The 72,089-nt window shown below is 44.1% G+C and overlaps 3 protein-coding genes, 1 long non-coding RNA gene and 1 pseudogene across 4 annotated transcripts in view; 3 read left to right on the top strand and 2 right to left on the bottom strand.

Annotated features, from left to right (window-relative positions):
• Positions 1–36,969: 36,969 nt before the first annotated feature.
• On the top strand, positions 36,970–37,803 carry LOC141020588 (uncharacterized; the record flags this gene model as incomplete). The annotated part of the gene is made up of 1 exon (XM_073503517.1): positions 36,970–37,803. A coding segment is annotated over exon 1 (720 nt), but the record flags the coding sequence as incomplete, so codon positions are not given.
• On the top strand, positions 37,804–38,510 carry LOC120968243 (uncharacterized). Its single transcript, XR_012188770.1, has 2 exons — positions 37,804–37,854; positions 37,956–38,510. It is a non-coding gene; the product is annotated as an uncharacterized lncRNA (long non-coding RNA).
• Positions 38,511–39,451: 941 nt separating this feature from the next.
• Positions 39,452–40,451, top strand: LOC109772121 (60 kDa jasmonate-induced protein-like). The gene is made up of 2 exons (XM_073505017.1): positions 39,452–39,508; positions 39,663–40,451. Exons 1-2 carry the CDS (start codon positions 39,452–39,454, stop codon positions 40,449–40,451), a joined length of 846 nt encoding a protein of 281 aa, XP_073361118.1.
• Positions 40,452–50,406: 9,955 nt separating this feature from the next.
• Positions 50,407–54,184, bottom strand: LOC109772123 (L-type lectin-domain containing receptor kinase IX.1-like; annotated as a pseudogene).
• Positions 54,185–70,282: 16,098 nt separating this feature from the next.
• The window catches only part of LOC109772076 (disease resistance protein RPM1), a 6,017-nt gene continuing 4,210 nt past the window's right edge, over positions 70,283–72,089 (bottom strand). The window contains exons 4-5 of the mRNA XM_020330771.4: positions 71,200–72,089; positions 70,283–71,102 (exon numbers count right to left, since the gene is read on the bottom strand). The exon at positions 71,200–72,089 is cut by the window's right edge and continues 2,033 nt beyond it. Of these exons, the coding sequence (XP_020186360.1) occupies positions 71,241–72,089 (849 nt within the window). The 3' untranslated portion in view covers positions 70,283–71,102; positions 71,200–71,240. The remainder of the gene's footprint in view (positions 71,103–71,199) is intronic.

The raw sequence follows: 72,089 nt of genomic DNA, 5'->3' as shown, positions 1-72,089 counted from the left end.
ATAAGCAAGTTAGCATAGAGCCAACAGAAATAAGATAACCACTGCAGAGTTCAATCGGACTTCTCACATTAGAAAACAATTTGCCCCTTCCTTTCGGTTCGCATTTCTTTACAGTTTTTCTTAACTGTTTGGCATTCTTTGACCATTTATACGGTATTTTCAGATAATTTTGTTGTCCCTAATACTAAAGTTCAGTTCTAGACACGGTTAAGCCCATGTACTACCGTTCAACGCAAAAAAATCATGTCATAACCTGAAGCAATTGAAGCGAGATCCTTCCCTCAGGCAATCAAACTGGAAGTGTTGCTCCTGCATCAGGAGTACCAGGGGCAAACAGAGGCCCGTATCCCATAGGTTGCTGATTAGAGGAAACTTGGAGCATCCATTAAGCAAAAATTCACATATGAAACCCATCCTGATCTATCCCGATGCTTAGATCCTCTGACCAACGGAGGACACACCATTTGCACTGCACAATTGAATGATCCATTCAATGCATGGTGAATTTGTTCCAGAATTGGAGAACTCCATCAGCATATTAACGGTGAGTGGGAAAACCTGACCAGTAGTATGTCACATTGGTAGCTAAGTTACAGTAAGTTTTACTTTCTGCCCTTGACCACTTATTAGTTCATTTCTTGTATTTTTTCAAGCATGTCAAACATATCAGTGCATGCAAAATAGTCAAAGGGACTGGGGCACCTTGTACAGCTGATAATCAATGCAGAATCAATTAGTAATAGTATATCCAGCAAGTAAGAGAACTCTCTTTCTTCTTCGTCTTCAAAATCACAAGGATGTCCTGAATCATTTTCAGGAGCCACCATCTCAGAGCACAAGTAATTATCAATTGCAGCATCCACTACTACCTTGATGACAACAGTTTCTGAAATTGGAAAGTTAACGAGCTCGGGCCTTATTAGCTGGGGAGTTACATTGAAAACTAAAACAAAATTATCTAAAAGGATTACTGAAACTTTATAACGGAAAGATTGTTGACCATGAGGATCTGTTGTATCTTGGTTGATGTTTTCAACTGAAAAATCTTCAGCTGGACATTCAAGAATAGAGACTTGCAACTTATATGCACGTGTTTTTCATCCTATAACCATCAGTAAGCTCTGGTTGTAACTCAAAAATAGTTGCATCATAATTTGCAAACAAAAAAAGATACCTGCGGTGAAGTAGGCGGAGACGACAGTTGATGGTCTTCCGGCAATGTCGGCGGAGGTAACGTCGGAAGGTCTTGCATCGAAGTCCACAGAGACAATAGTGGATGGTCTTCCCGCGAAGTTGGCGGAGGCGACGGCGAAGTCGGCGGAGGCGACATTGGACTGTTTGTCTTCAGAACTTGCGATGTGATCTGGTCGAGGCTTCCTTTTTATGACACCGAAGAATATGTGAAATCCGGGTCAGGCACCCATGGCTATTGTGTTGGAGGCGTTCTCCGTTCTCCTGCACGGACACACGAATAGATACTAAAATTGTATGGTCGCGGCTTACAGCTTCTGCAAGCCTGTCTCAAACTCTCAGTTCCCATGCATGCAGTTTAGTGTTGGTAATACTAATAAAAAAACAAAGTAGGTGCACCTTATGCATATAGTGACTAATCTCCATGTCGTGATCTTCCCTCAAAAAAATGGAATCACAGTTGTTTCTAACAATTCTTGTCGAGCACAAGCACAAACCCTCGCACCACTTCCGTGGAAAACAAATGATTCTCAGCTCAACTAAAGCTTACAATTACTACACATGGGTCTGTTTTTGACCGTGCTCTGCTTCAGAATATAAATCTTCATCCTCCCTTTCTGTCTAATCATCACCCCTTGCTCTACTCACCATTTCTTCGAGAGAACATAAATATTGGTTTTCGTTCACCAACACTTAAGGACGCAAGGAATGTTTTTGCAAGTATTGCACATCATGTTAATCTTTAGACAAGACAAATATACTCAAATGGTGTTTGATGACCTGATACTTTTCACACCAAATCTTCAACAGTATTGTTTCTTCTACTGATCTTCAATAAAAAAATGGACAAGAGGAAAAAGAGAGAGAATGCATGAATTTGTTGCCTTACTTACATAACTGATGATCTTCAAGGCAGACTGCAAGTTCACATACATAACTGATGACCTATAATTTTTGTAAGAAAACTGACTTCCTTCAATTTCTGTTGAGGCCGGGTGGCACTTTCCCTTTTCATGATCTAAGGCATAACCATCAGAAGCATGTCTTAATAGCCCAGTTCTATTTTCTAGCAGAATAACATTTGTTAATCACAACTTAACATGCACGACAACATCAATCATCGTCCGTACGGTCTGGACCTGTCATGTATGCAGAAACCAAAATAAATAGATAAGGCTTCCCCAGAGACAATTGATTAGCTCATACTTGAGAGAACTGGAAGCATGTTATGAAAGTTTGCTCTCTTGATTAGGTGGCCTAATCAAGATGTATATCTATACCTGACTGTTTAGGATTTGTCAAAGAGCACACTTGATGTGGTTAGATATGTTATGCCAAATAAGCTAGTAAACCGCCCTAAAAGAGATGTATAATTTGTTATATTATTCAGCAGAATATAATACAAATGGATGCAGTTTTCGACTTTTACTAAGGTTTATCGTCAGCTAACACCTTGAGACAAACTTGAATCCTTATAGCTACAATCAAATTTTGCACAGCTGAAATTAAAATAATGGTAAAACAATTATTACCACCATAAGTATTCTACCTAAACTGTTTCAATGGAGAGAACCTATTCACTCAAGGATTCCAGGGAGCAAGATGTAATGAAAGTTCCAATGTAGAAAAACTTGCCCTTTTCATGTTCTTTGGTAAACACATATTTTTCTCGAGCAATAAAATCATTTCTACAGAATCAAAGGTCTGAATCTTTTCCATTATTAGATGAACATATTTTTTTTGTCAGAGTGTCATTTATATAGAATGTAACCAAACAACTCCAAGGAGCCACAAAAAAATTGGAAGTAAATAATTCCATACAACAACAGAAAATGCCTTGAGATTTATTACCACCTGAGGTAGAGTGTGGCTGGCGAAGAACAGAGACTGGCAGGCAGTGTTGAGTGACCAGGCAGGTTGGGTCATCGTCTCCTCTGCCCAGATGCACATGAAGCAGAGTGAAGCGATGGAGAACCGATAGGATAGGTCCAGCTGAATCTGGCCGGAGCAGGCAATGAAGACCGCCAGGGCAGCCACTGACGGCGGCAACCTCCACATGCCCCTCCTCCTCGAGTTCTTAGAAGTCTGAAGCACTCACGCCCTGTATAACTGCAACTTCCTTGGTCGGCTCCAAACCTGCATCGAGCAGATCATCTCAGTCAAATGCAATACTGTACTCCATTAACTCAAGCAAGGAGAGTCTAAAAGAATATGTTCCATCAATGTTCTTCTAATTTGATCTTATTAAGAAATAATGTCAGAAGTACATCGGTCCATCTGACATTATTCTACTACTTCTGAAATAGATCCATGTCTGCCTTTTTGTGTCAGCTGGAGACCTAATGCTTCTGTATCTTGTTGTATACAATTCAAATGATGCAAAAAATATGAACTTGAGACTGAGACACCATGTAGTAGATTGTATATTTTCAGAAGTTCCTAAATAACTTTGTATCTTCATGTGTGGAGGGTTTCTACCCTTTCCTTCTATAATATATGATACGCACACCCGTGCGTATTCGAGAGAAAAAATTATTCACTTCTTTTTGTTGCCAATGAACACTGAATTGTCCACTTGCTACTAACAAAATAGAGATTACCAGAAGCAATTGCCCTGAAAATCATTATGCTATTTTGAAGCATACTAGGGAAAGAAACTGAAGCACTAACTAATCTCTCGTCTATTTCTTGGATAGAAGATTCAAGTATCAACTAACAAGATCCAATAGTTGGGATCAGATAAACTTACACCATGATTAAAGGATGTTCAGAATCCATACCATTTGATAAGTGAGCCAAAGAGATAATGTTGCATGACGGGCACCTTCTCAAGCACTTCAGCCTTGTACTTCTCGACCTCGGAGTCGGCGAGGTCTGAGGGGGACGCGGAGGTGGCTGTAATCAGGGCGATAACCTCGTTGACGGAGTCGGCGAGCTTCTGGTGCCAGAGGCGGAAGGCGGGGTTGTCGTAGCGGGAGCTATGCAGGAATGGCAGGGTAGACGGGACCAAGGCGGACAGCGTGGAGATGAGGTCGAGGAGCGCATAGACAGCGGGGGAGTGGAGCGGGTCGGAGAGATTGCGGCCCTGCGCAGAGGCAAAGAGCGAGGAGACGAAGCAGAGGAAGTGGCGGCCGTGGGTGGAGTCCTTGAAGCGCGATGTCGTCGGGCGATGGCTGAGAGCGATTTGGACGGCTATGGGGGCGGCGGCGCGGACGGCGGTGGTGGCGGAGGCAAAGGGCGGGGCGCACGGCGGGAGGGGGGGCGGTGTTGGGGTGTTTGCGGGTTGGGGACGATGGGTGTGTTTTATTTATTTATCTTTTGCACAGCGGTGAATCATTTTTCGCACTTACGGATGGCAACTGTGGGTAATTATTTGGAAATTTTATGGCATAATTAATGACGGTGAGCGGTCGGGCAGAAGCGATAGCCGCTTTATTATTAGGCAAAGATTACTTTGGGTGATGCTACTAAATTTCTTGATAATATTATGGCAAATTATTCACCATGGCATACCGAAAGAGCTCCGACTAGTAAAAAGGTTAATTAGGTTGAAGAAATTAATTCTTTGAGTGAAAAAGTTGATGCTCTTATTAAAATGGTTGCTATTAAAAATGCTCCTATTGATATTTATGATGTGCCTTTGCTACTTTGATTGAGAAAAATAGTGATGTCGTAGATGTGAATTTTATCTCGCAAAATAGTTTCAATAACAATGCTTATAGAGGCAATTTCAACCCTATGCCTTTTTCTGGAAATTCCTCTAATAATTATGGTAATTCCTATGGTAATTCTTCTTATAATAATAATAATAATAATAATGCCTCCGATCTAGAGAATAATATTAAAGAATTTATTAATACTCAAAAGGTTTTCAATACTTCAATAGAACAAACGTTGAATAAGATTGATGATATGTTTAGAAGTATTGATAGAATTTCTCATGATGTGGAAAATCTCAAGTTGAAAATTTTTGTACCCAAGGTTGAGGAATCAATTAAGGCTTTATATGTTTCTATGGATGAAAGTAAGAAAAGAACCGCTATGCTTAGAGCTAAAAGAGAATTTTTCGAAAGAGCATTTTCTAGTGATTGCTTTCGTAAAAAGGCTGAAGATCTAAAATTATTGGTGTTACTTATTTTCATCAATTCCTTGTTTAGTAAAATTAAAATTGATGATAAAGGGACTGAATAAAAGTCAACTTCAGCTAGAAGGCGTCCTCATAACTCGGAGGGTGAAAATCTTGTTGAGAAAATTGATAAAAGTGGGTTTGGAGAGGTCAAAACTTTAACTAATGATGTAACCACTCTTTTGGATTACAAAGACTTTATTTATGATAATTGATCTTTGATTGATTGTATTTCTTTTTTGCAATCCATGATAAATTCACCTCATGCCTATGAACAAAATAAAGCTTTTACTAAACATATTGTTGATGCCTTGATGAAAGCTTTAGAATAAAAGTTGGAATTGGAAGTTTCAATTCCTAGAAAATTACATGATGAATGGGAACCTACCATTAACATCAAGATCAAAAATTATGAGTGCAATACTTGATGTGATTTGTGTGCTAGTGTTTCCACAATTCCGAAATCTCTTTGTGATGTTCTTGGTCTTACCAACATTGAAGATTGTTCTCTTAATTTGCACTTGGCAGATTCCACTATTAAAAAGCCTTTGGGAAGGATTAATGATGTTCTTATTATTGCAAATAGGAACTATGTGCCAATAGATTTTATTGATCTTGATATTGATTGCAATCCTTCTTGTCCTATTATACTTGGTAGACCGTTTTTACGCACTATTGGTGCCGTGATTGATATGAAAGAAGGGAATATTATATTTTAATTTCCCTTGAGAAAGGGTATGGAACACTTCCCTAGAACTAAGATCAAATTGCCTTATGAATCTATAATGAGGGCAACTTATGGATCATCCACCAAGGATGACAATACTTGTGATCTATGTGTTTTCGTGGTTTAAATTAGTGTTTGTGCCAAGCAAAGCCTTTGGGATGATTTGGTTGATAGTTGATTTGATTGCGCTAAAAAACAGAAACTTTTGCGTCCAGTGCCAGAATTCTTGACGGCGACTGAAGCGTGATAAATTCTTGATTTTTTTACATACACAAAAATTTCCCACGTTGTCCTAATGTTTCAGAACTTTTAGAGATGCAGAGGTATCACTTTAATTCACATCTTTCCAGACTGTTCTGTTTCAGACAGATTCTGTTTTCATTGTATTATGTGCTTGTTTTGATGATTCTATGGTTGTTATTGAAGGTTTTTTGCCATAGAAAAGTTGAAATACAGTAGATATAATACAATAACAAAATTTGAATGAGTTTACTACAGTACTTTAAGTGAGGATGAGTCTTGTTATACTAACGGATCTCACGAAGTTTTGTTGAGTTTTGTGTGATTGAAGTTTTCAAGTTTTGGGTGAGATCACGATGGATGAAAGAATGAGAAGCAGCAAAAGGCTAAGCTTGGGGATGCCCATGGCACCCCAAGATAATATTCAAGAAGTATCAAGCAACTAAGCTTGGGGATGCCCCGAGTGGCATCCCCTCTTTCTTTTAATGACCATCGGTATTTTACTTTGAGCTATATTTTTTTGTCACATATCATGAGTTTTGCTTGGAGTGTCTTGTACGATATGAGTCTTTGCTTGTTTTTCTTTGTCACAATCATCCTTGCTGAACACATCTATTTGAGAAAGCCAATTGATGCCATGTTTTCTCTTTATGCTTCACATAAATTTTTTGAGAGCTATGAAATTACTCTAGTGCTTCACTTATATCTTTTTGAGCATCGCGTGCTTTAATATTTTTGAAGAAATTCTCTCATGCTTCACTTAGATTATTTTGAGAGATGAAAACTTCATGCTCATGTTCTTAACTTAGATTTGTTATTCTCAACATGAGTGTTTATTCACTTGTCATTGCACGAGAGTGGAGCGGTAATAGGGATGCCAAGTCCCGAAATGAAAAGGAAATTTACTTTATGTTGCCAAATAATAAATTCCTTGGGAAGTGTTGGTATGGAGGGCACCCGTGGATACGGTTAGCCATGGATTGTGAAAGAATGGTGGAAAAAGGAATAAACTTTATTTTCTGTTTGGGAACCGCCTATGATGTATCTAGCATGGAAAGTATTAGGAACTCTAAGTTGTTTTCGTTGACGGGAAAAGTATTCCTCCCCAAAAATTTTATCTCTCACTACTGGAATCGGGAACTTTGCCGTCAGCCGTTTCTTTGCCGTCAGCTAGCTTATGGCAAAGAGGGTCTTTGCCATCCGCCAGAAGAAACCTGACGGCAAGGAAGCAGCTGACGGCAAAGAAAGTGTTTGCCGTCAGCTCCATCTTTGCTGCCAGCTAGCTGAAGGCATAGAACCTTTTCCGCCCGCCAGCGGATGGCAAACAGGCAGGGTGGGCCAATAGTAAGGGGAGGCTAACGGCCACTTTCTTTGCCGTCCGCTAGCTGAGGGCAAAGAAACTTTGCCGTCCGCTAGCGGACGGCAAAGGAAGTGACCGTTCTAACATCCTTTAGCTAGGCTCTTTGCCGTCAGCTAGCGGAGGGCAAAGAGCCTAGCCCTATATGTATCAAAATGCCCTCGCGCCCTGCCCCTCTCTCTCCCTCTCCCCTCATCCCAACTCCGAGCCGCCGCCCCGCCCCGGCCGCCCCGGGCCGCGTCAACGCTCCGCCCCGCCACGGCCGCCCCGCACCGCCCCGCCACGACCCGCCCTGATACGTCTCCAATGTATCTATAATTTTTGATTGTTCCATGCTATATTATATTCTGTTTTGGTCATTATTGGGCTTTATTATACACTTGTATATTATTTTTGGGACTAACCTATTAACCGGAGGCCCAGCCCAGAATTGCTATTTTTTGCCTATTTCAGAGTTTCGCAGAAAAAGAATATCAAACGGAGTCCAAACGGAATGAAACCTTCGGGGACGTGATTTTCGGAACGAACGTGATCCAGAGGACTTGGACCCTACGTCAAGACATCAACCAGGAGGGCACGAGGTAGGGGGCGCGCCTACCCCCTGGGCGCGCCCTCCACCCTCGTGGGCCCCCTGTTGCTCCACCGACGTACTTCTTCCTCCTATATATACCTACGTACCCCCAAACTACCAGATAGGGAGCCAAAAACCTAATTCCACCACCGCAACCTTATGTACCCGTGGGATCCCATCTTGGGGCCTTTTCCGGAGCTCCGCCGGAGGGGGCATCGATCACGGAGGGCTTCTACATCAACACCATAGCCCTCCGTGATGATGTGCGAGTAGTTTCCCTCAGACCTTCGGGTCCATAGTTATTAGCTAGATGGCTTCTTCTCTCTTTTTGGATCTCAATACAATGTTCTCCCCCTCTCTTGTGGAGATCTATTCGATGCAATCTTCTTTTGCGGTGTGTTTGTTGAGACCGATGAATTGTGGGTTTACGATCAAGTTTATCTATGAACAATATTTGAATCTTCTGAATTCTTTTATGTATGATTGGTTATCTTTGCAAGTCTCTTCGAATTATAAGTTTGGTTTGGCCTACTAGATTGATCTTTCTTGCAATGGGAGAAGTGCTTAGCTTTGGGTTCAATCTTGCGGTGTCCTTTCCCAGTGACAGTAGGGGCAGCAAGGCACGTATTGTATTGTTGCCATCGAGGATAATAAGATGGGGTTTATATAATATGGCATGAGTTTATCCCTCTACATCATGTCATCTTTCTTAAAGCATTACTCTGTTCTTTTGAACTTAATACTCTAGATGCATGCTGGATAGCGGTCGATGTGTGGAGTAATAGTAGTAGATGCAGGCAGGAGTCGGTCTACTTGTCTCAGACGTGATGCCTATATACATGATCATACCTAGATATTCTCATAACTATGCTCAATTATGTCAATTGCTCAACAGTAATTTGTTCACCCACCGTAAAAACTTATGCCCTTGAGAGAAGCCACTAGTGAAACCTATGGCCCCCGGGTCTATTTTCCATCATATTAATCTTCCAACAACAAGCTATTTCCTTTGCCTTTTATTTTCTTTTACTTTACTTTGCATCTTTATCATAAAAATACCAAAAATATTATTTATCATATCTATCAGATCTCACTCTCGTAAGTGACCGCGAAGGGCTTGACAACCCCTTATCGCGTTGGTTGTGAGGATTTATTTGTTTGTGTAGGTGTGAGGGACTCGTGCGTGGCCTCCTACTGGATTGATATGGTTCTCAAAACTGAGGGAAATACTTACACTACTTTGCTGCATCACCCTTTCCTCTTCAAGGGAAAACCAACGCAGTGCTCAAGAGGTAGCAAGAAGGATTTCTTGTGCCATTGCCGGGGAGTCTACGCAAAAGTCAACATACCAAGTACCCATCACAAACCCTTATCTCCCGCATTACATTATTCGCCATTTGTCTCTCATTTTCCTCTCCCCCACTTCACTCTTGCCGTTTTATTCGCCCTCTCTCTTTTCCATTCGCCTCTTTTTCGCTTGCTTCTTGTTTGCTCGTGTGTTGGATTGCTTGCTTATCGCGATGGCTCAAGATAATACTAAATTGTGTGACTTCACCAATACCAACAACAATAATTTCCTTAGCACTCCGATTGCTCCTCTTACCGATACTGAATCTTGTGAAATCAATGCTGCTTTGTTGAATCTTGTCATGAAAGATCAATTCGCCGGCCTTCCTAGTGAAGATGCCGCTACACATCTAAATAGCTTCGTTGATTTGTGTGATATGCAAAAGAAGAAAGATGTGGATAATGATATTGTTAAATTTAAGCTATTTCCCATTTCGCTTAGAGATCGTGCTAAAGCTTGGTTTTCGTCTTTGCCTTAAAATAGTATTGATTCTTGGAATAAGTGCAAAGATCCTTTTATCTCTAAGTATTTTCCTCCCGCTAAGATCATCTCTCTTAGAAACGATATTATGAATTTTAAGCAACTTGATCATGAACATGTTGCACAAGCTTGGGAGAGGATGAAATTAATGATACGTAATTGCCCTACTCATGGTTTGAATTTGTGGATGATTATACAAAAAAATTATGCCGGGTTGAATTTTTCTTCTAGAAATCTTTTAGATTCGGTCGCGGGAGGCACTTTTATGGAAATCACTTTAGGATAAGCTACTAAACTCCTAGATAATATTATGGTTAATTATTCTCAATGGCACACCGAAAGATCCACTAATAAAAAAGTGCATGCGATAGAAGAAATTAATGTTTTGAGTGGAAAGATGGATGAACTTATGAAATTATTTGCTAATAAAAGTGTTTCTTCTGATCCTAATGATATGCCTTTGTCTACTTTGATTGAGAATAATAATGAATCTATGTATGTGAATTTTGTTGGTAGGAATAATTTTAGTAACAACGCGTATAGAGGAAACTTTAATCCTAGGCCGTATCCTAGTAATTCCTCTAATAATTATGGTAATTCCTACAACAATCCTTATGGAAATTTTAATAAGATGCCTTCTGAATTTGAGACTAGTGTTAAGGAATTTATGAATTCACAAAATAATTTCAATGCTTTGCTTGAAGAAAAATTGCTTAAAGTTGATGAATTGGCTAGGAACGTTGATAGAATTTCTCTTGATGTTGATTCTTTGAAACTTAGATCTCTTCCACCTAAGCATGATATCAATGAGTCTCTCAAGGCCATGATAATTTCCATTGATGAGTGCAAAGAAAGAACCGCTAGGATGCGTGCTAAGAAAGATTTCTTTGTGAAAGCGTGTTCTTCTAGTTTCTATGAAAATAAAGATGAAGATCTAAAAGTTATTGATGTGTCCCCTAATAATCCTTGTTTTGCAATATGAATCTTGATAATTATGGGACTGAATATGATCCACCTTTACCTAGAAGGCGTTCCAAAAATTTGGAGTTTTTAGATCTTGAGGCTAAATTTAATAAAAGTGGGATTGAGGAGATCAAAACATTGGATATTGATGAACCCACTATTTTGGATTTCAAGGAATTCAATTATGATAATTGCTCTTTGATAGATTGTATTTCCTTGTTGCAATCCGTGCTAAATTCTCCACAAGCTTATACTCAAAATAAAGCTTTTACCAAACATATCGTTGATGCTTTGATGCAATCTTATGAAGAAAAACTTGAGTTGGAAGTTTCTATCCCTAGAAAACTTTATGATGAGTGGGAGCCTACTATTAAGATTAAAATTAAAGATCATGAATGCTATGCTTTGTGTGATTTGGGTGCTAGTGTTTCCACGATTCCAAAAACTTTATGTGATTTGTTAGGTTTCCGTGAATTTGATGATTGTTCTTTAAATTTGCACCTTGCGGATTCCACTATTAAGAAACCTATGGGAAGAATTAATGATGTTCTTATTGTTGCAAATAGAAACTATGTACCCGTAGATTTCATTGTTCTTGACATAGATTGCAATCCTTCATGTCCTATTATTCTTGGTAGACCATTCCTTAGAACGATTGGTGCAATTATTGATATGAAGGAAGGGAATATTAGATTCCAATTTCCGTTAAAGAAAGGCATGGAACACTTCCCTAGAAAGAAAATAAAATTACCTTATGAATCTATTATGAGAGCCACTTATGGACTGCCTTCCAAAGATGGCAATACCTAGATCTATCCTTGCTATTATGCCTAGCTAGGGGCGTTAAACGATAGCGCTTGTTGGGAGGCAACCCAATTTTATTTTTAGTTTTTTGCTTTTTGCTTCTGTTTAGGAATAAATATTTGTTCTAGACTCTGGTTAGACTTTTTTTATGTTTTAAGTGTTTGTGCCAAGTTAAACCTATAGGATCTTCTTGGATGATAGTTATTTGATCTTGCAGAAAATTGCAGAAACTTTTTGTTCACGAAAATAATTGTTAAAGATTACCAGCACGTGATAAAATATTTATTCCAATTGCTGCTGATCAATAAAAAAATTGTCTTGGTCGTCCTATTTTGGCTGAAGTTTTTGAGTTCCAGAAGTTTGCCTTAGTTACAGATTACTACAGACTGTTCTGTTTTTGACAGATTCTGTTTTTCGTGTGTTGTTTGCTTATTTTGATGAATCTATGGCTAGTAAAATAGTTTATAAACCATAGAGACGTTGGAATACAGTTGGTTTGACACCAATATAAATAAAGAATGAGTTCATTACAGCACCTTGAAGTGGTCTTTTGTTTTCTTTCGCTAACGGAGCTCACGAGATTTTCTGTTGAGTTTTGTGTTGTGAAGTTTTCAAGTTTTGGGTGAAAGATTTGATGGATTATGGAACAAGGAGTGGCAAGTGCCTAAGCTTGGGGATGCCCATGGCACCCCCAAGATAATCTAAGGACACCTAAAAGCCAAAGCTTGGGGATGCCCCGGAAGGCGTCCCCTCTTTCGTCTACTTCCATCGGTAATTTTACTTGGAGTTATATTTTTATTCACCACATGATATGTGTTTTGCTTGGAGCGTCTTGTATGATTTGAGTATTTGCTTTTTAGTTCACCACAATCATCCTTGCTGAACACACCTTTTGAGAGAGACACACATGATTCGGAAATTATTAGAATACTCTTTGTGCTTCACTTATATCTTTTGAGTTATATAGTTTTGCTCTAGTACTTCACTTATATCTTTTAGAGCACGGTGGTGGTTTTGTTTTATAGAAAGTATTATTCTCTCATGCTTCACTTAGATTATTTGAGAGTCTTAAATAGCATGGTAATTTGCTTAATCCCAATATGCTAGGTATTCAAGACTAGTAAAAACTTTCTTATGAGTGTGTTGAATACTAAGAGAAGTTTCATGCTTGATGATCGTTTTGAGAAATGGAGGTAGTGATATCAAAGTTGTGCTAGTTGAGTAGTTGTGAATTTGAGAAATACTTGTGTTGAAGTTTGCAAGTCCCGTAGCATGCACGTATGGTAAACGTTATGTAACAAATTTGAAACATGAGGTGTTCTTAGAGTGTCCTCCTTATGAGTGGCGGTCGGGGACGAGCGATGGTCTTTTCCTACCAATCTATCCCCCTAGGAGCATGCGCGTAGTGCTTGGTTTTTGATGACTTGTATATTTTTGCAATAAGTATGTGAGTTCTTTATGACTAATGTTGAGTCCATGGATTATACGCACTCTCACCCTTCCATCATTGCTAGCCTCTTCGGTACCGTGCATTGCCCTTTCTCACATTGAGAGTTGGTGCAAACTTCGCCAGTGCATCCAAACCCCGTGATATGATACGCTCTTTCACACATAAACCTCCTTATATCTTCCTCAAAACAGCCACCATACCTACCTGTTATGGCATTTCCATAGCCATTCCGAGATATATTGCCATGCAACTTTCCACCATTCCGTTTATCATGACACGTTCATCATTGTCATATTGCTTTGCATGATCATGTAGTTGACATAGTATTTGTGGCAAGGCCACCATTTATAATTCTTTCATACATGTCACTCTTGGTTCATTGCATATCCCGGTACACCGCCGGAGGCATTCATATAGAGTCATACTTTGTTCTAGTATTGAGTTGTAATCATTGAGTTGTAAATAAATAGAAGTGTGATGATAATCATTTTCTACAGCATTGTCCCAAGTGAGGAAAAATAATAAATAAATAAATAAAGGGGGAAAGGCCATAAAAAATGAAGGCCAAAAAAATGAGAGAAAAAGAGAGACGGGACAATGTTACTATCCTTTTTACGACACTTGTGCTTCAAAGTAGCACCATAATCTTCATGATAGAGAGTCTCTTGTTTTGTCACTTTCATATAATAGTGGGAATTTTTCATTATAGAACTTGACTTGTATATTCCAACAATGGGCTTCCTCAAATGCCCTAGGTCTTCGTGAGCAAGCAAGTTGGATGCACACCCACTTAGTTTCTTTTGTTGAGCTTTCATATATTTTTAGCTCTAGTGCATCCGTTGCATGGCAATCCCTACTCCTTGCATTAACATCAATCGATGGGCATCTCCATAGCTCATTGATTAGCCTTGTTGATGTGAGACTTTCTGCTTTTTTGTCTTCTCCACATAACCCCCATCATTATATTCTATTCCACCCATAGTGCTATATCCATGGCTCATGCTCATGTATTGCGTGAAGGTTGAAAAAGTTTGAGATTACTAAAGTATGAAACAATTGCTTGGCTTGTCATCGGGGTTGTGCATGATGAGAGCATTCTTGTGTGACGAAAATAGAGCATGACTAAACTATATGATTTTGTAGGGATGAACTTTCTTTGGCCATGTTATTTCGAGAGGACATAATTGCTTAGTTAGTATGCTTGAAGTATTATTATTTTTGTGTCAATATTGAACTTTTATCTTGAATCTTTCCGATCTGAATATTCATACCACAATTAAGAAGAATTACATTGAAATTATGCCAAGTAGCATTCCACATCAAAAATTCTGTTTTTACCATTTACCTACTCGAGCACGAGCAGGAATTAAGCTTGAGGATGCTTGATACGTCTCCAATGTATCTATAATTTTTGATTGTTTAATGCTATATTATATTCTGTTTTGGACATTATTGGGCATTATTATACACTTTTATATTATTTTTGGGACTAACCTATTAACCGGAGTCCCAGCCCAGAATTGTTGTTTTTTGCCTATTTCAGAGTTTCGCAGAAAAAGAATATCAAACGGAGTCCAAATGGAATGAAACCTTCGGGAACGTGATTTTCGGAACAAACGTGATCCAGAGGACTTGGACCCTACGTCAAGACATCAACTAGGAGGGCACGATGTCGGGGGCGCGCCCTCCACCCTCGTGGGCCCCCTGTTGCTCCACCGACGTACTTCTTCCTCCTATATATACCTACGTACCCCCAAACTACCAGACAGGGAGCCAAAAACCTAATTCCATCGCTGCAACCTTCTGTACCAGTGAGATCCCATCTTGGGGCCTTTTCCGGAGCTCCGCCGGAGGGGGCTTCGATCACGGAGGGCTTCTATATCAACACCATAGCCTCTCCGATGATGTGTGAGTAGTTTACCTCAGACCTTTGGGTCCATAGTTATTAGCTAGATGGCTTCTTCTCTCTTTTTGGATCTCAATACAATGTTCTCCCCCTCTCTTGTGGAGATCTATTCGATGTAATCTTGTTTTTCGGTGTGTTTGTTGAGACCGATGAATTGTGGGTTTATGATCAAGTTTATCTATGAACAATATTTGAATCTTCTGAATTGTTTTATGTATGATTGGTTATCTTTGCAAGTCTCTTCGAATTATCAGTTTGGTTTGGCCAACTAGATTGATCTTTTTTGCAATGGGAGAAGTGCTTAGCTTTGGGTTCAATCTTGCGGTGTCCTTTCCCAGTGACAGTAGGGGCAGCAAGGCACGTATTGTATTGTTGCCATCGAGGATAACAAGATGGGGTTTATATCATATTGCATGAGTTTATCCATCTATATCATGTCATCTTGCTTAAATTATTACTCTGTTCTTTCGAACTTAATACTCTAGATGCATGCTGGATAGCGGTCAATGTGTGGAGTAATAGTAGTAGATGCAGGCAGGAGTCGGCTAATGTCAGCCCCGCCTCGCGGCCCCGACCGCTCCAAGGTGAGGCATTTTCATTTTTTCTTTTGTTTTTTTAGATTTAGTTTAATTAGGTTTAGTATAATTTAGTTTAGGTTTTGTTTAGTTTAGTTAGTTTACTTTAGGTTTAGCTTAGTTTAGTTTAGGTCAAGTTTCTGGTTTAGTTTAGGTTTAGTTTAGTTTAGTTAGTTTAGTTTAGGTTAAGTTTAGTTTACTTTAGGTTAAGTTTCTGGTTTATTTTGAACATGTGAAATTTGTTGTTATTTTTTTAGTTCAAGCATTTATTCCTGTTTCGACTTCGACGATGCCTATCCCGCATCCTCGTCGTCGACTCGGCGGAGGAGGCCTGCTTGATCAGAGGGCCATGTCCGAGACTGGGCTCCGCCGGGCTGGTACTGGGAGGTTCTACCTTCCGGGGGGCGCGGGCTGGGAGGTTCTATCTACCGTGGGCCTGTCAAAGTGATCTTAATCTCAAAGGTTGAGATGTTTTTTATGAAGTGCCGCCACGTGTTAGACCACCTCCCCCCAATGAAGATGATTATGCACCTCACATTAACCCAGACACATATGAAGGAGAATTCTTTCAAGAAACGCGTCTTTCCAAAAAAACGTTTCAAGAACCGCTCTAATTCACTCCAGAACATTGAAGTAGACAGCGACAGTGAACCCGACTTCACCCCTCAGTCGGAACAGGAAGAGCCTGAACTAGAAGAGGTTACTGCTGCGGATGACCTGTCAATGCTTGACAGATTACGTAGAGGTGGCCTTCCACATGATGATGATGCATTTATTAATGATGATGATGAGCACGTCATTACTGATAGCGATGATGGTGATGCATTTATTGATCCCGAAGCATTTATTGAACCAGATTATGACTAGGTATTCAATTTTTTATGTTGTACTTGATTTATATAGTTACTTGTATGATTGTATGATTTATAGTTACTTGTATATTTTTCTTGCTTTGTATAAACCCTAACCCTAAAACCTAAACCCTAGCTGACATGGAGATATTTTAATCTAGGAGGTATGTGAACCGGAATTTCAAACCAACCCTCTTGTCGAGAAGTTAAATTTAGTTGAAAAATAAAATGAGTTTTTGAAATAAAAAATTAAAAGAATTAAAGAAGAGAAGATGACATTGGAGTTGTATGTTGCCGATGTCGTCGATGATCACAATATGAAGATGAATGCAATGCACTTGAAGATGGATGCAATGCGCCTGAAGCTTAAGAAGATTAGAAAATATGCCATTGATAATGAGGCTTGGTATCATTATGCCGTTGGACCAATCTTTACCTTAGTTGCGATCTTCATCGCATTTGTTGTGATGAGGCTAAGTTTTCTCTAGTGTTTTGCTTAACAAATGCATACTTAGCTTACTTTCCTCCTAAATGGTATAACTACCTAAGTTAGACAAAAAATGAGCTATACTTAGCTTTCTTTCCTCAAAAATGTCATGATAATCTTTGTTACCTCCAAAATAATATAGACTTACCTTACTTTCCTCGAAAATGACATAATAACCTTAGTAAGCTCCAAAGTGACCTATTTACCTAGCTTAGCTCTAAAATGACCTACACATAGCATTTTTACCTAGCTTAGCAATAAAATGGCATTTTACCTACCTTAGTTAGAAGAAGAAGATAAAATAGAGGAGAGGAGAAAAAGAAAGAGAAGAAAAAAATCTTCTTCTTCTTCCTTTTCTTCCTCTTCTTCTTCTTCTTCTTTTTCTAGATAGTTTTCTTCTTCTAACTTGCTTCTTTCCCAATTTGCAGATTTGCTTTAGATGAGGAAGCTTGCGTTGATGGAGTCTACTATTCTCTTTTATTCTTCCTTTTTGTTTTGATTTTTTACGATGAACAATGTCAAACTTGCTACCTATATATGTATGTATGGATGAAACCATTGTATGCTTGTTGTTGGATATGTTGGCTATGTATATTTCTTGGATGAAACCATTTGCTATTTATATGTGTTGGATGATCATACCCATATGGCAGGGATATGATTTGGTATGTATATGTGTTGGTATGCTTGTCGAAAGTATTTTCATATGTGTGTGTGTGTGTATATATATATATGTGTGTGTGTGTGTGTGTGTGTGTGAAATTCTGTCAAAACGAATGATTTCAAGAAAAAACAGAAAAACAGGGGTATCTAGACTCTTTGCCGTCAGCTAGCGGACGGCAAACATGCCACGTGCCAGCTACCTGTGCAATCTGGGGCAGTAGGCTGCCTAGTTGGTAGCTTTGCCGTTAGCCAGCTGACAACAAAGAACGTTTAATATTTGCCGTCAGCCAGCTGACGGCAAAGCTACCAAATAGGCCCGCCCTCCAGGTGCTGCCATGTGGCATGCTTGGCCGTCCGCTGGCTGACGGCAAAGATACAAAGGTCTTTGTTGTCCGCCAGCCGACGGCGATGCACGCCGTTAACCCCTTAACGGACCTAAGCTGACACGTGTGCCGTTCAGGCTCTTTGCCGTCAGCTGGCGGACGGCAAAGACCTTTGTATCTTTGTCGTCCGCCAACTGACGGCAAAGAAGCCTTTGCCGTAGCCTATTCAGCCGGACGTGTTGCTGTCAGCTGGCTGACGACAAAGGTCTTTGCCGTCCACCATGTGTGCCTTTGCCGTCCGCCATGGCAGACGGCAAAGTTCCTGATTCCTGTAGTGTCTTAATTTAAGCTTTGAGCTCTAACACCTCTACAAACCCCTACTTCCCTCTGGGAAGGGCCTTTGTATATACTTTATGCATTTTTAATTTTTATACGAGTCTCCATCTTCTCTTATAAAGCACCAACTAAGGGGCACTATGATCGTACATGAGCATTGCGTGTTGCTAATGCGAATGTGTTTCACGAATGGATCAATGATTGAGCATGATGGGCTAGGGATAACTTACTTTATTATTGATATTTTGAAAGACATGGTTGCTTGTTGGTATGCTTGAGTATTAAAGTCTTCATGTCAAAACTAGACTATTGCTCAGAATCATATAAAAGTCCAAATGCCCATGCTATAAAGAAAAGAATATGTGATGAACATGATAGGTAGCATTCCACATCAAAAATTATGTTTTTATCATTTACCTACTCGAGGAAGAGCATGAATTAAGCTTGGGGATGCTGATACGTCTCCAAGGTATCTACAATTTTTGATTGTTCCACGCTGTTATATTATCATTCTTGGATGTTTTGCAATCATTTTATAGCAACTTTATATCATTTTTTGACATAGTGCCCAGTGCCAGTTGCTATTTTTTGCTTGTTTTATACTTCGCGGAAAATCAGTACCAAACGGAGTCCAAATGCAGCAAAACTTTTTGGAGATTTTTTCTAGGCCAGAAGACACCCAATGGGACAAAAAATCACATGGGGTGTGCTCCGAGGGGATCACAACCCACCATGGCACACCAAGGCCCCCAGGCGCGCCCTGGTGGGTTTTGCCCACCTTGGTGGCCTCCCGCACCGCCTGTTCGCTCTATAAATACCCCAATATTCCAAAAACCCTAGGGGAGTTGACGAAATTTTGTTCCAGTCGCCGCAAATTCCAGAACCTCGAGATCCAATCTAGAGCCCTTTTCTAGCACTCCGCCGTAGGGGAACACGATCACGGAGGGGTTCATCATCCTCATTGGTGCCTTTCCGATGATGCGTGAGTAGTTCACCTCAGACCTACGGGTCCGTAGGCAGTAGCTAGATGGCTTCTTCTCTCTTTGTTTCTCAATACAACGGTCTCTTGGAGATCTATTTGATGTAATAACTTTGTGCGGTGTGTTTGTTGGGATCCGATGAATTGTGAGTTTATGATCATATTTGCCTTGCTTTAATATCCATTCTTGATTATTATAGCCTCGTGTTTCTTCTCTGATATTTGGGTTTTGTTTGGCCAACTTGATCTATTTATCTTGCAATAGGAAGAGGTGCTTTGTAATGGGTTCAATCTTGCAGTGTCCATTCCCAGTGACAAATGGGACAGCAAGGCACGCATGTATCGTTGCTATTAAGGATAAAAAGATGGGGTCTATTTCTACATGAATAGATCTTGTCTACATCATATCATCGTTCTTATTGCATTACTCCATTTCTCCATGAACTTAATACACTAGATGCATGTTGGATGGCCGTTGATGTCTGGAGTAATAGTAGTAGATGCAGGCATGTGTCGGTCTACTAATCTTGGACGTGATGCCTATATACATGATCATTGTCTTGGACATCGTCATAACTATTCGCTTTTCTATCAATTGCCCAACAGTAATTTGTATACCTACCATTTGCTATTTTTCTGGAGAGAAGCCACTAGTGAAATCTACAGCCCCCGGGTCTATTTTCCTATCATATACTTTCAGATCTATATTGCCATTTGTTTTTTCCTTTATTTGCAGCTTTTATTTTCAGATCCATATTATCAAAAACCCAAAAATACCTCGCTGAATTTTACTTGTCGTTCTTCCATTTGCAATTATCAATCTATCTATTTACCAATCAACTACCCAAGAGGGATTGACAACCCATCTTACACGTCGGGTTGCAAGTATTTGTTATTAGTGTGCAGGTACCGTTTACATAGTGTTCCGTGGTCCTTCTACTCGTTCGATAACCTTGGTCTCATCACTGAGGGAAATACCTACCGTAGTTGTGCTGCATCATCCCTTCCTCTTTGGGGAAATACCGATGTAGTTCAAGCGACATCAGGAAGCCAATATGATGGCACAGTTTTAGCCAGTAAGTCGTAGACCTCTTCCCCTTCTATTTGGCTAGAGGCGCCTCCTTCATTTCTTGTCTCTATAATAGCAAATGATGCAAGTGTTTTACCATATGAATAAAATCTTCCATGATGTCTTTGTTGGATTATAGATGGGCTTTGGCCTACATAAGACAATAATACTTGGTTAATCTCTAAGGCCCATTTAGGTGCATGGAAGTGCTAGGAAATTTAGTACTATACCGCTTCAGTAATAAAGGTGAGACCCCTTTATAAGGGTTACTCTACCACATGCCATTGGGAACATGGGAAGAGCAAGTGTACACGCGCGCTCTTCCTCCTCCGCCGTTGCCCATCTCACCATGCCGAGCCGAGTCTTATTTTTGTCAGTCAGGAATGGTAAATGGAAGTGCCACTGTCTGAGACGTTGCATCGTGGGCTTTGCTGACGCTGGCCTATGGAGTCTCTACTGTTTCTCTCTCTGTGTGTCTGCTGCTTTCTGCGATCCCATGGTTGGTCGGAATAGTAGGTGCCGCCGAAACACTGTCGTTCGAGATCAATGCCCGGGAGAACGGTAATAAGCTTTTCAGGGAGTGTCTCGACGTGATTGCTCCCGATCCGTCCCCATATCCGTCTTTCTCTGCTTCTACGACTTCCTCTGCATCGACACCATGGTCGACGCCGCCGCCATGAAGAAGGCCACGGAAGATGCCGAGGCTGCTGCTGCCGCTGCCGCGTTGGCCTGGCCGACCGAAGGGTATGATTTGTTCATCCCTAATTTACTCGTTCATGTGCTAGCCGTATATCCTATGTTCAAAGATGTTTCGATTCAATGTATTGCACGTGCTAACATGCTTATGTATCGGTATGAGTTGCATACTGCAATTGTCATGGTTACTATTTATGGTTACTATCCCATACTACCTTTACTTTTTTTATCTACAAACACGAGATCATGTCACCATATAGTATCTCTTCCTCCCCATCCCCCTTGCCAAAAGAAGCGGCCTCTATGTTTGTCCAACTTTACAATGAAAGTCTTAGGAGCAAAAACATAGACATGTAGTAATACACAATACTAGACAATGGTGGACGGGTATCTTACCCTCTTCTCCTCTTAATATAAGATATGCATACTCATGTGTATTCTAGAAAAAAAAGAACACATGTACGTAAGTACGTGCATAAGTTGTTGTGTATTTTTCTATATTTTTCGTCACGTTGGACCAGATGGGATAAAGCACTAGTAGAAAACTGGGTTTGGTCACAAGGCAATATTCACATTAGTCCCGATTCAGTCACGAACCGGGACTAATGTGAGCATTGGTCCCGGTTCGTGCGGCCAGGGGCCTGCCGGGCCTCGTGGGGGCATTGGTCCTGGTTCGTTCGGACCCTTTGCTCCCGGTTGGTGGGACAAACCGGGACCAATGGGCCTCGCTCCTGGCCCACCGCCCTTTAGTCCCGGTTCATACCACAAACCGGGACTAAAGGGCTGGTCCTAGTTGCGGCCAGTGTTTAGTCCCACCTCGCCAACCGAAGGGCGCTCACACCAGTTTATAAGCCCGTCCCTCTCTGCCTTGTTGAGCTCCTCTTAAAGTGAAAATAGATGCCCTTATACAGGGAATTTGACCTAAATTCACAGTAAATTTCATAGAAATTTATTATGAATTTAGGTTGAATTTCCTCTATAAGCGCATCTATGTTCATTTTTTTATAGTAAATAAAATAAATAAAACTTAATAAAATAAATAAAATAAATAAACCTTAATAAAATAAATAAACCTTAATAAAATAAATTAACATAAACTATAGTAACTAAAATAAATAAACCTTTATAAATTAAATAAAAATAGCAGCAGTAAAATAAATAAAAATAGCAGCAGTAAAATAAATAAAAATAATAATTAAAGTAAAATACATAAGTAATTAGAAATAAAATAAATAAGTTTTTTGTTGTAAGTAGAAACAAAACAAAACAAATAAAGCAAAAGAGAAAACAAAAAACAGAGAAAAAAATTATGCCACCTACTGGGCCACCACGGCCTGAATACGACTTGAAGCCCATCCGTGGGCCAGGATTCAGGCCCGCAGAAGGCCCAGTAGGCCCCACAGGCAAAGAGAACGGTTAGGCCCGAAAGCCTGCAGTTGAGAGGAGCTCGAGAGGGTGGGCGCAGCAGCGCTTATAAACCACTATCGAGCCCTCTCAACTAGCGAGGTGCGACTAAACTTTTGACGCGGGGCAGCACAAGGCCTTTGGTCCCGGTTGGTGCCACCAACCGGGACTAAAGGGGGCATTGGTCCCGGTTGGTGGCACCAACCGGGACTAAAGGGGGCATTGGTCCCGGTTGGTGGCACCAACCGGGACCAAAGGCCTTTAGTCCTGGTTGGTGCCACGAACCGGGACCAAAGAGTTCCCTATATATACCCCATCGCCACAGCAGAGCACTCCACATTGCTCTGTTTTTTCTAGCCGGCAAGGGGAGGGCATTTGGGTGCTCTAGCTCACCTCCTATGCACATGAGGTGTTCGATGAAATGTCTGAGCCACACTAGTTAATCTTTCTCCTCTCGAAACTCGACCTCCGAGCTCCATTTTCCCCGAGATTTGTCTAAGTTTAGCGGTCCGTCACGTCCCATCCCCGTCTTCACCGCCGTCGATCGCCCGCGCCGATCTCGTCGCCAGCACCACCATGGTGAGCCTCTTGTTCTTATCTTCTTTCTGAAAGGAAAAAATTCTTACTTTAGATAGTTACTTGTCTAATTTTGTTACTTTTATTTTTCCTTCTTATTACATAGTGCGATGGTTTTGGTATCCGCCCCCGTCGGCCCTCGTCCTGTCTATGATTTGGATGTGGTATATATTATCTTTTTATAACTATTTGGTTCATTTATTGTTTATGACAAATATACCGACCAACGTGACATAGATTTTATTTATCTAGGAGGTGGTTGAACCGGAAATTCTAACCGACCCTATTGTCGAGAGGTTAAATTTAGTTGAAGAAGAAAACAATTACTTGAAGGAAAAAATAAAAAAAATTGAGGAGGAGAAGATGATATTGGAGTTGCATGTTGCGGACCTCGTCGATGATCACAAGATCAAGATGGATGCAATGCGCTTGAAGATTAGAAAGATTAGAAAATATGCCATTCATACCGAGGCTTGGTATCATTATGCCGTTGGATCAATTGTTACCTTGGTTGCGATTATGATCGCATTTGTTTTCGCATTGAAATGTTTTACATAGTTTCAATGTATGGTTTAATTAATTAGATGCTCTGGAGAGCTATATATATGTTGTTAGATGAGAACTATGTATGTACTTTGGTTTTAATGTGATGATGAACTTCTATTAATTTGGTCACTTAATTATCTATTCATGATGTTCTGTAATGGATTTTGACAAACTTAATTATATATAATGCACGCAGATGAACCGGCAATGGATGTACGGTGACAGACACACCTCCGAGTACATTAAGGGCGTGCATGATTTTCTCGAAGTGGCTGAGGCAAACAAGCAGAATGGTTTTATGTGTTGTCCATGCCCTATATGTCGGAATACGAAGTCTTACTCTGACCGTAAAATCCTTCACACCCACCTGCTTTACAAGGGTTTCATGCCACACTATAATGTTTGGACGAGGCACGGAGAAATAGGGGTTATGATGGAAGATGGCGAAAAAGAAGAGGACGATGACAACTATGTGCCCCCTGAATACGGTGATGCTGCAACGGGGGAAGCTGCTGAAGATCAAGAGGAACCAGACGATGTGCCCAATGATGCTGCAAGGGGGGAAGCTGCTGAAGATCAAGAGGAACCAGTGCCCGATGATGATGATCTCCGCCGGGTCATTGTCGATGCAAGGACGCAATGTGAAAGTCAAAAGGAGAAGCTGAAGTTCGACCGCATGTTAGAGGATCACAAAAAAGGGTTGTACCCCAATTGCGAAGATGGCAACACAAAGCTCGGTACCGTACTGGAATTGCTGCAGTGGAAGGCAGAGAATGCTGTGCCTGACAAAGGATTTGAGAAGCTATTGAAAATATTGAAGAAGAAGCTTCCAAAGGATAACGAATTGCCCGACAGTACATACGCAGCAAAGAAGGTCGTATGCCCTCTAGGATTGGAGGTGCAGAAGATACATGCATGCCCTAATGACTGCATCCTCTACCGCGGTGCGTACAAGGATCTGAATGCATGCCCGGTATGCGGTGCATTGCGGTATAAGATCAGACGAGATGACCCTGGTGATGTTGACGGCGAGCCCCCCAGGAAGAGGGTTCCTACGAAGGTGATGTGGTATGCTCCTATAATACCACGGTTGAAACGTCTGTTCAGAAACAAAGAGCATGCCAAGTTGATGCGATGGCACAGTGAGGACCGTAAGAAAGACGGGAAGTTGAGAGCACCCGCTGACGGGTCGGAGTGGAGAAAAATCGAGAGAAAGTACTGGGCTGAGTTTGCAGCTGACCCAAGGAACGTATGGTTTGGTTTAAGTGCGGATGGCATTAATCCTTTCGGGGAGCAGAGCAGCAATCACAGCACCTGGCCCGTGACTCTATGTATGTATAACCTTCCTCCTTGGATGTGCATGAAGCAGAAGTTCATTATGATGCCAGTTCTCATCCAAGGCCCTAAGCAACCCGGCAACGACATTGATGTGTACCTAAGGCCATTAGTTGAAGAACTTTTACAGCTGTGGAATGGAAATGGTGTACGTACGTGGGATGAGCACAAACAGGAGGAATTTAACCTGCACGCATTGCTGTTTGTAACCATCAACGATTGGCCCGCTCTCAGTAACCTTTCAGGACAGACAAACAAGGGATACCACGCATGCACGCACTGGTTAGATGACACTGAAAGTATATACCTGGACAAATGCAGGAAGAATGTGTACCTGGGCCATCGTCGATTTCTTCCGACCAACCATCAATGTCGAAAGAAAGGCAAGCATTTCAAAGGCGAGGCAGATCACCGGAAGAAGCCCGCCATGCGTACCGGTGATCACGTACTTGCTATGGTCAATGATTTACACGTAATCTTTGGAAAGGGTCCCGGCGGACTAGCTGTTCCGAATGACGTTGAGGGACACGCACCCATGTGGAAGAAGAAATCTATATTTTGGGACCTACCCTACTGGAAAGAGCTAGAGTTCCGCTCTTCAATCAACGTGATGCACGTGACGAAGAACCTTTGCGTGAACCTGCTAGGCTGCTTGGGCGTGTATGGGAAGACAAAAGATACACCTGAGGCACGGGAGGACCTGCAACGTTTGCACGAAAAAGACGGCATGCCTCCGAAGCAGTATGAAGGTCCTGCCAGCTATGCTCTTACGAAAGAAGAGAAAGAAATCTTCTTTGAATGCCTGCTCAGTATGAAGGTCCCGACTGGCTTCTCGTCGAATATAAAGGGAATAATAAATATGCCAGAGAAAAAGTTCTAGAACCTAAAGTCTCATGACTGCCACGTGATTATGACGCAACTGCTTCCGGTTGCATTGAGGGGGCTTCTACCGGAAAACGTCCGATTAGCCATTGTGAAGCTATGTGCATTCCTCAATGCAATCTCTCAGAAGATGATCGATCCAGAAATCATACCAAGGCTAAGGAGTGATGTGGCGCAATGTCTTGTCAGTTTCGAGCTGGTGTTCCCACCATCCTTCTTCAATATCATGACGCATGTCCTAGTTCATCTAGTCGACGAGATTGTCATTCTGGGGCCCGTATTTCTACACAATATGTTCCCCTTTGAGAGGTTCATGGGAGTCCTAAAGAAATATGTCCGTAACCGCGCTAGGCCAGAAGGAAGCATCTCCATGGGCCATCAAACAGAGGATGTCATTGGGTTTTGTGTTGACTTCATTCCTGGACTTAAGAAGATAGGTCTCCCTAAATCGCGGTATGAGGGGAGACTGACTGGAAAAGGCACGCGTGGAGGGGACTCAATAATAGGCAGGGACGGATATTCTTGGTCTCAAGAACACTACACAGTTCTACAGAACTCTACCTTGGTGACCCCGTATGTCGATGAACACAAGAACAGTCTACGCTCCAAACACCCGGAGCAGTGTGACGACTGGATTACATGTGAACACATCAGGACTTTTAGCAGTTGGATGGAAACACGTCTCAGAGGTGACACCACTGTTTGTGATGAGTTGTACTCGTTGTCCAGGGGACCATCTTCGACTGTATTGACTTACAAAGGATACGAGATAAATGGGAATACATTTTACACGATCGCCCAAGATCAAAAGAGCACCAACCAAAACAGCGGTGTCCGCTTTGATGCAGCAACCGAGAGGGGAAAGGACACATATTATGGTTACATAATGGACATATGGGAACTTGACTACGGACATGATTTTAAGGTCCCTTTGTTTAAGTGCAAATGGGTCAATCTGTCAGGAGGCGGGGTACAGGTAGACCCACAGTACGGAATGACAACAGTGGATCTAAACAATCTTGGGTACACTGACGAACCGTTCGTCCTAGCCAATGATGTGGCACAGGTTATCTATGTGAAGGACATGTCTACCAGACCGAGAAAAAGAAAAGATAAGGAAGCGAATACATCATACGATGAGCCAAAGCGCCACATAGTTCTTTCAGGAAAAAGGGACATTGTGGGAGTCGAGGGCAAGACAGACATGTCTGAAGATTATGAAAAGTTTCATGAAATTCCTCCCTTCAAAGTCAAGGCTGACCCAAGCATCCTGATAAACGATGAAGATTATCCATGGTTACGGCGCAATAAGCAAATGACACAAGCGAAGAAAAAGTGAAGACTTTCTCCCGCAACTATTATGATGATACCATGCCAACTTTGTAATAGACGAGTATGATACCATTGTCCATTTTGTACACGAAGTGCATCTAGTTTTTGCCGTAACCCTCTCAACTTTCTTGCACATGCTATGTGGATGAAATGATGATACCATGCCAACTTTCAACCTTTTCAGAGTTCATTTGAAATGCTTTTCAATTTTAGGGTCTTATAGCTCAAAATAATTAGTAAATGCATGAAAAATAACAGGCCAAAAATTAAAAATTATGCCACCTACTGGGCCACCACGGCCTGAATACGATTAGAAACCCATCCATGGGCCAGGATTCAGGCCCGCAGAAGGCCCAGTAGGCCCACAGGCATGTACAGAGAGGTTAGGCCCGTAAGCCTGCTTTAGAGAGGAGCTCGACAGCTCAGGCGCACCGCACCTTATAAACAGGTGCGGCTCTCTCTCAGCTAGCGAGGTGGGACTAAACTCACCACCACGCCGCTGTGCAAGGCCATTAGTCCCGGTTGGTGGCACGAACCGGGACCAATTCCACCCTTTGGTCCCGGTTGGTGCCACGAACCGGTACTAATGAGGCTGTGGCCCCACGAGCACCTTTAGTACCGGTTCGTGGCACGAACCGGTACTAGAGTTTCTTACTAAGCAGTTTTTTAGTCCCACCTCGCTAGCTGAGAGGCACTAGGAGCGGTTTATAAGCCCTGCGTGCAGAGACGGTGAAGAAGAGGCGCAATGCTCACGTTGCTTACCTTCAAGCCTTGAGGAATAAGGTAGACTGCATGGAGCTATGTGCAGTGCAGTCTACACTATTCCGAAAGGCTTGAAGCAAATCAACGAGCATTGCGCCTCTTTTTTATTTTTAATAACTTATTACAACTCCGGACTTCTTGTGTTCCGACAAAATAAAATAAACTTTAATAAAATTTATGAAACTAAAATTAACAAAGTATTTTCTGTTCAAAACATTATAAGAAACCTCTAGTATTATTGAAACTAAAATCATATAAAATTGATGCAACTAAAATTATCGAAGTATTTTCTGTTCAAAATCATTAAACGCAAAAAGAATTTTCATAAAGAACTTTTTTTGATAGAAACTTTAATAGCAAAAAGAATTATCATAAATAAAATAAATAAGTAATTAGAAACAAAATAAAATAAAATAAATAAGTTTTTTGTTGTAAGTAGAAACAAAACAAAATAAATAAAGCAAAAAAGAAAACAAAAAAACTAAATACAGCAAAAAGAATTTTCATAAAGAACTTTTTTGATAGAAACTTTAATAGCAAAAAGAATTATCATAAAGTAAAATAAATAAGTAATTAGAAACAAAATAAAATAAAATAAATAAGTTTTTTGTTGTAAGTAGAAACAAAACAAAATAAATAAAGCAAAAAAGAAAACAAAAAAACTAAATACAGCAAAAAACATTGTTGGGGCGCTGTCCGCTGGGCCCTCCAACCCTCGGGTTTGCAAATACAGGCCCAGAAGGGCTAGAGGGCTCAACGGGCAGCGCGCCAAACTTAGGCCCAGAAGCCTGCTATAGAGGGGAGTTCGAGACAGCAGCCGCAGCGGGACTTATAAACCACTCCGAGCCCTTCTCAACTAGCGAGGTGGGACTAAACTTTTGGCCGCGACGCGGGCAGCAAGAGGCCTTCGGTCCCGGTTGGTGGCACCAACCAGGACTAAAGGGGTGCATTGGTACCGGTTCGTGGCACCAACCGGGACCAATGCCCCCCCCCTTTAGTCCCGGTTGGTGCCACCAACCGGGACCAAAGGCCGCCGCTTCCCGCCCTTTGCACTGCTGAAAAGAGGGCTTTGGTCCCGGTTGGTGGCACCAATCGGAACTAATGCCTACCTTTAGTCCCAGTTGGTGCCACGAACCGGGACTAAAGGCTTTGCTATATAAGTTCACACTTAGGAAATTTTCAAAGTTACCTAGCAGTTGCCACCCCGACAACGCCGACGCCGCCAGGCTGCCCCGACAGCGCCCGCCGCCCCGACGCCGCCCGCCGCCCCCGCCGTCGCCGTCGCCGTCGCCCGTGCCCGTCGTCGCCGTCGCCGTTGCCCGCGCCCTCGCCGTCAGTCGCGCCCCTGCCCCGACGCGCGCCGCCCCGGCTCGTCCCCGTCGTCGCCGTCGCCCTGCCCTGCCCTTCGCCGCCGACGCCTCTGCCTCTGCCCTGACCACGCTGCCGTCGCCTCTGCCCCTGCCCCGACGCGCCGCCGTCGCCTTGGTCAGGGCCGGCACTGCCCCCTGATTCCTCCCTGTTTTTCCTGCACATTTATATGCTTATATGTATATGTATGAGTATATGTATGTGTGTATATTTGTTTATATGTCCTTTTTTTAGATCTTTTTTTGCATTTTCTCTGTGTATATGTATGTATATATGTTCTCTGTGTATATATATGTTCATGTATATATGCAAAAGATAGATTTTTAGAGAAGTTAGGATTTTTTCTGTTCATAGATTTTTTTGGTGATATTAATTATTGTAGAATATGCAAATGTTTGTATATTCATATGAACAATGCATTAGGCAAAACCTTTACTTTTTTTCGAAATTTTCTATTTGAACATTTTTTTATGAATGAGAGGAAAAAGGAAAATAAGAAGAGGAAGAAAGGAGAAGAAGAGGAGAGGAAGAAGAGGAGAAATAAATAAGAAGAGGAAAAAAGAAGAAAAAGAAGAGGAGAAGAAGAAAGGAATAGAAGAGAAGAAGAAAAAATAGAAAAAATTCTATTTTTTCTTCTTCTCTCCTCTATTCCTTTCTTCTTCTCCTCTTTTTTCTTATTTTTTTTCTTCAATCTTCTCCTCTATTCCTTTTCTTCTTCTCCTCTTTTTGTTTCTTCTTCGTTTTCTTATGTTTTATCGGGTCTGTCGTCGTTGATATACCCCTCTCCCGATAACTTCAACACGAGGGGGGTCGATATACCCCCTCCCCGATAATATTATTTTCCCATGTACGTTCATTGTCGTTGTCGATATAACCCCCTCCCGATAACTTCAACACGTGGGGGGGGGTCGATATATCCCCTCCCCGATAACATTATTTTCCCATGTATGTCGTCGTTGTTGATATATATAACTCCTTCCCAGATAACTTCGACATGATGGGCGGTCGATATTTATACCCCCTCTCGATCACACCCAACCCGTAGAAAAAAACGATGTCGGTCTCCTACCCCCTCCCGCCGCGCCCCTACCCTTGAAGCGTTGCTGAGGCCACCCCAAACCCGGAATAAGCTAGGTCTACGTTTGCACTAACCACCTGCTGTCATGTTTGTGTAATAATTGCCATGTTGTAATATTTGCAGAAACAATGGAGCACGGACGAGACGACCAAGCAGAAGAGGTGTTGGGGGACATAATCTTAGCCGGAGGTGATATCTTGTCGTATCTTAACGACAATGATGGTCTGGAAGAACAGGGTGAAGAAGCAGGCTACGGTGATCGAAGAGTGGAGGAGGAAAGACATGATTATGATGGCTCCGGTGACCCAATGCTGGTGCAAGAAGGAGCCCGTGGTGACGGCTCCGGTGACCGAACAGAGTCCGGCCAGGTAAATATATTAGTTAAGCTTGTGCTGACTAGCTAATTGATGCATTCATTGTTTTGGTATGTACACATATTAATTAACACTCGTCTTTCTTCTTTTTTCTAGCCCTCCGGATCGAGCACAACTGCGGTAAAGAGACGAGGCCCGAAGAGAAAGTTGCGCTCGGATGAAAGGTTTGAGATCACAGCAATCGCGCGCGATGGCCAACCGATTGAACCCATCCGGACAAAGGATGCATTTGCTGCTCAGTACGGGGTTCTACTTAGGGACAAGATCCCGATCAGCATCCATCAATGGTATAAGCCTAAGAAGGAAGACCCTGAGGTGTCTTATGTCAATGATATGCAGAAAGATGATCTTTGGACTGAGCTGAAGGCAAATTTCACCCTACCGCCATAGGAGGATCCGGAGAAGCCAGTTAAAGAGCAATTAATCAAGTCTCATGCTCTTAAGAAGATGGCAGACCTATTCAGGAGGTGGAAGAATGAGCTGAAAACGTTTGTCGACAAAGAAGAGACACCAGAATTCATCGGCCGGTATGAGAAGATCAGAGATCACTGGCCCGCATTTGTGGCCCACAAGACATCGGAAAAGAGTAAGAAGATGTCAGCGACAAACAAGAAGAATGCTGCGAAGAAGAAGCTTCACCATCGCACGGGGTCAGGTGGCTACCTCAAAGCCCGGCCTAAGTGGGCCAAGGCTGAGAATGATCTGCTTGAAAAAGGGATCGAACCACAGACAATGAACTGGACAGACCGTTGCCGGACTTGGTTCTTCGGGGCTGGCGGAACCTTGGACCCTGTATCAGGGAGGTGCGTTTGGACAAACGAGCTTTTGAGAATACCAGTCAAGAAGATTCAGCAATATATCGATGCAGCGCAGGAAGGGACGTTCGTTCCAGACAGAGAGAACGACGAGCTCACAATGGCCCTCGGGAATCCTGAGCACCCTGGACGGACACGAGGCACGCCAGGCTCCGTTCCGTGGAAGGCTGGTTTTCCGGACGCAGGCGGTTACAAAAGCCAGGAGAGGAGGAAAAAAATGGAGCAGACCCAAATTCAGAAGCTGCACGAAAGGGTTCAAGCGCTAGAGGAACGAGACAGCAATCGACATGCCGAAACTACCCCCGAAGCTACCCCGCCATCTCAGCGGAGAAGCAGCATGGCTTCCATCGAGCTGCTTCAGCTGGAGCATGTCTTGACGGCTCCTGCTAGCTACCCCGTGGATGCTATCACGGAGTCTCAACATTGCCACCTTATGGCGCAATGGCAGAACTTCAAAGTCAAGGCGGCTGTTGGCTCTGTTTTACCTCCTGAACCCGGCGCAACCTACCATTGCCAGCCGATTCCAGAAGGATATGCTAGGGTGATGGTGGATGAAATAACGGAGGGATTTGAGGACCTCCAGCTTGACCACCCTACCGGTGAAGGGGAGACTCGGCTGGGTTTAACTCTGAAGACTCCGTGCCTATGGCGGAAGGAGCTCATCAACCTTCCGAACTGGACGGCTCCGGCGAGTAAGGGCAGTCCGCCTCCTCCTCCGCCTCCTCCTCCGGCGAGTGATCAGGGCACTCAGCCTCCTTCTCTGGCGCGTGGAGGCACTCCGCCTCCTCCTCCGGCGAGTGACCAGGGCACTCAGCCTCCTTCTCCGGTGCGTGGCGGCACTCCGCCTCCTTCTCCGCCTGCGTCGGCGTGCCAGAGCAGCCAGCCTCCTCCTTCTCCACCTCGTCAGCATGGGCGGAAGAGACCCGTCGCCGTTGCGGCTGCTCCGGCGCGTCGTAGTCCTCCTCCTCCGCCTCGCAAGCAAGGAAAGAAGACAGCCGTAGCCGCTCCGTCTGCTCTGCCGGCGTCTAGCAGTACAGCTGCCAGAGGCGGGTGGCAATACAGATTCGGTCCTTCTCTGAAGACTCCAGAGAAGTTACCATACGAGAGGACCGAGGAGGAAACCAGGAAGATCGTGCGAGCCGAAGTGACAAACTTCTTTGAAGGGGTGAAAGCAAAGAAACATCCACCTCCGGAGGAGAAGGTAGATCCGGTGAAAGCAAAGCGCACTCTGGCTGCCCTGACAAAACCACCAAAGTCTCCGCCGAGAGGAAACTATGAGCGCATTCTTGCAAAGACATATGCCGAAGCGGAGCAGTCGGGAAGTACTGTCAGTGATCAAAGGTTAAAAGAACGACGAGCTGGGAAAAAAATTGCCCAGCTCGGCGAACAAGCGAACCAATCGTGCCCCCTGCTCAAGGTGTCAAAAGACATCGTCGCTAATGATCCGAGGATGGTGCCCGGTTATAGCAATCTTGGAGATTACCTCCCTGACGATGTACATTATGAAATCATGGAGGTGGACGAACACAAATACCATTACGGGAAGCCTCTCGTCAAAGATGAAAGATCTCTAACAACGATGATGCGAAGATTACATGATTGGTACATGAAAACCTGCAGAGAGTCTGATGGGACGAGTACTTTGACGCTGAGAGTTAAACCGGAGCATGACCTCATTGGAATTGAACTGCTGAATGTTCCATTTGAGGATTTCTTCCAGTTTTACAATCAAAAGGCCCTCGATAAAACAACGATCACTTGCTACTGTCTGTAAGTAGTACTACTTCTGTCATTAAGTCTCTCTATATAGATCAGCTCTTTCATTGCATGTATTTATAATTATCCTCACTATATTATGCAGATTGAAGATCGCCGAATTGAAGAAAAGACAAATCGGTGATATTGGGTTCATTAACACAAATCTCATAGATGCATATACGGTTGAAAAACATCTCAAAGAAGCCGAGGCCAACTTGCTACAATCGTTGGTATTAAATCAAAACAAAGATATAATACTCTTTCCTTACAACTTCAAGTGAGTGTTACTGTCTTGTGCATATTCGGTTTCCCTTATTAGTCCAGGTTATGGTAATGTAATTGATGACTTATGCATGCATGCGCAGCTTCCACTATATTCTCCTAGAGATTAAGCTTGAGCAGGGAGTAGTAACCGTCTTAGACTCGAGACGAAAAGATCCCCAGGACTATGCGAACATGACTCAAATGCTCGAGAAGTAAGTTAAATCGATCATTATCCACCATATCAGCAACTTTGTTCATTTCCTGATATCAAGTAATTGTTTTCTTTGTCTGGCAGGGTTTGGAGAAAATTCACCACAAAAGCTCCGGGACTGCCGAAGAAGCTGCAATTTAAACACCCGAAAGTAAGTACTATAGTAGCATGTTCCGCGCATCTCCTAGTGATTCAAGGGCTAGTTTCATCAATACCATTTAGCATGCTTGCTTATTAGTTTGGTTGACCTCTATTTCTTGTAAAGTGGTTGTGGCAGGAACCCGGGAATAATTACTGTGGATACTACGTTTGCGAGTCCATCCGCTACACGATCTGTGAGCGGGGCTACTCTGAAGAACAATATGAAGTGCGTAAGCAATAATATTCACAATTTTATTTTATTACCATCATTTGTGTTGAGTTTCATTTATTCATATATATATGTATTGACCCCCTTCTTCAAATTATATGTTTCGGAAGCGGGATGAACTCCTAGCACCAGATCGTATGCGAGGAATTCAAGAGGAATTGGCGGCATTCTTCCTTGACCACGTGATCGTTGAAAACGGAGAATACTATGTGGACCCTGTGTTCTTACAATTTAATTAGGAGATTGTATTGTAAGAGATAATTATTGTATATATGTAGCCGGTAGTGTCGGATAGATATACGAGAACTTGTTGTTCGACCAATCTCTCGGAGAAGGAGAGGTGGTCGATATCACTTCTCTCTGTATGCATATGTTCATGACGATCTTCTGTTTCCTTCATTTGATTACTAGCTAGCGTGTCTAGTCCTCTCCATACGTATATAGTACGTAGCGTCGACCAAGCACGGAGATAAGAGATGACACTTCTCTCTATTAATTAGCTAGCTAACACAATATATGAAACACCTAAATTAACCCCCCAACCCCCCCCCCCCTTCAAAAAAAAAACAAAAACCCCATCCGCTGAAATGCTGACGCGTGGATGCCTATTGGTCCCGGTTGATGACACCAACCGGGACAAAAGGCCCTGCCTATTGGTCCCGGCTGGTGGCACCAACCGGGACCAAAGGCCGCCCTGCCTGGGCTGGCAGCAGTGGCCACGTGGAGGACCTTCTGTCCCGGTTCGTGTAAGAACCGGGACTAAAGGGTTAGGGCTTTAGTAACGACTCTTTAGTCCCGGTTCGAAAACCGGGACAAAAGGCCCTTACAAACCGGGGTAAAAGCCCCTTTTCCTACTAGTGAAGGTCCCTGGGTGGTATTGGTTGAATAATCAAATAAAGAGACGATGGGAGTTGGGCCACGCAGGCTACAGATGCATATATATGCTTGATGCTGAATTATAGCTAGTAATATGATGGATGGATACTAGGGGAAGGGGTAGACTGATCGAGATGGTCTTACGTAGTGGTGCATAATCAGAATGGGACACAAGCAAGTAGTACAACACAAGGAATACCCACCCACTCTCTCCCTTGTTTGTAACATATAGATAGATACCTCCACTAGCTAGCTAGTACTACATTTTTTTTCTTTGAGGGAGTACATATATTTTTCAGGGAGTATATTAATTAGTAGGATGGCTATACATATTCAGGATGGCTATACATATTCAGGATGACTACTTAGTTTTCACAAGACGATTAGTGGCTAGGATCTCTCTCTCTTGTAAGATTACCTCGGGTGAAGAATAACTTATTCTGCACCCTGGGTGATGAATAGTGTATATATATATATATATATATATATATATATATATATATATATATATATATATATATATGTATGTATGTTGAGTTTTTTGTGGAGTAAGAGGATGGATGGATACCAGGGGAAGGGGTAGATCGATCGAGATGCTCTTACCTAGTGGTGCATAATCAGAATGGGATACAAGCAAGTAGTACAACACAAGGAAGACCCACCCACTCTCTCCCTTGTTTGTAACATATAGATAGATACCTCCCCTAGCTAGTACTAAGTTTCTTTCTTTGAAAGAGTATATATATTTTAAGGGAGTATATTAATTAGTAGGATGGCTATATATCAAAGTTTTAGATAGCGCGCTATAGCGGCGCTACACGCATCCTGACTATGGTGCGCTACGTGAAGCTCGATTTCACGTACAAAGAGTTAGCGTGCTAATAGCGCGCTAGATGTCACTTAGCGCTAAAATTGGGCCTCTAGCGTTAGCGTCCCGCGTCTCTGACCTAAAATTTTCGGTCCAAAATGAAATCGTTGCGCGGGCCAAAGCCCAAGCCTACCAATAGTCGAATACCCCCAACCCTCCTCTCGAGCCAAACCCTATCCCCACTCCCGTCCTCATCTCAAACAGGAACCATGGCGGCGGCCGACCAACGACCAACCATGGCGACGGCCTTGAGCTGCCACTCCGGCGACTGACCTTCCTCGCCACTCCCTCCCAGCGACGGGGTATTCCACCAGGTGACGCAGCTCCCGGACGTTTCCTCTCGGCTGCTCCCTCCTGGCCACTTCCTCTGCTGACGGCGACGACCGCATCCACAAGGCGACGGAGCACCCCACGGCGACGGTGTCCACCAGGCGACCATGAGCCAGCAAATCCCGTCAGCAGGTAAGCTCATCTATCCTCTGTTATCTCTTCTTGTGGATGCTTGTACTACTACAGGAAAATGGTGAATAGCTGAATGCTCAAGATTCGCAATAAAAATGAATCTGCTGAAGTTTTCAGTTATATACAGAATACAGATACATTGAAAGTTTATTTGCTACTGATGTACATTTTTCTATCACGTACTTTGGATTGCCTTAATCTGCCTAAACAATAACTAATTTTATTTTGTTCACTTCTTTTTCCATAGATGTTGGTGGCTCAACCACTGCCTCAGTAGCAGCACCTTCACTCCCTCAAGTTGTTGATTCGGATGACCCTGCGTGGAAGTATTGCACTCTTCCAGATGTGAACAAGAAGCATTGGCAGCGATGCAACTATTGTGGCAAGATATGCACAGCTGGCATTACAAGGATAAAGTTTCACCTTTCACAAATAACGAATTGTGGTGTCTTACCATGCAAGAAGGTTCCTAGTGATGTCAGGCTGGAGATGATAGCTTTGCTTCTGAAGAGTGTTGAGCTGAAGGAAAAAAAGGTCGAGGGATTGGAGGCGCTCAGATCTAGTGTTGACTTAGATCACTCCGATGGAAAACAAGAAACTGATGAAGAAGATGGCAATCAGGTTGTGATTTTGAGGTCAAAACCAGGCACAAGCAGCTCAATGGGTGGCCCTATGGACAAATTCTGCAAGCCTGGTATAGAAGAAACTGTCAAGAGGAAGCAAAAAAGAAATTGTGAATCCGAAAAGGTTCAGTCGAAGGTGTCAACTCAGCAAAGACAACAGAGGAGGGATAGAGCTTGTGGATATATATGTCAATTTTTCTATGAAGCTAGCATCCCACATAACACTGTCACACTTCCTAGCTTTGCATGTATGCTTCAGGCCATTGGAGATGTTGGCACAAACTTCGATGGGCCTACGGCATATGAGATGAGTGGACCATTCTTGCAGAAAAGGAAGAAGAAGGTGTTAGATTCATTCAAACCACATAAGCAAGCATGGGAGCACACAGGTTGTACCGTAATGACAGATGCATGGACAGATAAAAAGGGCAGGGGAGTAATGAACCTAGTTGTGCATAGTTCTCAAGGAGTCATATTCTTGAATTCAGTTGATTGTTCATCTGTCCAAAAAAATGGCAAATACATCTTTGACCTCGTTGATAATTTCATTGAAGATATAGGGGCAGACAAAGTCGTTCAAGTGGTGACCGACAATGCTAGTGTCAATGTAGCAGCAGCAAGTCTAATGAAAGCAAAGCGACCTTCCATTTTTTGGAATGGATGTGCAACCCATTGTATTGATCTCATGTTGGAGGACATAGGGAAGCTTGGATCGGTTGACAAAATAATTGCCCAAGCAAGACAAGTAACGGTGTTCTTGACATGTAGCTCCTCAGCTTGTGAGAGAAATTGGTCAGCATTTGAACAAGTAAGAAAGACAATTACAAGTTCACAAGTACAAAATATAGTTCCTTGCACTTCTCAAATTGAGGCCATGTGTTCCATACTTGATTTTGTTCACTTACACAGGTTCATACAAAGAAACGCAGCAGGCTACTCCATGATAGGATGAGTGATCTTGTATTTATCAAGTTCAACTCTAGGATGAAGCATAAGAGAGAGAACAAGAGTAGAGACCCAATAGAGAAGACAATCGTTGATGTTCTTGAGGACGAGGATAACGAGTTCATCACCGGCATTGTTGGAAATGATAATGTTGTTGAACATGTTGGTGATGAAGATCAAACTCAACAAGAGAGAGCTTCAACATCACAAGAACAAGGGAAAAAGAAGAAGAGGCCTACTGCGCCCCCTAGAAAGAAGAGGAAGAAGAGCTTGCAATCTCTCCTTAATAGTGTCGATGAGGAAGCTATACTTTCTGCCTCTTCCAATTCTTCTTCGTCGGAATCAGAAGATGAGTCTCCCTCGGCCCTTGCTGACTCGGATTAATTGCATGGTTGGGTGTACCACTTTTGTTGTTTCAAAGTGTGCTGGTGGTATGTCGTTATGTTGCTATGTCAAGTTAGTTGGCTGAACTTATAAACCGGACCATCTCATGTTGTTGATGTACCACTTTTGTTATTCAGAGTGTGCTGGTGGTATGTTGCTAGTTGCTATGCCAAACTTTGCTCTGTTATGTAATGAATTGAACCATCTCCTGATATATGTCCTTATTATGTATTGTACTCTATGGGGTTGTTCTTTGCATTATGACTATGAGTTTAGGACTTGCTGCTATAGTTTATGAACTGCACTATGTTATGTGGCTGTTTGCATGAGTATGGTAGGAACTACATAATACAGTATCATTTTTCTATTAACTTGGCTGTATGCTAGTTGATATATGTCCATTTTCAAGTATATATATGTCAAGTTGATGACTGATTCTATGTTTATTTTTTTCATTTTTTATTGATTTATACTGAAACGCTAAATGGGGCTTAGCACGCTATAGCTGCGCTATAGCGTTTCATAGCTTTTGGTCAGGCCGACGCTAAGAGGCTTAGCGCGCTATCTAAAACTTTGCTATATATACACTTACTTAAGAAAATGCTTAGCTAGTAACGTAGAATGAAGCTGGGCGTAGGCAGATGCACCAGCACAAATGAAGAAGGAAACTGTGCACCCACCTACTCTCCCTTGTTTGCAATAGAAACCTCCACTAGCACGAACTGGCGCTTCTCTTGTTTCCGTTGTGTTGCAATGCAATGCAACAGAAACTTGCGAGATCTCGGAGGGTTGGGTGCTTGCTTGCTTACTTGCACCGTGCAGTTAACACTTGTCCCAAGTAGCAGCAAGGCCGGTACGGTGCATCCACTGAAACTCTTGCATATGCATGCGCTCTACGCTATATATATGCACTACACGATCTGAGTAGCCTATCGCTAGCCTATCTCTCTCTCTCTCTCTCTCTCTCTCTCTCTCTCTCTCTCTCTCTCTCTCTCTCTCTCATACATCGTTCTTCGAACCAGGTAAGCTAGCTAGGAGACGATCGATCGAGATCCATCACGTACTACTACGCTGAGATGGCGTTGCTTTTCCTGTTGCTGGCCGTGCCCACCAGTCCCGGTGCAGCCTTCGACGTTGACCCGTTGAAGCCCGGGCAGTAAGTAGTAGCTCCTCCTCCTACTCCTTGCAATTGGTTGGGTTCGGTTCGGTTCTTCTAGTACGTACGTGCTTTTCTTCTTCCTCATCGATCCATGTTGCTGATGGATGCATATTTTTGTTGATTGGCAGGCTTGGCAGTACCCGAATGACCACAAGGTGGTCAATGTCAGAGAGGCCAACTCCATCTCAAGCTACAAGGCCATGATTTCGGAGGTGCACAGCTTCGGCGTCCGGACCAGCAAGTACACGGAGAAGGGCTTGCCGATCCTCGCCAGGCAAACCAGCACCCCGAAGCCGGACCGGTGGCTGATGCTGGAGCTCCGCGGAGACGGCCATGACGAGATCATGCTCGCCATACGAAATGACAACCTCTACATCGAGGCCTTCGCCAACAGCTCCGGGAAGTGGCACACCTTCGCCAACATCCGCAACCTCATCCCACGGGCCACCATCCTCCCCTTCAAGGACAGCTACAGGGGGCTGGTGAACGGGCACGCCAACCTCGGGACGCTGGAGCTCGGCAAGGAGACCACGCTCCGGGCGCTCCACGAGTTGGCCGTGTACAAGCAGTCAGTTGGCGCCGACACCAGCTGCGTCTCCCGCGCCCTGGCCATAATGGCTGTCACCTTCTGCGAAGCAACGCGCCTCAGGCCAATCCAAGACTACATCCTGCCCAAATGGCTCTCCGGTGGCGCCACGATCCAGAAACCCTTGTATGTGGTGAGATGGTCCGACATGTCCTGCGCCGTCCTTGTTGCGCGCCAGAAAAAGGGACGCTACAACGGGCCTGAGGCTGTCAAGCTCAAGGACGAGTTGGGCATGACAAGCCTGAATGAGGTCGTCGGTGCCCTCTCTCTCATCCTCTGGCCCAAGGACAACTCCTGCGACTCAGGCCCCATCACCTGGCCTAGGGCATGAGGCATCTCAGTGCATGCAAGAATAATTAATAATTAAACTAGCTACTCATGCATGCATGCCCTGTCAATGCCTCCATGGTTATAGTATCAATTTATGTAAGAATAAATTGTTGAGTTGCCACTCAAACTCGCTCCATGAAATGTACGTACGTACGTGCGTGTTCCTCCATGATATGTATGCAGCGCCTCATCATGTACTACATCTATCCCTTGATATATATGTATTATATTTCCAGTCTTGAATCTTTAGCTGCCCCCCCCCCCCCCCCCCCCCCCCCACCCACCTCTCGTGTTTGTTTCTTTTCTCCATGTACAGCAACATCCTTTCTAGTTATGCATATGCATGCATGTCCTGAAATGCATGCTACAGAGAAGCACACTAGCTAGCTAATCACGTCGTCAGTCCACAGATCCATCCGCAGCACAACCACCCACTTCCAAGGTCCTTTTCCTTTTCCTTTTTTTGAAACTGAATCCAGCTGCATGCACACAAATTAATGAGAAGGCACCATAAGATTACTTGACAACCAGAAGGGATGCAGATGGTGAAACAGCAACGGAATTAGTTAATATAGCGAGGAATTTACCTGATCGAAAGCAACTTACCAGCTGGTTATTTCAAACTTCACCTTTCTAGTGCAAACTACCAAGTAGTAGTAGCTAGGCAAACGGGGCAAAATGAGATGACAAGAGCACATATTCTCGCTCAAATGTGCAACCCGCAGAAAGGAAATCAAATGGCTGAACTTGGAGGAGTGCACCTTTCTAAGCCAGCCACACATTACCAAATAACACATGAGCAAGTTTACAATAAAGTCCCCCGCAGGCCATTTTTTAGCTCCGGCGTCAAAAAATCGGCCCAGGAGCTTGTTTTTCGCCAGTTTGGGCCGAAACTGGTGCCGGCGGACCAAGTCCGAACCCGGCGCGCTGAGGGGTGCCCGGGGGCGCCGTGGCAATCGATTTTGGCGCGAACGAACAGCGGGCCTGCCGAGTCAGCGACCCCCTCCTTGTCGTCCTCACAACGCCTCGGTTTCCCGCAGGGAATCAATGCCAAGGCTGCCGCCGATCAGCCTTCCGCGGGGATTCCTCACGGGCGGTGCAGCGCGGCGACGCGCCCCCTCCAGGCACACGTACACACGACGCCCCCCCCCCCCCCCGGCCGCTATATAAAGCAGTGCCTCCCTCGCCGGTGGCCGCACCCGCCCGCAGCCCCCCTCTCTTCCCATGCACAGCCGCCGACAAGCCCTTCCTCTCTCTCCCTTCTCTCCCCGTGCCCAGCCGCGATGATGGGCGAGAGGTTCCCCGGCGATGGGGCGGCGGCCAATGGCTTCGGCCGCCGCTCGCTGCACGAGTGGGAAGCCCACCTCCTGCATGAAGCGAACATCCCGGCGCCTCCCGACATGCGCATGCCGGGGCGGTGGAGGCTCAGCGCGGGGGGCGTCCCCGTCCCCCTACTGCCCGACGTCACGCGCCCCGACTACTTCAACGGCGAGGTCGAGCGCGTGCGGGCATCGCTGACGAAGGAGCAGCGGGCCCGCCCGGAGTACGCCGTCGGCAACCACCAGGCGTTGGCGGCGTACTTCAAACGCCGGCAGGAGAAGCGGCTGGCCTCCACCAACAACGCGCCGGTCGTGCGGGGGACGAAGAACAGCGATGGCCGCCGCCTATGGTGGGGTGCCCCCGGCCGCACGCTCCACGCCGTCCTCCAGTACCTCAAGGGCGGCAACAAGCCGCCGATGGCGTACCCTGTCGCCCCGGTCCCGCGCTGGAGCGGCGGCCAATGGATGCCGACGAGGACCGGCTCCTCTTCTTCTTCCTCCCGCTCCTCCGCCCACTCCTCCGGGTCGCCGGCGCTGTTCAGCGTCAAAGCCGAGCCCGCGGAGACGCCGCTCGGCCGGCGCACCTGCAGCGCCGGCATCGTCATCAACGAGGGCGGGTGCGCCTCCTCCTCCTCGGCTCCTCCCCGCATCGTCAAGCCGAAGACGGAGCCGGGGCTCGCCGGCGTGAAGACGGAGCCAGGGCTCTAGGACGCGGCGGCCTTTGAAGTGGGCGCGTGAAGACTGGGCGCGGACGGAGCTGGAGCGCCAGCGCCGCGCCCTAGAGCAGATCGCTGCTCGGCGCCGTGGACGCGACGAGGGAGGTGTCGTCGTTATCGACGACGACAGCGACGATGACGCGCCGCCACCGGTCCGCCAGGGCGACCCCGGCCAGGGTTCCAGCAGGGGCGGCCGCGTGAAGGAGGAGAAGGACGACGACAACGGCGGCGACGGTGGCGACGGCAGCGACTTCGCCGCGCTCAACGCGTTCTTCGGCCTGTAGTGGCGACCTTTATTTTTTCTAAGTATTTTAAGTGTTCTATGTAAAAAAACTACTTAAGTCGCCGAAGTTAATGTCCTGTTTTGCCGAATATTTGTCCCATTCGCCGAATTTTAGCAGAATTTATGTTCAATTTTTTTTAAGAATAGCGTCTGGGGCGACCGTAGGGGCAGCGGCTGGGTACCCGATCGCCTCCATGCTGATTTTTTTGCGCCGGTTCGCCCCAGCAGCGATTTTTGGAGCCCCATGGGAGGCCAACGGCTGGAGATGCTCTAAGGAGTCCGGACTAGTGCAGAATCATGCTATTAAGTTCTCCTATCCCACACATTCCGCAAAAACTTTGTGCGATGTATGGATCGGTTCAAAAAAGAGCTTGTGTGATATCAAATATCACACACGGTTAGAAAAAGCAATCATGTGTGATGACTTACACATGACTTTTGCAAAAGAGAAAAGCTTGCGATGCGCATCGCATACAGTTATAAAAATACAAGTGTGTGATGCCTTACACACAGGTTTATTTAAAACAAAAAGCGCAATGTAGCCTACCGTTGCACACATATTTTTAAAATATAATCCTACGCAATGCCTCTCACACGATCCAAACCATCCATCTCTTGACACCACGACAACAATAAGAAAGATTCTCCAGCAGCGAACTCTTCAAAAAGGGAATGATGCTCAAGTGTCGCCATATTGTTGGATCCAACCACCAAAGTCCAGATGAAATCCAAGCAACGCCTTCATCGCTTTGTGCGATGATGATTCGACGATGGAGAAAGTTCACCGGTACTGGCAAAATCCCATTTTAGGACACTTCTCCAGTCCCACGTTGTCTTCTTTCACCGTAGTCTTTGCATGTTCTGGAAGAATCGAAGGACAAAACATACGCATCATTTCCGTCTAAACTGAAGACCTCCGGCCAATTATTGCCACTGCCTACAGCGCAAGACCACGGGGTCACCCGCTCGCGTTAGCGATGGACCGCCACATTCATTCATAGAAATCCATTGTTGCTGCCCATGTATCTTTGAACGGGGTTGTGGCTATCGTCACCTTGCCACCAGAGACTGTTGGACCGTCCAAAAATGCCATCACCGCTGCTGCAAGGCCATACCATTTCCCTCAAGCCGCCCATAGATCATATCTCATCATTGAAGGCTACATGAGCATAAAGAACTATCGCCGCCCCGGGTAGACCGATGATGGTGGCAAGGGAGTAGAGTGAGTGGAGGAGGCCCAAGACCAAGCGCCGCAATAGGGATCATCACCGGTCGTGTCACCGGACGAGCTGTGGGACTAGCACCATTCAGCGCCGCCTGCCCAAGCTCCACCCCGTCACCCAAGATGAGGTCCACATGCACATCGCCTCAAGGATGCGAGTGGAAGGCTGAGAGGCCGCATTGCTGGCAGCCGAGGAGAGAAACCATCGAATGACCATCTCCATGGCCTCATGCGTCTGAACCCACCCTCTGCCGCCGCAATGATCTGACGCCAACCATATCACTGCCATCCACCATGCGGACTTCACCCGATGACTTCCTCCAGTAACGACGAGGGGGAGTGGCGAGGGAGAGGTGCTGACAGTTAGGGTTTGGGGATGCCTCCGGAATGTCCCAACGTGGACCACGCATGGCCTGGCCTGCCTAATTATTTTCTTCTTAGTGCTAAAATTTTAATAAATGCGGGCATTTATTTCCTTCTTTGTCTATTTGTTGACAATGATGGGTTGCTCTTGTTTTTATTTTATGTATTCATTTTACTGTTTGGTTTTTTGTTTCCCTTTTAGATTTTCTTTGTTTGTTCAATTTGTTTCTTTTTTTTCTTTTTCTTCCTTTTCGCTAGTGTTCTGTTTCTCTTCTGGGTTTCTATATTTTTTATTAGTTTTTGCTCCTATATATATTATATATTATATATCTAGACCTACACAAAAACAAGGTGATATTCTTGGTTTCATCCCGTAGAAGCAGGACTCGAACTCATAATGCAACAAATCATTCTAAACACGGTGACCGGCTGAGCTAGCAAAGTCTTGCTGAAAATACTGCAGTTTTGTTCTATTTATATAGACATTATCGTTCATTATACTTTTTTGTCGTACGGATGGCTGAGCGAACTCGAACTAGCGCCCTTGAGGAAAACTGGATCCAAAAAAAAAAAACTAAGTGCAATACGTGAAAAACTACAAGTGCATTTTATTTATACACTATTTTTTGCAGTTGGCACGTGAGGGCGCCTCACCCCTGCCTGGGCCTCAGCCCATCAAAGGCAAAATAAAAGAGGAGTTGACAGTTCCATTTAACTAGGATAGTATTTCATTTCTTCCCTCCGTGCATGACGTTTGCTCGCCGGGCATTGAAATTATTACTATTTGAGTTGTGAAACATGCAAGGCTCCTATGAAAATAATTCTTGACCATCGCATCTAAGAAAGCTGTATCCACTGACAAATCATGACGCGTGGATGCATGCATGTGCCAAGGTACACCGCCCACTTGCTCTTATTCCCCATCTGATCTAGGTACAACATCTCTTAGAAAGAAGAAATCATCTAGGTACATCGAGGGCACGAGGACATTCTCGATCTGCTGCAAGAGTTCCCCGGCCTTCATCGCATGGGGCATGAAAAGGCGGGGTCTCTTGCTCGCGAGACCTCTCTTGTTGGGCGGCCGGAATGTCGGATTTGAATTTGCCTGGAGGTTGTGGTTTGTGAGGGTGGAGAGGGGAGACGAGCAGCAGGGGTAGATTGAAGCATGAAGCACGTCCCGCGAGGAATCTCTGGAACGCCCGGCTGGCCGGCATCCATCATATCCAGTCGGGCTCCTCAAATGCTGACTGGCCACAAAATCATGGCCCAGCCGACCTTCTCAAACCAGGCATGTACGACTGGGTTGGCCGGCACCCATCATATCTAGGTTATATCTGGGTGGATATGAGGAAGGCCGGGGCGCGTGCTGCACCGGCGCGCCGCCCGAGGCTCTAAATCCGGTTATTGTTAAGCCAGACGCCGGCGCACAACCCTAGCCAGTCCCATTCTCGCCGTCACCATCCAATCCGCTTGAACTCGCTGCCCGCGGGTAGTGGCGGATCACCGGGATGTACTTCATGCTCACCGTACCGCGGAGCGGTGGTTGGAGCTCCATCCGCTCGGAGACGGAGGTGGAGGCATGTGTGGAGCTGTCTCCTTTGTTCCTCGGAGCTATCTATGGTAGTGGAGGTAGAGGCGGTGTCGGCGTCCCAACCTTGTTTCACGGCTGCCTGAGGCTGGCCATAGTGGTGGTAACTTAGCCGGTATCATGCACTCGGGAATAGCAAACATGTTGATGTGTCAGAGAATTAAAGAAAAGAGAGGGGGTTAGAGTAACATAGGTAGATATTGTATCATGTTAAATGCTATGCTATTTTGTGTCATGCATGACAATAAATATGATCATCTATGATACTTTTTTTAGAATCAATTATACCGGTGGTGCTATAACTTGGCGTAAACGGTCACTTTAGTGCTAGAACTTGTGGTGTACATTAAAATGGTGCAAAAACTTAGATTAAACGCACAAATATGGTGCAAATCTCATTTGTATACGCCGGCGAAGCTGACGAGGCATGACCGCATGGCGTAGGGCCCGCTGTCAGTGACCATATGGTGCAGATTGGGCGTGTGTTTTCTTTTTCCAAAAAACCTCAATTTTTTTATTTTTCGTTTTTTCTCAGGTAAAGGCCCCTGTCAAGTGTACCTAGAAATTATATGTGTGGCATCAGGTGGTCCCACCTGTCAGCCAAACATCACAAATTTTATTAATATTAGAAAGAAAAATAGAAGCCAGGCAAGGATTCGAACCGGTGACCTATTGTCAACCGAGAGCGTGGCTAGGAAACACACCAATTAACAACTGATGTTCTATAAGCATAATCAGTCTTTGTATCTTCGCCAAATAACGTAAAATAAGAATTTTCATTCAAATAAAAAAGATACTGCCATGGGATTTCGTACCAGCGACCTGACAATTACCACGAGGAGGACCTAGCAAATATACAACAAATGCCATTTCATGCCTTAATATAGGATTGTTAACCTTTATGTCTACAACAGTACCCCCGCTCACCCGCAAAAAAAAGACAGTACGTCCGCTGGCCTAAACAGACTGCAGTTAGTGCGGTTCATTTTAAACATGTTAGTTTTTCTTTTCTTTTCTTATTTTTAGCCTGAAAACTGTAAACTGTAATTGTACATATAATTGTAACTACGTATTCATTTGAGAACCTGCAGTCCGAGGCATACTAGGCTAATTTTTTAACCACATATTTATATTGATTTAAAAATACATAACCTGTTTTTAGAAGACACACAAAGTTTATTAAAATGCATGAACACTTTAAAAAAATAAAAACATTAAAGCTTGCACAATTTTAGGTACACATATTTTATTAAAAAATTGTAAATTTTTTGAACTGATATAATAATTTTTTAGGTACACATATTTTGTAAATTACTTTGATATTTTATTTAATATGCAAAAACTTTGTAATTATACAATTAATTCATAATTCAATTTGATGGATTTTTAAAAATTAATAGATGAGCATTGTTTTAGTCTAATATATTTTATTTATACGTATATTATTTACAATTACAATTTACATTTCTTTACAACTTTTGAAAAGTGAAAGAAGAACATAAATTGTAGCCCAGGAGAAGGTACTGTTATAGACATAAACTGTAACAATTATATTTACACATGAGAGTACATTGTTGCAGTGGCACGCCCTCCTAATTGTTTTACTTTGGTAGCTGGCTCGAAACCCTATGGGCATAACCCTTTTTAGGATTAAAAATTCTTGAGTTATGTTAGTTCCAAGATATAAAATGTGTGTATGCTTTCTATGTCATGTTGTGGGCTACGCACCCAGTTTAGACCGAGTTCGCCGGTACGAATCCATTGGCGGCATATTTTTCATTCGAATAAATTTGTGATGTTTCAGTAACAAGTGGGACCGACTGGATGCCACACACCTGACAGGGCCTTTTCGTGAGAAAAAAACCCATGTATTTTGCAAAAAAAGCACGCCACACTTCCAGTTTTCACCATGCAGTCACTTACGGTGGGCCTTATGCCACGCTGTCATGCCTCATCAGCGTCACAGCCGTATACAGACGAGGGTTGCACCGTATTTGCAAGTTGAAGCCAAGTTTTTACACCACTTTAATGTATGCCGCAAGTTCTAGCACCAAAGTGACCGTTTACGCCAAGTTTTGGCACCACCGATGTAATTGACTCTTTTTTTGCATGGTAATATGTGTCTCATTTATATCATAAAAATTAAAGTACAAGTCACATAAAGACCGACATGACAAAACTGAAAAGACAACAGAACGTCTCTGAGCTTGACACCAACGCCCATCACCTGCCTCCGGCACCACCATAGCAGCTACCGAAAGAAAAAATGACAGATCACCTTCTCACCAGAGCAGAACGTCTATGATACTACTCCCTCCATCTGGTGAAAAGTGTACGTCTATAAAAGCGCTGCACCGACGCACCGCCCAAGGCTCCAAAATGAGGGGGTTAGAGTAGGCACTATGAAGGCAGTATTATACACTACTATTATGTGAACTAGCAAAGTGGCCCGCTCGATGCACGGGCTAGTATTTATTAACTCTAAAGAACAAACCAAACCAAATCTGATGGCATTTATGGATTTAAGACTTCTATATAAAAATAGTGGTTGAGGGATGAAAATAGAAATAGATGTATGAGAGTTGGAAAACTAACACTACTATGCTGCATAGAGAGTAAGGGTCCGCAACAAAATTATGGATATAGGTATTTAGATCTAAATTTTGTGCTTCATTTATTGAAAAAAGGTTCACCAAATTACCGTTCTTGCTATAGTTAGCTTCTCACATACTTTTAATATTGATGAATTTCGTATCACATTAGATATTTGTTAACAATTTAAGTTTTTGATCTTATGGGTTGTTTGGTTATTTTCCTATTTTGTTTTTGCAATATAAATTTAAAATCTAGAGGAAGATGTAGTCAAAACAAATCTTGATTAGTTTTTTGTTAATATTCCTCATATATTAGTAATGTATTACTTATGCTAGTTTTTTGTTAATATTCCTCATACATTAGTACTGTATTACTTATATGCTGCACATATTTAAAACAATTCCCCGGGTAACGCCGCCACTAACCACCATGCCCGCGAAGAGAGACATCTCGCCGCCCGCAAGCACCTCTCGGACCGGAGCAACAACATTGCATGCCTCTGGTCCACCTGAGCACGAGCCTAAGTCAAACCGAGGAGAGGAAGGATGGCCACCACCACCTAACGCCGCCTATCGGAGCACAGCCACCGGCGCCGCCCTCGCACATGCCCGCACCACCCTGCGATCCTACCATGGATCCATCGATCCCAAACTGGGCAGAGCCCCATCCAGGCGCCGCCAACACAGACCAGAGCGCACGACGAACCCCAGCTAGCCTTCCACGCCACCAACAGCCCACCCCGCCTCTGTTAGAGTTAAGCACGAATCCAAGATTGCACGGCACGTGCATGTGTGTCCTAGTTTGGTCAGTATTGCAAACCGAGTAGGATTAGCAGTACTACAGCGAGTAGGATTAGCAGTAGGCTACGCTTAGCATATATATATATGTGCGTCTACCCCCAGCCCTTGTAACACACAACGAAAATAGCAATAAAGAGAAAAGAGCCAGGAGCGACAATTCCCTGTAGCTATCACCAAAAGATTTTTCCTCTGTCCAGTTTCGTCGCTAGTTTACATCGGGAGTCGCCGGCTACACACACGTACGAGCCAGCTCGGTTTTGTTTGTACGTACGTCCGCGGCGAGACGTGCACGTACTGGCAGAATCGATCAAGCTGCTTGCTAGCTTGTCTAGCTAGCTTTGCACATCGTTGTGTAGCTCCTGGGCAATTTGGTCTAGCGATCAAAAGCCAACAGCCTCCACCTTGAATGCCGCCGCAACACGCCACTCCTGCAGCTCCCGTCGGGCGACTACGCCGTCACGCACATCCTGTACGCCATGGGCCATAGGAGTCCCGGTAAGAAACAACGGGGCCGATAGCCAGGACACCGTTGAATTGTCTCAAACTTTGACCTCCATTACAAGAAGATATCTGCATAGCATGTCTCGACCACAAGTTTGGTAGGATTAGTAGCGTACAGGCCTTTGCAAGTTGCAAGGATAAATCAAACTCTGAAACTGACATGTGCAAGTTTTTAGCCAGCTTCGTTCCAGTTCAGTCATTGTCACGCATACTTTTACTCGTTCCAGCAGTCTTTGAATAGATGCTCGAAACTTCCTCACGCGTCCACTTCAATTGGAGTTTTAGATTCCGTTGAAATTAATCAGGAAAACAGAAAGCCCTGGATATTGGATAATCGATCTTCCTTATGAGGGTTTTGGTTACCGCATGAAATTTCAAGATTTACCCCGGTTACCATGTATTTCGGAATACATAAGTACAAAACGTGAAAAATAGACAAGCCAGCAGTCGCCACTGAGCTAGAAGCTCTTTTTTGGCAAATATAAGTTCAAGTGCTATGTGTATCTATTTTGAAAGAATTTGAATTCAAAAATCAATTATAAACAGTTTTATATGGAGAATGGCCGGGGTCTTCAATCAGCTGGTAAACTGTTGAGACTTTTGTCACGTAACTGGCCCAGTAAAGTATGTTTGTTCATCTGCCACTGCTGGCCCAAGACACATCGCTGCAAACATTGGCCGACGAGGACGACACATTGTAGCCATGTGATCCACGGAAAATATAGGACGACGGCCTCGGCCGTGACAGGGTCGGCAGTGTGACTTCCTTTGACTGCAAGACGTTCATGAACCGCACGGCGGACGGCCGCGCGCTCGGGTCGGGGTGCGTGCACCAGAGCCCGACGACCAGCGCACGGTGCACCTGCCACTTCCCATCATGGCCGTCTCCGAGCTGCTCGTCTCCGTTTAGCCTTTCGTCCAATGCCTCGACGATGGCACTCTTCTCGTACAGGTCCCAAACCCACTCGAGCAGCGGGATGGACACTTTGTCAGCTGCTGCGGCTGGTAGCTCCGCGTCCATGTCCATGACCGGCCGCCGGCCGGACACAATCTCCAGCAGAACCATGCCGAAGCTGTAGATGTCGGATTGGGTGGGTGGTCGGCCGGCGTGTGCGGATGAACTCCGGGTCTATATATGTACCCTGCGGTGCCCATGACGATCTGTGTGGTCCGCGGCCCGGCTCCATGCTCCACAAGCCTCGCCAGCCCGAAATCCCCTAACTTGGTGCTGCGCGATGAGTCGAGGAGGATGTTGTTGGGTTTGATGTCGCCATGCAACACACACTGATCACACGTGTAAGGCCCCCGCGTCGTCCTCCCCAGGGCGACTCGGGCGGCGGCGCATCTCGCAAGCGCAGCGGCCGCACCCCGGCTTCCCTCCCCCCCCCCCCCCCCCCCCCCCCCGCGGCCGCCCAACAGCCTCTGCCGGGCGAAGCCCCGCGCGGATCCGGCGGCGGCGGCGGGGCTCTGGCGCGCCGGAGCGGCTCGTCTTCGAGTTGGGGGCTCGTGTGGCGGCGGCGGTGCGTCGCTCCTCCGCGTGCGCCGTTCGCTTCGGGCGCCGCGGCGGCTCGGCGGCCGGCGCGTCGTGGCGCGCGCTAGGTGCGGGGCGGCGCGGCCTGCTGGCCGGTGGCGGCGTGGAGCGCGCGGGCCGGTGGCGGCGCGGCGTTCTTCGCGGAGGAGATTGGATCTGAGGCGGCGGCCTCGCTGGTGCGGACGGCGCTCCTCCGGCGGCGGGGAGTGCTCGTCGGTGAGGTAGGCCGGATCTCCTCGGCCGCGGGCAGCGAGGTCCCGGTGGGCGCTGGTCATGGCGCGGGGAGGCCCCGGGCTCCCCTCGTCAGTTCGGAGGCGATCTGGTCCGCTCGTGATGCATGACCTCCGGTCGGCCTGGATCTCCGGCGTGCACGCGCCTGCTGACGTTGTGGCTGGTTCGGAGGTGGCGGCAGGGTGCTTGGCCGGGGGAAACCCTTGGCCGCCGGTGGCGGTCACGGCGTCGATGGCGTCCCGGACGCCATTCCCTCCTTGGTGGCGGCGCCGAGGCTAAACCTCCCTTGCCTCCCCCCTTCCCCTGCGCCCGGGTGAAAACCCTAGCCCTGGTGGTTAAGCGGCGGCGGCGCCACAGCGTCGTCACCTTCTTGAAGGCGCCGACTTGGGCATGGGGATGCTGGGCGTGCATGGCGAGCTTGCCTGGATCCTGGTGGCGGCCCGTCTGATCTACCGCGTCGCAGCTCCGGGCATATCTCGTGACTGCGGTGCTTATCTTCCGGCCGTGTCTCCGACGGCGACCTCGCCCTTCCTCACCTTGTACTTGCCGTGGTGGAGCGGTACTTCATCTCACTCATTGATGGCGGCGGAGATCGGCGGCATGGTGCTGTGGAGGCTCGGCGTCCGATGCGCGGAGATGGACTCGCGCAGGAGGAGGTAGCTGTCTGGCGTCATGGTGACGTCGATGGCAGAAGTGGCCTTCACAAGGTAGAAGACTCAATATAATCTGAAGACGGACCGGTGGAAGATGGCGGCGACGGCACAAGAGTGCGTCTGACCGGATTGTGCCCCAGACCCGGTATGTGGCTCGGCTGGGGCTTCCGGCTTATGATGTTAGGTTTAGGTGAGTGGTTTAGGTATGTGGCCCAGCTAGCATCCCTTCATCATATGGATAAGAATAGCGACATATATTGCCAAGATGGTGGATTCAGGTATATTGTTTGTAATACTTTGTAAGGTCCTCGAGAATAATTAATAAAGTGGCCGTATGCATCTCCCAGATGCAAAGGCCGGGGGCCATCCTCCTTTTCTAAAAAAAAAACTCCGTGTGGAGATAGCGTAGTGCAGATCCCAGGCCAAGTATAATTCTATATCTGTTATAATTTAACCAGATTAATAACCATATATAAAAATCTTGTATTGGCTAGTGACTGTTTAGGAATGAAACTGAGAACTTAATTTTGCTTCGTACCTCTGTGTCCAAGTGAGACAGCTGGTGTGTATATGTCGGTCAAGGCTGCCTTCCGGCACGAGTTGGTAGACGAGCAACAGCCCTCTAGGGCTATCCGACCATCCTAACAAGTGCACAAGGTTTCGGTGCCTCAGCCGGCTTATGATCTTCACTTCCGACTCAAACTCTTTCCGCCCCTGCGCTGATGATTCCGCGGAGAACATCTTTATGGCCACCGAGCCGTCTTGGTCGCCCAGGCTGCCCCGATAGACATTGCCGAAGCCCCCTCGCCCCAGTTTCTCCTCCTCCGCAAAGCCCTTGGTGGCAGCGGCGAGCTCATGGTAGCGGTACCGCCTAGGGCCCACTCCCCTCTCAAACTCAGCTTGCTCATGTTCTCTGTCATCGTTATCATCAGAATCCCATATGCGTCGCCGACATACTAGGATGCCGACGGTGCAGACCAACGCAAGAAAAGCTACTGCTGCGGAAGGCACCAGCACGGGCACTAGCCACCGTGGCGGCCGCGAATTGGTAGCTAGTACAGTGGCTTCCTCTAGAGTGGAGCTAAATGACCAAGACAATACTTGATGCAGCTCGATGCAGATACCGCTTGCTCCAGAGAAGCCAACCGCAACCTGCTGGGGCAACTCCTTCTTCATGTCCACGGACATGCTCACCGTGTACCACCGCTCGTCGCCGCTGATCTGGAGGTGGGCGACCAGAACACCCGTACGGTTGTCGTAGCTGACCTCGACAGTCACGACAGCGTTGTCGGAGCCCAGGCGCTTGGTCACGTTTGTGTAGGCCTTGGAGTTGATGGAGTCGACGTCTATGCCAACATGGTTGTTGCTGTGGTCCATGGGGCTGAAGTAGGTGTCGAACTCCACGGCGACTACACGGTCATCGCCAGTGGCGTTCAAGTTGTTGCTGTCGTTGAAGAGGGCGAGGTTCATGCCGTAGCTGTTGGGAGGGATCCTGGACGGGTAGCGCGCCAGGAAGAAAGCCATACCGTCAGCCATGCCATCGCTGCTGTTGAAGTCACACTTTTCTCCAGGGAACTTCTCATGCGTCTCATTTTGGGGCCTGATCTGGAACGTGAAGTTGGAGGAGAAGCTGGCCACCTTACCGGTGGCGTTGTCCCAGAGCGGCACCGGGCGACCATACGATGCCCGGCCGGCGCTGTACAAGTTGGCTCTGAGCTCATTCTTTGTTAGGTCGATGGCGCCAGAGCCCATGCGCGCGTCACGTTCGCACCTAAGCTCCGTGTCGCAGAGGTCGCCGGAGTTGCTGCTGGAGAAGTTGAAGTTGAAGGAGAGCGCGGTGGCCAGACCCGGAGGTGCACTGGTCAACGACAGCAAGTAGCAGAGACAAATGATGTACACTGAGACGGAGAGGAGGTGGTGAATTGCTGCCATTGTTGCTCGCTAGATGTTTGGCTTCGGTTTTAGTGGCATCACCACCACGCAAGATGTGATATATATACATCGGATAACATATATCTTTTCTCCACGATAGCTAGATAGCTTTGAATTCTCTTTTGCTTCTATATGGTTTTGCTGGTCTATTTCCTACTAGTTGAACGGGCGAGTCAACTGACGTGTTTGGTTCCACAAATTTTCCGCGTTATCCGATTATTACGCTGCAAACTGATCCCGTTAATCGTGTTTGTTTGCTTGGCCATGCAAAAGTAAAATAAAATTCGTGTTTGTTTGGCTCGGCCGTAAAAGACTACTCCACGTAAACAGATTACACCACAGGTCTCTGTTGATTCTGCCCGCCCGTGACTATAAACAGATAACACTACCGCTTAGTCCTCCAGTCCAGCGGATGTTTCATCGAGATCGAAGGACGTCGCCGGCCTATAGCCCGGGGACTGACAGCGGTGTGGCGGGGGCTTTCCCTCTCTCCTGCGCCATGGGGGCGGTGCGGAGCCCCGCGGTGTGTGATGGCACGGCCGATCTGGCCTTGATGGCGAGGCAGGCCTGCCTTGACCGGCGGCGGCGCGGTGGGCACCTCGGCCTAGGGCCGCGATGCTAGCGGGTGCGGGGGCCGGCCCTGCTTCGGGTAGCGGCCTTGGCTGCGTTCGGCGGCGGCAGCCGGGTCTGTGGTGACGGACCATCTGACCTCGGATCGGCGGTGGCGGCATATGGAGGGCCTGGTGATTGGGTCGGCGCCATGCGTGGTTTGCCCTCCGGACAGATCTGATCTGGTCGGTGCGGCCTGCTCGATGCGCGGCGGCTCAGATCTGCGGCGACCCATGTAGACGATGCTTGATGGAGATTCTTCGAGCGGATCCGGGTGAAAACCTTGTACTCGGTTTGATGCCAAGACCGGCGTTAGCAGCACTCTTTTGTGTCATTACCTTCTTGAAGGCATCACCGTGGAGAAGCTCCAGACCTATATCCGCTACCTCCGGGGGAAACCCTAGATCAGTAGATCGGATGACGGCGCCGCATTGGTGTCGTTTCCTCCTTAGGGGCGTCATTCTTGGAGGCGTACACGGGATCGAGGGACCAGTGGGCGGCTCCTTTGGTGGAGCGGTGCTTCATCCTACACATTAATAGCAGCGGATCTCGGCGGCGTGGCGCAGTGGTGACTCGGCGCCCGATGCACGGTGATGGACTCGCTCAAGAGGAGGTAGTTGTCTGGCATCATGGTGGCGTCGATGGCAGAGTGGCATGACAAGGTAGAAGCCTCAATATCTGCTCTGAAGACGGGCCTGTGAAAGATGGCGGCGACGACACATGTGAGTGCGTCAGACCAGTTTATGCCCCAGACTCGGTATGTGCCTCGGCTGGGGCTTCTAGCTTTTGATGATAGGCTTAGGTGAGTGGTGTGGGTATTTAGCCCAGGTAGCACCCCTTCATCATATGTTGCCAAGATGGCGGATTCAGGCATATTGTTGTAATACTTTATAAGGTCCTAGAGAATAATCAATAAAGTGGTCGCATGCATCTCCCAGATGCAGAAGCCGGGGGTCACCCTCCTTTTTTAAAACAAACCTCGGTCCCTCGGCGGCCGATCTCTCCGTCTGATTTACCAGCAGCACTTTTGGCGAGCCAACTGTGTCAGTCGTTTCTCCAGAGATAAATTCATGGGAGGTCACTGAACTTGTTCCCAAATTTCACTTCGGTCATTCGACTTGGAAATACATAAAATACAGTCACAAAAGTCAGCAGCATCGTATTCTGCCTACATGGCATACTGTTTGACTGATTGACCATCCACATATATGCCAGCAGCAGAGTGAAATTCACTGACGGTCATTGTACTTGCCCTCCAAGTTTAATTAATTCACCATGTTATTTTCTCGGCACACCGTCACTTATTTCATTGCAACGATGCTCTTGAGGCCGAGCTACATGCAATAATGGAGGGGATGGCACTGTCTGTCGAGCATATTGCTCTTCCGGTGGTTGTTCAATCGGATTCGACGATGGCACTCTTTGTTCTAACTTCTAATGAGTTGGACCTATCGGCATACGGGCATCTCATATTAGAGATTAAGGATTTGATGGTAGGAAGGGAGTTTATTTCTATGAAAATTTCTATGGACCAGAATAGAGTAGGAGATCATCTGGCAAATCATGGTAGAACTGATCATAGTACGGCTTGTTGGCTTCACAAAGGCCATCCATGTATAGCTGAACTTTTGTCGGCTGATTGTAACTCTATACTTTTGGACTAAAACTCCCATTTTACTCTAAAAAAAGTCACATTAAAGCATAAATCGAGGGCACATGGGCCACATGCATGTCGTTTTTTCTGGCAAAATGGCCATGTAGAACATGATTTCATCAACCCCACACACACACACACAATCCATAGCCCTTTCCCCATCGTTCATCAACCACCTCCCAAATAGCACGAGTGTGCCATCTTTGCTTGATCTTGCTCTTGCTAGTATCCGTGTTGTTTATCATGGCAACCCAACACACTAGTAGAAAAAGGGCCTATTGTCTTGGTTGGTAAGGACCTTTTGTCCCGGTTTTTGAACCGAGACTAAAGAGTCGTTACTAATGCCCTAACCCTTTAGTCCCGGTTGTTACACGAACCGGGACAGATGGGCCTCCACGTGGCCGGCACGGCGAGCCCAGGCAGGAGGGCCTTTCGTCCCGGTTGGTGGCACTAACCGGGACCAATAGCCTCCACGTGGCCGGTGCGGCGAGCCCAGGCAGGAGGGCCTTTGGCCCCGGTTGGTGGCACTAATCGGGACCAATAGTCATCCACGCGTCAGCATTTCAGGGGCTGGGGTTTTTGTTTTTTTGAAAGGGGGAGGGGGTTTGGGGTTTTGGGGGCTTAATTTAGGTGTTTCGTATATTGTGTTAGCTAGCTAATTAATAGAGAGAAGTGTCCTCTCTTATCTCCATGCTTGGTCGACGCTACGTACTATATACGTATGGGGAGGACTAGACACGCTAGCTAGTAAGCAAATGAAGGAAACAGAAGATCGTCATGAACATATGCATACAGAGAGAAGTGATATCGACCACCACTCCTTCTCCGAGAGATTGGTCGAACAACAAGTTCTCGTATATCTATCCGACACTACCGGCTACATATATACAATAAGTATCTCTTACAATATATTCTCCTAATTAAATTGAAAGAACACAGGGTCCACATAGTATTCTCCGTTTTCAGCGATCATGTGGTCAAGGAAGAATGCCGCCAATTCCTCTTGAATTGCTCGCATACGATCTGGTGCTAGGAGTTCATCCCGCATCCGAAAGATCTAATTTGAAGAAGGGGGTCAATACACACACACACACACACACACACACACACACACACATATATATATATATATATATATATATATATATATATATATATATATATATATATGTGTGTGTGTGTGTGTGTGTGTGTGTGTGTGTGTGAATAAATGAAACTCGACACAAATGATGGTAAAAATAAAATTGTGAATATTATTGCTTACGCACTTCATATTGTTCGTCAGAGTAGCCCCGCTCAAAGGTCGTGTAGCGGATGGACTCGCAAACGTAGTATCCACAGTAATTATTCCCGGGTTCCTGCCACAACCACTTTACAAAAAATAGAGGTCAATCAAACTGATAAGCAAGCATGCTAAATGGTATTGATGAAACTAGCGCTTGAATCACTAGGAGATGCGCGGAACATGCTACTATAGTACTTACTTTCGGGTGTCTAAATTGCAGCTTCTTCGGCAATCCCGGAGCTTTTATGGTGAATTTTCTCCAAACCCTGCCAGACAAAGAAAACAATTACTTGATATCAGGAAAAGAACAAAGTTGCTGATATGGTGGATAATGATTGATTTATCACGGTCGAAGTTATCCGGGAGGGGGTTATATCGACAACGACGACATACATACATGGGAAAATCATGTTATCGGGGAGGGGGTAGGTCGAACCCCCCCCCCCCCTCGTGTTGAAGTTATCGGGACACGGGGTATATCGACAACGACATATCCGATAAAAAATAAGAAGACGAAGAAGAAATAAAAAGAGGAGAAGAAGATATTAATAGAGGAGAAGATTGAAGAAAAAAAAGAAGAAAAAAAAAGATGAGAAGAAGAAAGGAATAGAGGAGAAGAATTCTATTTTCTCTTCTTCTCCTATATTCCTTTCTTCTTCTCCTCTTCTTTTTCTTCTTTTTTCTTCTTCTTATTTATTTCTCCTCTTCTTCCTCTCCTCTTCTTCTCCTTTCTTCCTCTTCTTATTTTCCTTTTTCCTCTCATTCTTTTTCTTCTTCTTCCTTTCCTAGCTAGATATATAAAACCTTTCTAAAAATGTAACTTTTCAATATATACATGAAAAAAAATGTTATCGGGGAGGGGGTATATCGACCCCCCCCCCCCCCCTCGACCCTCTTTTCCTTCTTCTTCCTTCTTCCTTCTTCCTCTTTTCTTCTCCAACACAAAACATATCTCATCTTATCTCATTTCATCCAAAAATAATTCTTTGCATATGAACATACATACATTTACTTTTTTTCTTAAATGTTACATATGAACATTTTCTTAAATGAGCATATGAACATTTTCTTAAATATTAATGAGCATATGAACATACATATCACCAAAAAATAGACTTTTTTCTTGGTAACAAAAAAATGCACAAATGAGCATTATACAACATATAGAGAGCATTATACAATGAACATACATACATACATACATCGTAACAAAAAAATGAAAAATAGGCCGGTGGTCGGCGACGGCGACGATGGTTGGCGGTGGCGCGCGCTTACGGATGGCGTGCGGGGACGACAATGAGAAGGAAAGGGGAGGAGGCAGGGGCTCACAGCGCGGGGAGGGGTTGAGGTCGCCGGCCGGAATCGGTGCGGCGGCGGACGAACGGCCTCGGGGATGAACGGGTCGTGGGAGCCGGCGTGGTGCTTCCCCGCAGCGACGGCGACGACGGGCGCGGGCGACGGCGACGGCGACGACGACGGCGTCGGCGGGGGCGGCGGGCGGCGTCGGGGCAGCCTGGCGGCGACGGGGCAGGGGCGACGACGGGGGCGCGCGGACGGCGTCTGGGCGGCGGGCGGCGGCGGGGCAGCGGACGGCGTCGATGAGCTCGGCGTCGTCGGGCGGGCCGGGGGGCAACTGGCGATGAGTTCGTCAAATTTTCCTAAGTGCTACTTATATACCCAGGCCTTTGGTCCCGGTTCATGACAGCAACCGGGACGTATGCGACCTTTAGTCCCGGTTGGTGCCACCAACCGGGACCAAAGGCCTCTTTTCAGCAGCCCAAAGGGCGGGAAACGGAGACCTTTGGTCCCGGTTGGTGGCACCAACCGGGACTAGAGGGGGGCATTGGTCCCGGTTGGTTGCACCAACCGGGACCAAAGGTCGTTATTGGTCCCGGTTGGTGCCACCAACCGGGACGAAAGGGGGGTGCTGCTGCCGCGTCCAAAACTTTAGTCCCACCTCGCTAGTTGAGAGGGGCTCGGAGTGGTTTATAAGCCCCACTCCAGCTACCCTCTCGAGCTCCTCTCAAATGCAGGCTTACGGGCTTAAACACATTGTATCTGCCTGTGGGCCTATTGGGCCTTCTGCGGGCCTGAATCCTGGCCCATGGATGGTTTTCTAGTCGTATTCAGGCCGTGGTGGCCCAGTAGGTGGCATATTTTTATTTTTTGCCTTTTTTTGTTTTCTTTTTTGCTTCATTTATTTTGTTTTGTTTCTACTTACAACAAAAAACTTATTTATTTTACTTTATGATAATTCTTTTTGCTATTAAAGTTTCTAACAAAAAAAGTTCTTTATGAAAATTCTTTTTGCTTTTAATGATTTTGAACAGAAAATACTTCGATAATTTTAGTTGCATCAATTTTATAATTTTAGTTTCAATAATACTAGAGGTTTCTTATAATGTTTTGAACAGAAAATACTTTGTTAATTTTAGTTTCATAAATTTTATTAAAGTTTATTTTATTTTGTTTCTACTTATATATTTTAATAAAGTTTATATTGTTTTGTTTCTAATTACTTATTTATTTTTCAGTCCACATCATCATTTTTCAATCCTTTCTCACTTCATTTGTTATTTTTCATGCATTTACTAATTATTTTGAGCTATAAGACCCTAAAATTGAAAAGCATTTCAAATGAACCTGAAATTGAAAAACCCTACAAATGACCTCTGAAAAGGTTGAAAGTTGGCATGGTATCATCATTTCACCCACATAGCATGTGCTAAAAAGTTGAGAGGGTCCCGGCAAAAGATGGATGCACTTCGTGAACAAAATGGACAATATCTTTCGAAGTATCATGGTTTCGGAAGAAAACTCATCTGTTACGAAGGGATTTCATTTTCTTGAACTTATTTGAACTCCAGACTTTTTGTGTGTCCATGCACCATTCAAAGCCACATAATCAATTTTCAACCCTTTCTGACTTCATTTGTTATTTTTCATGCAGTGACGGATTGTTTTGAGCTAAATGACCCTGAAACTGAAAAGCCCTACAAATGAGCTCTGAAAAGGTTGAAAGTTGGCATGGTATCATCATTTCACCCACATAGCATGTGCTAAAAAGGTGAGAGGGTTACGGAAAAAACTGGATGCACTTCGTGTACAAAACGTACAATCTCTTTCGAACTATCAGGGTTTCGGACGAAAACTCATCTGTTACAAAGGGATTTCATTTTCTTGAACTTATTTGAACTGCAGACTTTTTGTGTGTCCGAAATGCACCATTCAAAGCCACATAATCAATTTTCAACCCTTTCTGACTTCATTTGTTATTTTTCATGCATTTACTAAATTTTTTGAGCTAAATGACCCTGAAATTGAAAAGCACTTCAAATGAACTCTGAAAAGGTTGAAAGTTGGCATGGTATCATCATTTCACCCACATAGCATGTGCTAAAAAGTTGAGAGGGTTACGGAAAAAACTGGATGCACTTCGTGTACAAAACGGACAATCTCTTTCGAACTATCAGGGTTTCGGACGAAAACTCATCTGTTACAAAGGCATTTCATTTTTTTTGAACTTATTTGAGCTGCAGACTTTTTGTGTGTTCAAAATGCACCATTCAAAGCCACATCATCAATTTTCAACCCTTTCTGACTTCATTTGTTATTTTTCATGCATTTACTGAATTTTTTGAGCTAAATGACCCTGAAACTGAAAAGCACTTCAGATGAACTCTGAAAAGGTTGAAAGTTGGCATGGTATCATCATTTCACCCACATAGCATGTGCTAAAAAGTTGAGAGGGTTACGTAAAAACCTGGATGCACTTCGTGTACAAAACGGACAATCTCTTTCGAACTATCAGGGTTTCGGACGAAAACTCATCTGTTGCAAAGGCATTTCATTTTTTTGAACTTATTTGAACTGCAGACTTTTTGTGTGTTCAAAATGCACCATTCAAAGTCACATCATCAATTTTCAACCCTTTCTGACTTCATTTATTATTTTTCATGCATTTACTGAGTTTTTTTTAGCTAAATGACCCTGAAATTGAAAGCACTTCAGATGAACTCTGAAAAGGTTGAAAGTTGGCATGGTATCATCATTTCACCACATAACATGTGCTAAAAAGTTTAGAGGGTTACGGAAAAAACTGGATGCACTTCGTGTACAAAACGGACAATCTCTTTCGAACTATCAGGGTTTCGGACGAAAACTCATCTGTTACAAAGGCATTTCATTTTTTTTGAACTTATTTGAACTGCAGACTTTGTGTGTGTTCAAAATGCACCATTCAAAGCTACATCATCAATTTTCAACCCTTTCTGACTTCATTTGTTATTTTTCATGCATTTACTAAATTTTTTGAGCTAAATGACCCTGAAATTGAAAAGCACTTCAAATGAACTCTGAAAAGGTTGAAAGTTGGCATGGTATCATCATTTCACCCACATAGCATGTGCTAAAAAGTTGAGAGGGTTACGACAAAAGCTGGATGCACTTCGTGAACAAAATGGACAATCTCTTTCGAAGTATCAGGGTTTCGGACGAAAACTCATCTGTTACAAAGGGATTTCATTTTCTTGAACTTATTGTGTGTTCAAAATGAACCATTCAAAGCAGAGACTGATTTTGAATGGTGCATATTCAACACACAAAAAGTCTGTAAAGATCGTCAACCCCAACATAAAAAAATGAGCATAGATGCGCCTATAGAGAGAATTCAACCTAAATTCATAATAAATTTCTATGAATTTCAAAGAAATTTACTCTGAATTTAGGTCAAATTCCCTGTATAAGGGCATCTATTTTCACTTTGAGAGGAGCTCAACAAGGCAGAGAGGGACGGGCTTATAAACCGGTGTGAGCGCCCTTTGGTTGGCGAGGTGGGACTAAACTCTGACCGCAACTAGGACCAACCCTTTAGTCCCGGGTTGTGGCACAAACCGGGACTAATGGTCATGGGCCAGGGGTGAGGCTCTGCTCGCGGGCGAGGGGTATATATAGGCACCTCATTGGTCCCGGTTTGTGGCATGAACCGGGACTAAAGGGCAGCCTATGGTCCCGGTTCAAGCCACCAACCGGGACCAATGGTGGTGGGCCAGGAGCGAGGCCCATTGGTCCCGGTTCGTCCCACCAAACGGGACCAAAGGGGCCAGACGAACCGGGACCAATGCCCCCACGAGGCCCGGCAGGCCCCTGGCCTCACGAACCGGGACCAGTGCCCCCATTGGTCCCGGTTCTGGATGCAACCGGGACTAATGTGTATATTGTGCTGTGACCAAAGCCCTGTTTTCTACTAGTGACAGCTTTTTTTCTCTCTGACAAGCATGAAAGGTTTTTCTCTATTTGCTTCAGCTTGAAAGCTATCTGGTTCAAAGAAAGCAGAGACTTTGTTTTCAGAACCCTTTCTACAGGTAAAAGCAGCACCCGTATCATGCTCTCAACCAACTAGATACAAGTACTTATCCACCATGTCATCCTTATTATGTGCTACCTTTCGTACCTTCTCCAACTACTCATATACTGCATTGTTGTGGTTTCGTATACCCACTGGACAAAGCACATCATGCATTACACTAAGCCCCCTCACAAGACTATCCATGCTGGCTTGTAGCTCTATTAGTTGTGTCCCATATTCGTAAAGTGTGTGCTTGCCAGGTCTGCAGCTCCATTGCCAAGGCAATGCCAATCTTTTTAATGGCTAGTGGAATCACAATCTCCGCCATTATTTTATGAGAATTCCTAATTTCTGACTGTTGGGTGGTCGCCTAGTTGTATATTTTAGTCAATATCAATAGAATGACCACTACAAGATGAAGTTAGTGATATATAAGTTAATCCGTTAGTGCAGTCTGCTAGGACCAAGCACTTGTCAAAACACTTAAACATTATCAACACAACTAAAAAGCTCAATAAGCAAAATGTGTCTGATAAATCCTCTGAAACTCTTATTAGTTCTTGTTTACATATCTAGCTCTAACCCACACAATCAAACAAACAAGTATTTAGAACAGGCCGATCCATGAGAAATATAAAACACTCGAGACTGTGCAATAGTCCCCTGCAACAAACTTAGTGTTATTTGCTAACAAGCACGAGTGACATTATACCAAATGACTGATTGTGCAGACCCTCTTCTGTATAGGGGCATCTCAGCTTAAAATGGCCTAAATGTTGAAATTTCAACCAACTAAAGTAAAAGAGGGAAGCAATCTGATATACATGCTAGCTTGCCGATATGAATATTGTACTTCCATGTTGTTGGCTAGTGTGACCTTTTCAAATAACTTAGTTCCATATCTCAACATCTATCGAATAATATCTCCACATTAACGGAATGAAAAATTGCTAGAGTTGTGTCATTAAGCTGCAAGAAATATGTTTGGCAATCAAGAAAATAAATAACGAAACAAAGCAATAATGTCATAGGATCATATTTTCTATGACAAATGTGACAGTTCTAGGTAACTTAGTTCCATATTTTCTTCAATATCCATGTAATGATATCTTGATATATGTATACAAACAAATTGATAGAATTGTTAATTAAGATGCAAGAAACAACATGCGAGGTTTTTGTTAGAACTATACGAGGTTCTTCTAAGTACAACCTAGGATAGCCGAAAAAACTATCTAGGGAAGGACCATGCATCGGCCTCGTAATAATTTGACACAATCTATCTTGATTAACCACCTTGCGCAATTTTGATTTGGATTCATCAGAACAGCCTTCTAAAAGAAATCTCATGTCTTGGCTGGTATTGTTGCATTGAAACTTGCTCATAGAGATCATGAACTCTCATGGAGCCATGGGTATCATTCAGATCGACTTTTAGAGTGTGCAAGATGGTTATTGATGATAAATAGAGGGATATAACAACCACATTGGCATTCTTCGGCTACGAGCTGGCTCGGTGGTGGTGCTAGGTGGGTGTCGTTTTGAGATGATGTGCGGATGAGGTGGTGTCGGGAGCTTGGGTGAAAACCCTGTCTCTGTCATGGTCATGGTGGTGACCAGCGATAGCGGCGGCCGTACCTTCTTGGAGGCATAGTTGTATTGTTGACGCACCTCTCCGGGCCCGCTCGAATCATTGTAGCTCTGATGGAAACCCTTGATCCTACTTGATCAGATGATGGTGGCGCCTTGGTGATGTATTCCCCTCTAGGGGCTTTGCCTTTGTGTGGGTTGGGTCGGTGATCGCCTACGGCGAAGTCGGCGTCGTTTGCTCGGAGTTTAGGGATGATGATGACACATCTAGGGGAGGAGTGATGACGATTACGCATGCGTGTTGTCTCGATGTGGCCCTTTTTTGAGTGGTGTGCATGGGGTATATTATGTGTGTCGATCTGCGGTTCTGATAGTTTTCGGCCGGTTCTCCATAATTAACTGGGCAATCTGGTTTTTACTCAGTTTTCCCCAATTAACGGAGAAACTCTTTTCTTCTTAGTGAATGCAGGAATCCTGCCATTTCGAAAGAAAACAAGTAGCTGGATATTTGATCCTCAACTTGAGGAGCCCTCATTCTTCCTTCTACCCATCAAAGCCAGAGAACCACCACTTGTAATGGCAAGGAAAATTGCTCATTCTTTTTTGCGTCGACCCTACTAAGATATTTACAAGAGAACTAGCTAGGAACGCACCTGGCTTGTAATCCTTCCAGATCCAGATCATATTAGGTGAAAGTGAAAGCCTCTTCCTTGTGCGCTTCAGGATCCAAAATCACCAAAACGGTGTCATGGTTTTCTTGAGAGTATGGAATACTAGTCTTGTTGAATCCGTCTCAAGAGGCAGCGCTGATGTCAAAGTCAATGCTAGCTAGTCTTTCTTGTGTGGCTGGAATTACTTCTAGAACAACCACATTAGCCAACTATTTAGATGTAGAATATTGATACCCATCAAAAGCAGGTGAGAGCACGGCAGTCCTGTTGAAGGCAGTGCGACTGCGAACCAGTCAGAGAACCTGCAAGTCAAGTCAATGCTAGTCTTCATGTGGTCGTGGTTGTGCTCCAAGTTCCGATTATTTTCCAAGCTCAACTCTTCTGAGCATTGTAATTGTGTCATTCTGCATCATAGAGAATGACTATATGTCGCTTAACCCGATAGCTAACGGAGCATCGCTCATGATCCCGCTTCCGCACAAGCGAGCAAGCGTCCCCCAACGACCAACAAGTGGGAGCAGTTTATTTGTAAAAAAAATCATATCATGATAAAAAAAGGTTCAATGTGTATTTGAAAAATATTTTAATGCGTATTCAAAAATTTAATTCAAACACATGTACTTGGAGATGCTAAATGTGCATAAAAATAATGTTTTAGATGCATACTTTTTTTTACAATGTGTATGAAAAATTACATATCAAAAATAGTTATTTAGAAAATCACGTAATTGAAAAATTATAAATGTGTATAAAAATATGTTTTCAAATGTATACCAAAAAAGTAGAATATCTACTGAAAAAGTAGACATAAGAAATGTATTTGGAAAAAATGACCATATTTTATAAAAATTGTAAAACATGTGGCCAAATAATATTCCAGATGTATATAGAAAAACATACAATGTGTATGAAAGGAAGTACTAATTGAAAATAGTTACCTTGCATCAAAAAATTGCTTTAGGTGTCTACGAAAGATGTAAAATGTGTATGAAACAGTACTCATTGAAAATAGTTATTTGAAAGACAAATCATGTATCTGAAAAAAGTTAAATGTGTCTAAAGTTAATGTTTCAGATGTATGTGAAAAATATACAATGTCTATTGAAAAAGTAGACATCAAATAATTTACTACAAAAATGTTAATCATGTATTTTAAAAGTGATAAACATCCATAGAAATAACGTTTCAAATTTATATGAAAAATATACAGTGTGTTAAAAGAAATGCTCAAAACATGTACTTAAGAAAAAAACATGTAGTTAAAAAATGTCTAACATTAATGAAAATACTGTCTCAAATGTATGCGAAAAATGTAGAATGTGTTTAAAAAATACACATCCAAAAGATTATTTAAATTTCAAAAAAATATTAGATGTGTTAATCAATAATGTTTCAGATGTAGATGAAAAGCGTACAGTTTCAGTTCAAAAATTATATGGCAAAAAATGTCTTTGAAAAACATGGTGATCATGTTTCCGGAAAATGTTAAACATGCGAAAAATATACTTTATGTATGAAAAGAAGTAGACATCAAAATGTGTATTTAAGAAAAAATCATACATCATGTAGATAAAAAATGTCTTACGTGCATAAAAATAATGTTACAGATGTGTACGAAACATATACAATGTGTGTGAGAAAAATACATATCAAAAATATTTAATTTAAAAAATAATTATGTACTTGAAATAATTGTTAAATGTGTATACAGATAATGTCTTAGATGTATATGGAAAATGTACAATTTTAACCATGTGTTCGAAAATGTTAAACATGTATAATAAAAAAATAATAGATGTATACAAAAAAATTTACATAGAAAAAAGGGAAGAAGCAAAAAAGACCAGTAAACCAAGAAAGGAACAAAGAAACCCAATGAAAAAGCAAAGAAACCAAAAAACCAAAGGAAATCATGAAGAACCGAAAAAAACAGACAAAAAAGGAAAGAAAAGGAAAAGGAAGAAGATTACCGGACCAAACCAATGAAAAATCAGGCGAATGTGGGCCAGTGAACGAAAAATACTTCAAAACGAGCTGGCCTGAAACGATGGGGGAGGGAATCGCTCAAGCTGGCGAGAGCTCCCTTCATCTCATTATAAGCGAGATATAGCTGTCGCATGTATCATAAGGCACCGTTGGAAATCCCATTCTCTTGCTTTGCCACTGGGGCATGCCTCTCGGGAGTGAGGCTATAACTCGCTTGAAGCGAACGCTATGGGAACGTCCCACGACAACAACTTGCATAGGCATGGCCCAATATGATCCCGCAGAAATCCTCTAGGCGAAAGCTAGTGATTATTTTTATATTTTAGTTCCTCTTTTTGTTTTGTTATATTTGGAATTTCCCAAATATATGAATTTCAAAAATTAATTTTCCTTTTTTTTTCATAAAATGTTCGTTGTGCATTTAGAAAATGTTCATGTAGCATAAAAGTTTGTTCCTATAATATTTACAAAAGGAATTTCTGCTGTTCAGAAAAAAATCATGACAATTAAAAAATGTTCACATGCTTTAAAAATTTCTTCATGCTATTTTTAATAATTTTCACGAAAATTTTCCGAGATATCTTAAAAAGCTGTTAATGAAACGTAAAATTTGTTCGCATGATTTGGAAAAGTGTTCATAACATACATAAAAAGTCATGATGTTATAAAAAACACTTAACAACTGTTTGCAAATTTTTAAAAATGATACTGATATTCTTTGAAAATTGTTCAAGGTGTATTTAAAATTGTTCAATGTGTATTTTACAAATGTTGAACATGTATTGATAAAATGCTGAAGTGTATCTAAAAGAGGTTCAACGTGTATGAAAAAAATTAGCATCTACTTTAACAATGAAAAGGAAAGTAGAAAATAAGAAAAACAAATAGGGAACATTCAAAAATGAGAGAAAACCCTGATGAAATCAGAAAGGGAAAAACAAAGAAAAGATGGAGAAAAAGGAGAAACAAGAAAACCCCGAGGAAATCAAGCTCATCCGGTAAATCAATTACGATCCCAATGCATTTTCCGATTGAACGGTGCACCTCACGCACTCATACAACTGACAGAACTTACTTTGTTGTTCGATTGAATGGTGAACGCAGCACTTATGCATGCATCATCATCCCGACGAACTTGCCAAATAGCACAAATAATAAGCACCAACAAGTTACTGAGAAGCGTGTATTTACTATTTACTTGGGAAGAAGGAAAGAGATGGTTCGCAGAGAACCATAGATAATCATGAAGAAAACAAAGAACCAAGAGAACAAAGGAAAAAGTAAAGAAAAAATAAACCAGTAACACCAATAAAGAAATGAAAAAATCCGATAAAAAAAGAAAAGGAAACTGAAAACCATATATAATCATGAAGAAATAAAAAAACCAAAAAGGACAAAAATGAAAAGAAAAGAAAAAGGCAGAAGAATACAAGACCAAACGAATGAATAGCACACAATCAGGCGAACGAGAGCCCGTGAACGGAAAATACTTCAAAACAGGTTGGCCCAGAACGACAGGAGTTTGAAAGCATTCAGGCGAGAACTCCCTTTATCTCGAGATATAACTCTCGCATTAGGAAATTCCGTGGCCTTGCCTTGCCACTGGGCCATGTAATCGGAGGGCGGCTATAACTAGCTTAAAGCAAAGGCTATGGGAATGCCGCCCACAACACGCTTGCATAGGCAGGGCCCAATATGCTCAAGCGGGAATCCTCTAGGTGAAAACTTTTTTTTGAAAGGTCAACGGGGGGGGGGGGGGGGGGGGGGGGAGGATCCCCTCCTAAATATATTGCTCAAAAGCTGCCAAAGCCAAGAGTCACCCCTTAAGCTTTGGCTGATCTAGTTTATAAGGGAAACCGGATAAAAAACCTAAACAAGTTGACCCCGTTTATGAGGGAAACTGGGCCGAAAACCGTACAGGTAACAAGGTTACAGAAGGCGAGAAAAAATTGCCACTCAGAAGAAGGCATCACCTAGCTAGCAGGCAGAAAGACCAACACCACGAGAGACACCAGTAGATGTGGGGTGCTGTCGAGGTATCACAATACCAAGACTCAGCAAACAACCTAACGCACCGCACCGGCGTGCGTACCGAGCCCAATGGCACAACAGAGGATCAACCAAAATCAACGAGTGCCAAACCTTAACATGAACCTTGACTGGGAGATCCGCCACAGACGGTCCAAATGATTAGCAGGTTGGGGAGGCATCATTGCATCGTCATTGAGCAAAGGTGAACCAAGACAACACCAAGAGCCCGAAGCTCGCCGCAACACCACGTCAACCAAGGGAGGATCTTGAGCATGCACCACGTGAAGGGCAGCCAAAGAGAAACTAGTGATCTGTTTTACCTTTTAGTTTTATTATATTTTGAATCATTCCAAATATATGAATTTCAAAAATTATTTTTTCTATTTTTTATTAAACATTCATTGTGCATTTAAAAATGTTCATGTAGCGTAAAAGTTTATTCCTTAATATATAGAAAAGAATTTGTGAAATTCAGAAAAAAAAATAATGACAATTAAAATGTTCACCTATTTTAAAATTTGTTCATGCTATTTTTGATAATGTTCATGTAATTTGCAAAAAAAAATGTTTGTGCCAGTCAGGAAAATCATGTCATTTAAACTATATTTTGAGTGTTTAAAATATGATCCGAGACATCTTAAAAATTTGTTAATGAAACATAACATTTGTTTGCACAATTTGAAAAAATGTTCATAACATATTAAAAAAAGTCGTGATGTTATAAAAAAAAAGTTCTAACACTAACTGTTTGGACATTTTAAAAATGTTACTGCTATTTTTTGAAAAATGTTCAAGGTGTATTTAAAGTTGTTTAATGTATATTTTACAAATGTTGAACATGTATTGAGAAAATGCTGAAGTGTATCTAAAAAGGGTTCAACGTGTAAACGAGAAGTGTTCAACGTGTATGAAAAAAATCAGCATGTACTTTAAAAATGAAAAAGGAAAGTAAAAAAGAAGAAAAGAAAATAGGGAATATCCAAAAAATGAGAAACCAGAAAACCCCGATGAACCAAAATGGAAAAAAAACACAGAAAATAGGGGAGAAAAAAGAGCAACCAGAAAACCCTGAGGAAATCAAGCTCATCCAGTGGATCAATTCTGATCCCGATGCATTTTCTGATTGAGTGGTGCGCCTCACGCACTTATATACAACTGACAGAACTTACTTTGTCGTTCGATTGAACGGTGAACGCATCACTTATGCATGCATTGTCATCCTGACAAACTAGCCAAATAGCACAAATAATAAGCACCAACTAAGTTACTGAGAAGCGTGTATTTACTACAGTATTTACTTGAGCCCATCCAAGCGCATACAGATAGGTTAGGACGAAAACGAATCTGAATATGAAAACACAATCCAGTCTCAGTCTTACAGTAAGTGTCAAAGCCACAATTGGAAAAGCACACTTTACAAGCAAAATCAGCACCGACAAGAGTAGCAGCAGTAGTAAACACAAGCGCAGCAGTCATGAGGCACAGTAGTATTATGCTAAAAAAGAACACGCAGCAGTAGCAGGAGAAGTGAAGAGGGCCGTTTCTTAGCCATAGGTGGGGGTGGAAGTAGCAGCAAACAATGAAGGTATCAGCGGGAACCATGACATGTGTAGAGTAGTAGATATCAGCTGTGGCACAAACTTGTACTAGTACTGGATATAGATCTTGATGCATCGACGCCTTAACCGATTTGCTCGAATCTGCATGATGCCCAAACAATCAAGCATCTTCCTTTCGGCATTGACCTGCATAACCAACATCATATCACGTCAGCATGTTAAAGTGATGAGATTTGAAACAACGGAAGAAGCAAATAGCTGGTTGGCAGGCAAGAGTTGCTACCTTATGTATGTACGCACACATTTCTCAGCCAGTGTGGCAGGTCAAACTCGGAGAGTATGCTGCCAGCATTTATCTTTGATTGCGGGAAATCGTTGCAGTAACACCAAGAAGTCAGCGGTGATTTCACCAAATTCAAGATATTGGAGGGTCGAGAGGAACTGAATGCCAGTTGGAACCTCCATCATGCGTTTCAGGTTGGTTAAATACAATTTTTCCAGGCACACCATGGTACCTTGGTCTATCTTTAGCTGACTCAGACGAGGCAGATCGCCTAGATAAAGAACCTTTAGCTTGGGAAACCACCTCTCACGAAACCTCAGCTTCTTTCCGTTGTATGCTCCGCTGAAATTTAGGTACTGCAAGTTTGACAGCCGAGAAAGGGATAGCAGGGGGTCTTCTGTCAGCTTGGACCAGCGTAGAATCAATGAATACAACGTCTTCTCCATATCACCTTTGAAGAGCTCATCCAACGCCCCTGCCGCTAGTCCTCCTCCCAAATGTAGCTTTTGCAGGTTTGGCATTGGCAGGGGGGCATTAAATGAAAGCACCTCATCCACATCACTTGCATTCACCTCTAGAAACGACAAATACTGCATCTGAGCTAGAGAGTCAAGGATGGGCTCAAAATTTATTCCCTTCACATTCCACAACCTCAGTCTTCTCAGTTGTGTCAACTCTCTTAAATATCTAACAGAGTCCTCACATGCTTCCAATGCCTGTAGCGTCTGCAGATTTGTTAGATTTCCAAAACCATTGGGGATACGAATACCACTGCAACATGCTAACTCTCTCCAATGTGGATCAATTATTTTCTCAGCAAATAAGTGTTTAAGCTTCTTCAGTTTCATAATCCCTCTAGGTAACTCAGGTATGTCACATCCAAAAAGGTC

The sequence above is a fragment of the Aegilops tauschii genome, chromosome 7 (genome assembly GCF_002575655.3).
Source record: "Aegilops tauschii subsp. strangulata cultivar AL8/78 chromosome 7, Aet v6.0, whole genome shotgun sequence".
Taxonomy (NCBI): Eukaryota; Viridiplantae; Streptophyta; class Magnoliopsida; order Poales; family Poaceae; genus Aegilops; species Aegilops tauschii.
This window is presented reverse-complemented; position numbering and strand designations above follow the sequence as displayed.

Coding starts and splice junctions, on each gene's coding strand:
- LOC109772121 (XM_073505017.1), top strand. CDS start 39,452: ATGGCGTTGCTTTTCCTGTTGCTGGCCGTGCCCACCAGTCCCGGTGCA. Junction 39,509..39,662: donor GTCCCGGTGCAGCCTTCGAC/GTTGACCCGTTG, acceptor GTTGATTGGCAG/GCTTGGCAGTACCCGAATGA.